Raw genomic sequence first — 72089 nt, forward strand, 5'->3', positions numbered from 1 at the left:
ATTTTAACTTATACTTTTAATTATAAGATGAAAATGTTTTATTAGCTTGACCACAGTAAATTACTTACCAATAATGTTAGATCCTGGTGCTTCCCTTGCTTATGAGTGAGGCTTACTGGCCATGGTAGAAGTACACCCTTGTTTTTTTCTTGTTTATATCCCATTTCAGTTTTCCTCAACAGCATTTTATGGACGGTATAGACCACTGCATACACTGCATTCGAGATAGAATAGCTGGGCTCAGAATTGGTCATTACAGCGATTCCTTCTGGATTAATCTTCATAGAAGCATATGCTAGGTATGGCTTACAATTTCTACACAGCAAAGCAGGATGCCAGCAATCAAAATTGTCAACCCAGGATTTATGGAAGTAAGAATCTCCTGGGTACAGGGTGAATCTAGGTGCCTTGAGAAAATGCTTTAAGCAAGGGATGGTTCTTGACTTTGAATAGAGAAGCTTCCTCTGAAAAAGTTCATCAAATCATTCTAATTTGATACAGACTCTAAATATAATGTGCTGCTTTGCCATGTGTCACAACTTCCTTCTAGTTGAAAATATGTTATTTGCCAAATGGAAAAACATAAATTATTAATATCACTATAGAATACCTGTACATTCTCCTGTGTATGTTGGTTGAAGTTCAGCAAATCAACACCAAATAGTACCCACATTTTAATTAGCTGAGTTTTTCTGTAAAACCCACACAGACATTTGTCTTTCTTTCCTTCCTATCATCTTCTTCCGTCTCCTCCACTTCTTACTTTTTCTCTTTGCCCAAATGTTTATGGTTCAGCCCAGAAAATGTGGCCAGATCCTTGTGTACTTAGTCCCCAGCACCCTAGCCACTAAGCACAGAGTACCTTAACTACTCAGCCTCCAGCACCCTAAGCATTATTTAGTGTCCTGCCTGCTTGTGCACCCGCAGAGGCCAGCAGAGGGCGCCAGAACGCCCTGTACAGGGTCGTGCACAACCTCACCTCCCGGAGGGGTAAACTCATCTCCCCAGGATGCGCACAGGCTGAGTGGGCGAGGAGGCTTGTGCCTCTCTCTTCCCGCCATCTCCCTGCCTGTGCTCGGCCCCACGCACAAGCCGCGGCAGGCAGTCCGGCGGTGGATGGAGAACCCCCCATGGCCTCCCCGTGGATGTTATGGCGAAGAGCTTGAATAGGAAGGACTCTGACCTGGGAAAACCCGCTAAGATACTGGCGTACCTATTGCGGAAGTCCCGCCCCTTACGGCTTTGATTCCGAATCTGCCCTGCAAGGAGCAGAGACTTCAGGGCTTGACGGCTCTGAGTCCCCTCCCCCACTCCCTTTCCACTTCCCGCCATCTCCCAGGCCTCGGACACGGGTTCGTAAATACAAAGCTTCTAGTCACAGACGGACCATTATCATTGGTTTCCCACTGGGGAGCGCTGGCTGGTCAGTGAAGTACCAACAGTCCCAAGATGCATCCCGGCAGAGACCCACCTGCCTGAGAACTACAAACATGGCTTCGGAGCAAAGACTTCTGGGATTGTATCTGAGAACTACAAAAATGGCGTCCGGTCCTCGCGATGCTTACCGGGATTGCTTGCAGTCAAGCATTGGCCTCTCTCCCCTTCTCCCGCATACACCGTTGCCAGGGTACCGCCTACAAATCCCAGAATACACCGCGTGCTGTACCCACCATCACAGGTTGGCGTTCCTGGGCTTAACTCTCGGGTGGTTAGGCGAGTAGCCCGGCAGTAGGCCCAGTAAGCCTCTTCACCCTGCTGATGGCCGCTGTGGCATAAGGTCGTCCTCAGAGCCCACACAGCCTTTCCCCTGGTCGGGGTGTATGTAAATCTCTCTGCCTAACCGTACTGACCCTGGCATCACAATTGGTCAGAAGCTTTGTGATGTCACCGCCCCGCCCCCTGCCCCGGAAGTTAACACACTTAGCTGCTGTTTCTGCTTCTGCTGCTCCTGCTCCTGGTAGCTGGAGAAGGAGTCCTTGGGTCTCCTCTAATTACGTCATTGGGAGTTAGACACAGATAATAATTCTCTTTCAAATATTATAAAAAAAAGATGGATGAGGCGGCACACGCCTGTCGTCCTAGCATTCCTACATGCAGTGGGAGGAGCATCTCTGAGTTTTATTCATCCCCAAAATTTCACTATCTGATGAATTGTACCATTTTGTTTGATAGTGATTAATACTATATTTTTAAAACTACATAACGAATAGTACTTAAAACGGTGCCTGCTCTTCCAGATGGACCTAGGTTCAATCCCTAACACCTACCATTATCTGTGAATCCAGATCCAGGATGTCTCACACCGTCACACACACACAGGAAAGCTAAGAGATATTTTTCTAAAAATATAAAATAAAATTTCTTACTCATCAGAATAAGAACTCTGCTCTAAGAAGGACTGTGAGGAAGGCACACAGTCTGATGTTTGATTTAACATCTATGCATGCACAGACGCACACACTGATAAGAATCAGAGGTCCCTCATCCACCCACTCAGAAACCTTATAAAATATTAGGATATAAGGATCCCTCCTTATAAAGGATCCTTAAAAGTCTAATGACTTGCCAGGTGTGCTTGCACAAGCCTTTAATCCAGGCACATGAGAGGCAGATACATGCCAATTTCTGTGAGTGCAATCTGCTTGGTTGACAGTGTCCAGGATAGACAGGCCTACACATGAAACCTGGTCTTAAAGAACAAAACATAAAGTAAGATTAAAATAAAAAAATTTGAACCAGGTTTGTTGGTGTTGGGACCAACTAATTAATGATCAGATGCACAGCAGATTTTATATGAAAGAGTTTTATTAGATGGAGATGAAGAGAGAGGAGAGAGTGGGACATGATACAGGGAAGAAAGAGAGGGGTTGCCTCAAAGAGACAGGGGAGAGGGCAATAAGGCAAAAGCAAGAGGGCAAGAGAGGCCAAGATAGAAACAAAGGGGAGGGTTGAACCTTTTAAGGAACAAAGTAACCTCGCCTGTCAGGTGTGGTCACCTGGCATATGACATATCATGATATCATAGGTTGCTAGACAACCCAGAAGCTGGTGCTTAAGTACTAACATTCGTCTCTTTTTCTATAATTAAAAAATGAGGAACTTGGGCTGCTTTTCATGAAAGACAAGTTAAAGCATATAAATTTAGGTTTCTTGGAAGCAGCTCTTGGTTGCTATGAAGGGGTAAAGAGAGAAAGAAAAAATAATAGCAACAAAATGGACAGATTACATGGTCAAGAGGAGGAGGGGAAGCCTCTGCCCTGGAAAGCTTAGGGTAGAGGGTTGAAAGTAGAGCGTTGCCAGCTATGCAAGGTGGCAGGTAGGGACTGAGGAATGCTGGGAGAACCTGAAGCTGCTTGTGCTTGGCCTGAAACACACCATTCCAGCCTTTTGTTAATAATAAATGAATAGCAGGAGTAGATTCTCTTCTGCAACTTCCTGCTGACACTGGGGGCTCTGTGGGGAGGTCAAAATGCTGAAATGCTGGCCAAGTCCAGGAACAGGCTGCTTTGATGCTGTCCAGATTCTGTAAGAACATCCGTGACTGGGAGTGAAAGTCCAGGTCCAGGCTGATGGAAGTCTGTGAGTTCAGACTGGAACACTTGTGGTAGCTCATTTGGCACTGTTGTGGATATAGGAAACATCTGTGTCTTGCAGGATACTGAAATATATATATATATATATATATATAGGCAGAAGACAAAGTTAAGTAAGTTTTCATGTAAGACAAGTTAAAATGTAATGGAGAAAAATTCATTACATTTACATGTACATTACATGTACATTTATGCTTTTGGGAGAGCAAACAGAGGTGGAAGGGTTGGATCAAAGAGACTTGAACATGGGAACTTCCATTTAACTGAGGGAACCTCCATTTACCCAATCACTAGCAGTAATTAAAAAGGCTTTGCTTTAGATCTGTCATCTAAGGAAATTGAAGCCAAGTTTTATTACAGAAGTGTGTAAGCTTACAGGCCCTTTATGAGGGCACTAGGTGTAGAAATTTGAGAATCTCCAGAAGACATCCCAAAGGAGAATCTGGAGGAACAGACAAATGGGCTATTCCCATTGTGCAGGTCAAAGTCAGTGTACTATCAAGGTATCCCAAGATCAAGGTTTGACTCAGTAGATTGGTGCAATCTGTTCCAACAGCTCATCAGCATTGACCAGAGACTAAGGGCACAGATGCTTCATAGCTGACATGGTTTGCCTAGCCAGAGGGGTGGGAGAGAAACCATGCCAATGGAGGAAAAATCTCATCCAAGGGAGAAGACAGTCATAGATGAAGGGTTTAGATATAGGTTAGAGAGAGTGGTACAAAGTGTTTGCACCAACCAGAAGTGAAGACTCACCAAATGGCTGGTGTTGGGTGTATGAATGTAGCAGGCGGTAGCCAGGAATTGATACCAACCAGAAGGGAAGACTCACCAATCAGCTGGTGTTGGATGTAGGCATGCAGCAATCAGGAAGCCAGGAAAAGGAAGCCCCAAAACCAGAGAAAGGGGAGGAATCCCACACTCTGAGATAGACAATAAGTGCAGTACTTATCTGGAGCCCAACTGACCTGAGATGTGGATTCAGGTGGATTTCCTGCAGTTTGCAAGAATTACTTTTAAGTTTTATGAAGGAGATAAAACTTTAGACATGTTAGCATTACAAATGGAGTCTGCACTGAAATATACCTTGTAGAAAATGGAATAGACATACACATAGGTGTTAACAGTGTAAGCATTCTTTAAAGTGAGCTCTGAAAAAGCAGAAACCTTTTGTGAAGTATAAGGGACAAAAGCTCACTTGATCTTAAACTTATGAAGATTTATGATACCATGATAGCATGTGGTATACCAGGATTTAAAATTAGAGTTAATAAATCAAAACTGTTGATAAAGGTCAAAGCTCTGGACAGTCAATATAACAGTAGCATAGCAACAGGAGGAAATATTAAGCATTTTTACCTATTTAGAATACCTTAAATGACCTTAGACCTTGCAACCTTTATAACTTGTGTTTACCAACCTTAAAACACTTCCTTAGGCCTGCAAACATCTATAACTTGTTTTTACCAACCTTAAAACATTTTCTTAGACCTTCAAATATCATTTTTGTTAGGCCTCTGTATCTAGTTATTTACCATAAGACATAGGTGAGACTGTTATGAATATTTACTGTTCTTTAGCTTAAAAGATTATAAAAGGTTATATCTTGGCCTGTTTCTTGAGCCTGGAAACAAGGCATATTATATCTAGGCACAACAGTAAGAGCTCTAGGACACAGGCTTAAGCCTGATCTCTTGCATATGAAGGGAAAGGAGAAGTCATCTGAAGTCTCCCAAGACAGAAGTTGACAATATGTCTGTGGGACCCCAGTGTGAGGCCAAAACTGAGCTGCAATGTTACCCTGGGCTGGGAGAGAATGTTAGAGATCACAGAATCAAGAAGCTGTTTGTCCTCCACCAGGCCAAGTAGCTGGAAGGCTGGAATTGTCTATGGATCTTCTGCTGGTTGAGCATCCATGGCTGGACACAGAGGACAAACCTGCATGGGAGCATTTTGACTTTCAGAAGCCAGTCTGCCAGCTGGCAGCCATGGCTTGTTGAGGCAGCTGCGGGACCAATGTCCTCTTTGGCTGTATTTGAAAAAGTCACTTGGCAAAATAGACTCCTTTTTTTGTCTGGAAGTGCCAACAGCCTCAGAGCAGCAGCCAAGGTCTGGAGGATAGTTCTTGCTGTAGATGAGCATGTTGGGAAGTCTCTTTTCTTATGTTTTTACCAACTCCTCTATGGTGACTTAAGGACTATTCTCAGCTGTTTATTAAAGATGGCAGTGAGATCTACAGATGTTTGCATCTGTAGGACTATAAATATATTTTTGGACATGTTAGAGGACTTGATCATCTATGAGATGCCTGACTATTAACTTGCATTCATTAACCATTAAATATTAGGACGTTAGGTTTTGTCCCTGTTAAGTTGGAGCCTTAAAAGTCATTTACATAGTCCATTAAAGTGAGAGCACAGCAGTTTTATGGAATGATTTAGTATATAAAAAGTTTATAGCCTATAAAATCTAAGGCTATACTATACCTTAATAATACCATTTAGAAAAGAAGATCAAGCATGTTTTAACCTTTTGATAGTGAAGATATAGCACAATGATCAAGTTTTAACATAAACAAATGCCTCTAAAATTAATAGATCTTAATTTATAATATTGATAAAAACTTGTAAATAGTAACCCCTAAGTTATGAGTTTTAAAACCAACAATATTGTAGAACAGTAAAAAGCAATTTTAAAATTACATTTGAATTTAGTACAGCAAACCTATTAGCCAGAAAGCCTAATGGTGAATCTTCAGCTCATGGCAGAAGAAAGAGCATTTATTAATTTAGGGATTAATAAAGATATAGGCAGTTAGACATACATTTTAAATCGGCTTAATTTGAATAGACCTTCTTAACTTTGCAATTTTAGCATTATAAAAAGTTATTTTGAACCAGGGTTGAATCATATATATTGTAAAACGTAACTTTGAATTTTTATAAAAAATACATAACAATTTAAAACGAGGCTTGTTGTTGTCCTAGTCTAAAAGGAGATAAAATAAAAAGAGTTATGATTGAGGAAGTCTTATGCATGTAAACACAGAAAATTGTAAAAATAAATATTAGAGTATTTAAGAATTTACAGCATTTAAATATATTTATATATTAAAAGCATACTGTACAGAAATCAAGAAGAAAAGGTTTTTAAAAAGTTGGAAGTAGTACCTTTGAGGTCAGAAATATTGAGAGCCAGTGTTTATAATGTGCTGCATGGAGTTTTGGAGGAGTAAGGGCAGGGCAAGTGCATGGCGTGACTTCTCTATTTTAAAATCAACATGGCAGCGCGCCATGTGAGTTGTGCAACTGTGGTGGCACAGAGAGACCAGGTGCTTGCTGGCTGGAAGGCTGTAATGGCCTGGTTCGAAACTCTGCATGCACGTGGCACAGTTGATTGGAAGTCTGCACAACTGAAAAACCTCCTCTACAAGACAGCCTCTGGGGGCAGGCATTCAGCAGAAAATTTAAAATCTCTCCCATGGGGCCTGAGGCAGCAGTGCAATTTAAAACCACCTGTGTGTGCACAGGGTCCCCAGCAATTGCTTACCTGACAGCAATAGCTTAGAAGCAGGCTGTGTCTATATCTGAAGTGGCAGTTTCAGCGTATGGTGTGAGCAGTTTTCTCAAACTGGTTTTGGTGCATCCTGAGTTAGCTTCCTCCCTGGTACTTGTTGGTCAGAGCATCTGACAGGATGCTGAGTCTGAGCAGCCTTGAGCAGAGGTACAGGCGTGTGCAGTAAGGGCAGCTGAGAGAAAGTGTAGGTTTTAAATTGTGGTTAGGGATAGATAGAACAGGAAAAAATATTGCAGGCCTCTTGGTGAGATTAAAGGGGTCCTTTAATGACTAGACCGAGTGCTACCAGGACAGTCCTTCCTGACAAAAAGCCCAGATGTCAGGACCAATGAAATGATGATGCACACAGCAGATTTTATATAAAAGAGGTTTATTAGATGGAAATAGAGAGAGAGTGAGAAGGAGAGAGTAAGACATAATAGAGAGAAGAGAGTAGTGTGCCCCAACAGAGAAAAGGGAGATGATAAGAGACAAGAGGGCAAGAGAGAGACAAAGTGGCAGGTTGATCCTTTTGAGGAGAAACTTAACGATGCCTGTCAGGTGTGGCTACCTGGCAGATGACACATGATGATATCAGAGATGCTAGGCAACCCAGAAGCAAGCTGCCTAAATAGTAACAACTGTACCTTGGTACCTGGAAGAACACACCTCCTCTTATCCAGGCAGGCCCTGATTGGCCAGTGTGTCTTGAGTGACATGAGCCCCTCACTTAGGGTTAGAGTGTGCAGAAGGGGAAAAAGCATAACACTACCAGTACATGGCTTCCTGTTCAGGGCCATGCCTTTTCAAGATCTGCACACATTTGTATTTCAGTAGCCCTTGTGACTGTCCTCCAACAGTGTACAAATCTGTATTTCCATCCAGCTTCAGGACCCACCACTCTATCGAGCTGTGCTCAGCAGCCTGCTACTCCCATTTGTGGGCAATGACCTTCCACTCACCATTTTGGGAATTTGGGGCTTGAGTGAGCTTCCCTCACAACATTCAGCAGCAGCTCTCACATCTCATCACAGGCAGATGTTCAAGCTTGCTCAGAAACAGAGCAGAACCTAGAGCAGGGCACCCAGAAGGACCCGCCTTCTCTTTAGACTAGACTCCCTGATTGGCCAGTGAGTCTTGAGTGACATGAGCACCTCTATTAGGGGGAGACTTTGCTGAGGGACACAGCATAATACTACCAGGCCCAGATTTCCAGCCCAGGGATGTGCCTTTTCCACACCTGCAGAGACTTGCATTTCAGTAGCACTTGTGCCTGTCTTCCATCTGTCTTCCGACCTTTCCTCAGGCGGGACCCACCACTCCAGCTAGCTCTGCTCAGCAGCCTGTTCTTCCCATTTATGGGCAGTGACCCTCCACTCATCATTTTGGGATTTGGAACTTGCTTGAGTTTCCCTCACAAAACCTAGCAGCAGTGCTCAGAGCACCTCACACCGAATCATTCAAGCATGATCAGCTGCAGAGCAGAACCTCCAGCATAACTAGCTGAAGAACTGCCTCCTAGCCTGACAGGCAACTCTCACCAATGGACCATTCCTCCAGACAAAAACTAATCTGTTGGCCTGCCAGCTCAAATGGGAAGCTGTCCTGGGACTTGGGAACACAGGAAAAAACAGCTCTGAGGTGGGACAGGGTCCCCATAGAATGGAATCCTGAGACATGAGAGCCCAAGAACCACACAACTCTGAGAGGAGGTCTCTACAGCATTAAGTGCTACAGCTTCCATGGAAGGGTATCCCCAAGTGAACTGAGGAAGTACATCAGGATCTTCAGCTCTAATCCTTTGCCTCTTCTCTGTTGTGCTTCTTGGCTCTTTCCACTAAGAGTCAGAGCATCCAGTAAACCTCAAAAAAAGGATTTATATTGGAGGATCCAGCGAGTGGAAGAAGAAATCCAGGAGTGGCTGCCTCTTCTCCCTGGAGATGGCAGCAGAGAAGCGAGCAGACAGTCTTCATAGGAGATTTGTTATGGGGTAGAGCTTTCTAGGGCAGAGATTTTCAGAGTGAGGATTGGTAGGATTTCAAGTTCTGAGCTTTGTGGAGTTCAGGATTTCCTGGGGTTTTTTTTTGTTTGTTTGTTTTTGTTTTTTGTTGTTCAGAGATTGGTCTGATCTCCAACTCAGGGATAATTTCTGTGTGTGTGTGTGTGTGGGGGGTTAATTTAGGAATTGATGGGCTTTCCTGCTCAAATATTAGTGAATTTTTGTTTAGAGTTTTCACTTAAACTTAGCATAATCTGGGATGGGTCCTACATAGGGGATGGAGATGCCCTTTGTGACAGTTACAGAGGCAAAATGGAATTATGACAGTTACAGTAGTGTGCAGAAGAGGGTCCCATGGACTCCTGTCTCAAGGGGTTCACAGACTTCAATTCTGAGCTAAACAAAACAACTTTTCTCAAATAAACTCTGAACTTATGCTGAGTGGACAGATACCTGGCTTTGGTCCCTGGCTCACCATGCCAGACCATGTATAGCTCCCTGCATCAGGGGAATGACTAGTTTATTCATTCTTGCCACAGAGATGGTGCTGGAGCTCACTCACTAGCTCCAAATGGATAAGTCAGTTAGGAGCAGCCCCACCTGAGGCTTCAAGAGCTGCTGCCTTCTCCTCCTTTTATGGCTTTATACATTCTTTCATATCAGTTTTCAGATTTACACACTTAGTGTCCTTTGAAAAACAAATGGTATTTCACCCCTTTATACTACTGTAAATAGCACAACTGAAATGATGTATTAAAAACTGTTGGCTATATTCAATTTGCAGCATAAGTTCAATGCAATCCAAAGAAAATTTCTACAAATGTATAAGAGGAAATTTCTACAAATGTATAAGATCCCAAAGCTATGTGTCATGTTAAAAAAAAAAACCTAAGAATTCTCAAAAGGATTACAAAGAAATTGTACACAAATTGGGACAATGTGACTTCTGTACTTAGCACAAAGCTAAAACAATCAAGAATATGTACAGTATTTCTGAAAGAATGAGGGGATGGTAAGATACAGCCAAAAATGCATGCCTAAAATATATTCACGTTCTAACCAAATGATCTAAGGGAACTATGGAAAGAAAAATGTGAATTTGACCTGTAAGTTTTCATTCTATGTGCAAAAAAATACATGAAACAGACTTCACAGCTCCTACAGAAACAACTGCAAGTGATACCTTAATACTGTTGTATTTCTAACCCTTCAGCTACTACTGATCTCTCTTCCAAACAGAGAGGCCCCATACTCAAGCAGTCTCTGTGGGAAATAATGTTTATCAAAAGGTGGGCTATGGCTCTGCAGCCCTTCACCCCCAATTGTGTATTCAAGCAAATCCAGCACTATTGAATCCCATATATATAACAAGGATGAAAAATTATTTAACATCTACTTCCTCCCACAGGGACTGTGTCACAGGATGTGGAATCTGCCATATCCAACCTACCTAACACCATCCACACCTGAGAAACCTCTGCATCTCAGAAATTGCTTTAGTATCCTTAAATTGAATTTCCCTGCATTGTGCCATTGAAACTGGTGGTACTAGAAAGCCAATAAAGATTCTAATCAAGTATTGCTGAAACATGATCCTAATCTTGTCACGTCTACTAGTTTCAAAACTATGTATAGAGTTTGTCACATAAAATTGGATGTAGAAGGCAAGGTTCAGAACTTCTAGGAACAAGACTTTTTGTTTTCTAATCAGTCATCCAATAGCACACCATAAGCAATAACTGTTTGTGCACACTGACAGTACTAGTATAACAACCATACCTTTCCACTGCCAGGGCTAAAGAGCTTCCCTGTTCCTGGGAAACCACACATGGGAAGGGTCAGATGACAAGGGCTTCTGCCCATGTCACCCAATAGACCAATAGAACCACAGTCTGACCCAGGTCCATGTCATTCCCAGTAGACTCTTATACATAGCTCAGCAGACTTGTTTATCCTGGCCCAGGGAAAACACACTTCACACACATACCATTGTATGGTTTGTAGCCTCCCTCAGAGTGTCCAATACCTACATCAGGGGAGAATCTAGGAAAGAACTTGAATGCTATCTTCTACTGATGTTCCTGATTACTAGGCCTTGACAGAGTCTCCTATTAACATGGACAACCCAGCTGGACCTCAGAACATTAGCAGCGAGTAGGTCTTCTACTTGGGAATCAGAGATCAAATGACTCAGACAGCTGAGGCCTTTCCAGCTAGGGGCAAACAGGGCCCTCATCTGAGAAATTTCTATTTCTGTATAATTTTCCAATCTCCAGGAGCTCTTCTTGTTCCTCTTAAAAGGCACATTCATTTCCACATTCAATTACACATTCAACGTCCAGTGTTGATATCCCTACCTCATAGCTGAGAACCCCTGCAGCCCACCTTATTCAAAGTCAAACAGTAACAACAATTAATAAAAACGGTCGTCATCAATTTAAAATTAACGCACAGTAAATGAAACCTGCCTTCTAGCTTGACAGGCAAGTCTCCCTGGAGACACTGATTGGCCAGTGTCTTGAGTGACAGGAGCCCTTCCCTTAGGGTTAGTGCCTGATGAAGGTACACAGTATAATAGTCCCAGTCCCAGGTTAGCCATTCAAGCCCATGCCTTATCCAGACCTGCAGAGATGTGCATTTCAGTAACACATGTGCCTGTCTTCCATCTATCTTTCCACCTATCCCACCAGGCAGGGCCCATCATTTCAGTAGCCCTGCTCAGTGGCCTACTCCTTCCATTTATGGGCAGTGACACACCACTCACCATGTTGGTATTTTGGAATTTGCTTGAACTTCCCTCACAACACCTAGCAGCAGTGCTCAGAACACTTCATATGGAATCATTCAAACCTGATCAGCAACAGAGCAAAACCTCCAGCATAACTCCCTGAAGAACCTGCCTCCTGGCCTGACAGGTAAGTCTACCTGAAGGCCCTGGTTGGCTAGTTTGTCTTGAGTGACATGAACACCTTTGTTAGGGGTAGAATGTGCTGAAGGTACCTAGCCTGTTGGTTCCTGAATCAGGTCTCCTATACATGGACAAAACTTTTCTAGGTATGCAGAGATTTGTAATTCAATAACACTTGGTGCCTTATCTTAAAGCCTTCCTGTCTTCCCATCCAGCCCAGGGAGGACCCAGCACTTTACTTAGTGATGCTCATCATCCTGCACCTCCCATTTGTGAACAATGACACTCCAATCACCATTATGGGCCTTCAGAACTTCCTTGAGCTTTCCTCAAAAGATCCAATGTCCACTCTCAAATCTCAGAACACTGGGGCCTTCAAGCTTGCTCAGAAACAGAGCAGAACCTAGAGTGCTGCATCTAGAAGGACCTGCCTTCTCTTCTGCATGGACGCCCTGATTGGCCATTTAATCTTGAGTGATATCAACATCTCTGTTAGGGTTAGAATTTGCTTAAGGTACATAGCATATTGGTTCCTGGTTCAGGCTTCTTATCCAAGGACAAAACTTTTCCAGGTATGCAGAGATTCACAGCAGCATTTGTCCTTGTCCTCCTGCCTTCCTGTCTGTCTTCCCATCCAGTCTAGGGAGGACTAACCACTTCAGCTTGCTCTGTTCAGCTGCCTGCTCCTTCGCTTTGTTTGTAGTGATACCAAACTCAGCAAGTAATAGCACCAATGAATACTTCCCCTTCTTCTTACTGGTATCAAGGTGGATAACTAGTATAATGAAATTGAAGTGGAGTTATCAGTCTGTCCCACAATTACAGAAAGAGAGTTTAGGAAACAAGGGTTTGAGTTTTTTTTCTTTATGTTGTGTTCAAGTAAACTGCAGCTACTTTTTAAATGTTAGGCATGAGACAAAGCTAACAGAAGAGCAAGAAAGTTATGATAAACACTGAAGTGCATTATTGTTAGCCTGCACATCTTCCTCAGTGAGGAAGGGAAAAAGAAACATATATATATATATATATATATATATATATATATATATATATATCATTCAAGGTTCCATAGATGAACAGAACTCATAGACTAAATCTCTATGTATATAGAAAGTTTATTCACAAGCTGTGGTCCAACTAGTCCAAACAATGGCTGACTATCAATCGAAAGCTGAAGAAGCAAATAGTTATTCAGTGCAGGTAGCTGAATATCTCAGATGGTCTTCAGTGTATAACAGAATTCAAAGGAGTAGGCTCTAATGAGAGTAAAAAAAAATGAACTTGGTAGCCAGAGGTAGGGCAAGCAGAAAAAGAGAAAAAGCTAATACTTTCAATGTCCTTTACATAGATAGAATATAATCAGACTAGACACTAGCTGTGGATGAGATTAAAGAAGGGTTTTTTCCACTTTAAAAGCTATGAGTATGAAAAATTCCCCACAGTACCCAACTCTTTGTGTTTGCCATATGTCCAGATATAGTCAAAATGACTGCCTAGACTAGCCATCACACTAGGCAATGCAGAAAAACCAAGAAAGAGGTTTTTGCTGGGGCAGGCAATAAGAGCATGTGAGGCCTTTCCAAAGCAATGGTTTTCTTCAACAAAGCAAGCACTGTGATTTCACTTAGGGAATATGGATATGGCCAAATGTGGGTTCACCTACTCTGAGCCATGCTAAATAATATCTATGCTAAATTAAATCCTACTCTGAATGTAATCACAATGTAAAATCAGAGCTTTAAGGGCACTCTTTGCACAAAGTCATGCTGAAATATATGTAATTTCAAAGAATGATGGACAGAAATGCCTTTGGAACTTTTATTTTGGACCACAATTTCCTACCTGACAATTAAGTAAATGACTCTACTAAAGTAGATTGCTCAGTAGGCAATGCCTTCTAGTAATCATGATTTCTGATCTATCAGGTTGATGTTTTAATGCTACATTTCCCATTTATACAAAGGACAGAGAGCACCAATTCACAAAACTTCAATTCAAATATACATCTGTCAGCACTGGGGCCAGTATCCTTGAGGGGAAAATGCAATGCAATATACTGTATATTTTTGGAATCGTTTTGATACATAATACTTCCACATAACAATGGATGCTTTAGAACTTAATCTGTGGATTTGGGCATGGTGGCACACACCTAGAATAACAGCACTCAGGAAGGATGAAGCCCAAATTTGTGGCCAACCCGGTCTACAAATTGAGAACAGGACAGCCAAGGCTACACAAGGAAATTCTGTCTGTAAAACAAACAAACAAGCAGACAACTCACTCTGTGGACCAAGCTGACCATAATCTCAGAGGAATTAGCCTACCATAGACTCCCAGGTCTAGGCTGACAGGGATGCACTTCTGATCCAAATGGAGACATGTTTTTAAAATGACCTATCCTTCAATCAAGGAACGAAATGATAAAATAAGATGTACAAAGGAAACATTTTTCTTTTAATGAACAGTAGTAAATCTTCAAATGCTACAATTATTTACACCTGAAAATCATTTGTCATCAATAAGTGGGTTCTTTGCTTTGTTAATATTATCCATTTAAACTTGTTTGAGTGTGTTTCTGTGTACATACCTATGCTATGGTGTGTGTATATGTGCCAGTGAGAGGACAACTTGTTGCTATTTATTATCTGCATCCCATATGTGAGTTCTCAGCATGGAACTCAAAGAGTCTTTTAGCCAGTGACCACAATGGCCTTTATTTAGGTTGAAAAAATATTTGTGTATGTGCTAGTGTGTGAGTTTGCATATACACAGCACAATTTTACAAATGTTAAAAACATTTGTAGGAGTGATATAGGCTACTCAAAGTTTGAGCTCAAATCAAGGTTAGCAACAACCAACTTTACCCACTGAGACAATTCTCTGACATTCACTTGTAGTTCTGAGAAAGTGTTATGAACAAGTCTTTACTCCTAAGAATGAACTAACCCATTTCAAAACACAAAACAGTAAATTATTTTCATTTGCTAATAGCATTTATTATTCAAATCACATCATTTTTCCTCCATCCTCAGATGACAATTTGTTTATAATCTGAATAGAAGACAATATTATACTGATGTACTGTTTCAACTAAGTTTATTTGAGTATCAATGAACTCGGTGGGGGAATGACTGTGGTATGTAAAACTGGCAACATAACCTTGAACAACATATAACAATGACAAACCCCACAAAGTGTCACACACACTTCATATATCTGCCATGGCCTAAGATCCCATATTTACATTACACACATACAACATGCTTTTTTGAAATACATCTCATTGCTTTTACATTATCTAACACCTCAAGATAACTCTTAGAAGTCAGTTCTCCAAGATGATGTGACATATAGTAAATATGTGAACATGAAGAAGCATGGAACTTCAAACAATATATATATATATATAAACACTTACCATTGAGCATCTTAATAGTAACTAATTACTGACAACCAAACAAGACTGAAAACAAACGTCTTAATGGAATTTGTAAAAACATAGAAAAAATACCACGCTTTCTCAGAGACCCTTCCTTGAAAACTATGACCACAGACTGCCTGATATAAATAAGCAATGGGCCACATAGATGATGGAGATCCCATTCTATACATTGCAGCAGAAAAATAACTTTCACCAAGTGGAAATGCATTAGAACATGAAAGCCACCACAGAAAGAATATCAGAACAACCTAATAAACTTCTGTGAGTAGATTTGCTGCACATACAGCATACTTCAATACCTACTCCAGTGTTTCAAAATAATGACCACAACCACAGCTGGTGATCTCCTCCATTACATTTAAGTGAATATTGTAAATCATTTACTTCCTCCAAGACTATGAGAAAAACATTTAAAGGAGTTTCTTTTCTTGAAATAGAATATATTTATTATGTCCAAAGTCATCACATCTTATATAAAAATAGGTTTGCTCTCTTCTAGGAATTCTTTTCTACTTCTTGACATCAAGATGATATATAAAGATTTAACATAGTTACAGTACTAGAGACATAGATGTGAAGTTAAGACAAGTTCATTCCCAGGACCTAGGTCAGGTTTTTGACAACTTTCTGTAATTCCTGTTACAAGAAGATCAAATGGAAACCAAAATGGACAGGCATATAAACACACAAAGACACACTGAGATAATGATGGAAATTAAAATAAATTCTTAACCAAATATATGTTTACTCAAGAATGTTTTACTTGTGTAAGCATGCATTCCTGTAACTCAGGGGTTGAGGCAACTACAGTCTTATGCACAGAATTTTTCTTCGTCAAAAATTCCTTCATGTAAGTGAAATCAAATGTGTAGGGTGAAGTGAGAGAAATGAATCCTTCTAAGTTGGTGGTATCATTTGTGAATGTTTAGGAAATACAGCACTCTTGGAGGCTGTATCTTACTTGGGAAGGGCATGATAGTATTCAACTGTATTCATCTGTAGTTCACACTCTGCTTCATGCTGCAGGTTGAGGATGTGAACTCCAAGCTTCCTACTTTATCTGCCATATATGATACTTGTGATGCCCATTTCATAGTGATCCCATATCCCTATGGAACCGTAAGGCAAATTAAAGACATTTGGAGGTTGCCTTTGACATTGTGTTTTGTCACAGAAAGGGCAATAATACACACATGTAAAATTTATAACTGGACGATTTACTTTAGGTAACTGAAGAGAATTTTAAAATCTAAAAGGTTTACCTAGTGGTTTAAATTCCTAGGTCTTTTGTCCATATCAGCTTTTAATTGGAAACAAAATTAAGATGGATATCATAATACATGAATACATTGTTGACACTTGTTACAATTTTCCTCCCAAATCTCCTGTAACTGAATGCAAGTTGACTTGTCAAAGACCTCAACAAATCTTTTATCCTGTTAGGTTTTCTTGAGAATGAATTCTTTCAGGTTCTCAATGACTCCTGTGATATGCAAAGGCTTTAAGAGCTTGCTCACACACTAAAGCCTTTACTCTTCTATAATGGTAATAGAAGTACAAAAGGTTACTGTATTGACTACATTCATGGGGTTTCTTTGCAGCATGACTTTTTCCTCATGATTTCAAAGACAAATCCATGAAAAGGATTTACCACATTGCATATTCACAGGGTCTCACTGAGGTATGTGTTCTTCTAAGTACGTGGAAATAACTGCATTAAGAAAAGACTTTATCACATTGATTACATGTGCAAGGTTTCTCGCTACTATCTACTCTTTTATAGACTTGAAGTTGACTTTGACATGCAAAACATGCAAAAGTAATTTGTAGGTGTGAATATGCTAAAAAATTTTTCTCTATGTATTGCTTTTTAGATAACAATTCCCAATGAAATATAGGGTGAACCCAAATTTAAGTTCATCATTCCTAGGAAAGCTGCAGACTTCCCAATAGCTGACAAGCTTTCATCATTCATCTTTTGTTTCCCAAAACACGACTGTTCCATACCATATATTCACTCTGCCAAACATAGTGATTGTCCCAAACCACATTTTCTCTTCCCTAAAACATAATACCTTTTCCTAACCACAAAAGAACAAATGGATATGACTGTTTGGACTGTAAAATCTACACTTTTGCATCAGGTGAATTCCTTAATGCCATAAACAAATCCCATATCCTTAACCATGACTGATGGAAATAACTTAGTTGTAAAATGGCAGAGATGTTTATGATTTTCAACTCAGAACCTCTGTAACTTTCTGGCTTAGTGGGTGGATAGGTATCACAGTTCAGTTCCCAAGAATGTTATGTACCACTAACCAACCAGTAGTGACTGGGTGAAAATACATTTTTGTCATTTGCTTTGAACATGTGTTTGAGTTGTATTGGATTCTGTGGACCGAAAAACACAAAGGCCTTACCATGTTGCTTATGTACTTAGAATTTCTCTCCAGTATGAAACTTTTATGATAAAGACGATAGACATATGCAAAGGGCTCACATTTTGAAACATTTATAAAGTTTCTCTCCAGTTCTAATTCTTTCATGATGATGGTTATACAAATGTGGAACAGCTTAACGACCTTAAATACATTCATAGTCTTTCTGTCCAATATGAATGCTTCCATGACTTTGAGGATGAATGTGAGGAGCAAATTTTTCCACATTGGTTAGATTCATGAGGTTTCTCTCCAGTATGTCTTCATGTTATAGGAAATTACTATCCTGTCAAAATACTTTATCACATTGGTTACATTCATAAAATTTCCAGTGTGCATTCTTCTATGTGCATGCAGATTATTATGGCATACAAATGTTTTGACACATTGGTTACATTCATAGGGTTTCACTCCAGAAAGTGTTCTTGTTCAAGATGACTCTTACATGAAAAGACTTTAGGACATTGGCAATATTCATAAGGATTTTCTGCAACATGGATTTTTATGTATTAGGAAATGACTGTGTTGTACAAAGGTGATTCCACACTGCTTATATTCATAAGGTTGTTCTCCAGGATGTGTTCATTTTGTCTTTAGAGACGATTTGGGAAATGCATAGACTTTATCACATTGGGTACATTCAAAAGATTTCTCTCCAGTGTGAGTTCTTTCATGTGCTACCAGATGACTATTCTGTGCAAAGGCTTTACCACACTGGTTGCATTCATAAGGTTTCTCTCCAGTGTGCATTCTCTTATGTTTTAGGAGATTACCCTTATGTGTAAATGTTTTACCACAATGGTTACATTCATAAGGTTTCTCTCCACTGTGAGTTCTTTTATGTAGCAGGAGAGTACTGTTACATGAAAAGGCTTTACCACACTGATTACATTCATAAGGTTTCTCTCCAGTGTGAGTTCTTTTGTGTATTTGGAGAATGCTGTTACGTGCAAAAGCTTTACCACATTGGTTACACTCATAAGGTTTCTCTCCAGTGTGAGTTCTTTTATGTATTTGGAGACTACTGTTACATGCAAAGGCTTTACCACAATGGTTACATTCATAAGGTTTCTCTCCAGTGTGAGTTCTTTTATGTATTAGAAGAGTACTTCTCTGTTCAAAGGCTTTACCGCATTCGTTACATTCATAAGGTTTCTCTCCAGTGAGAGTTCTTTTATGTATTAGGAGATCACTGTTACATGCAAAGGCTTTACCACATTGGTTACATTCATAAGGTTTCTCTCCAGTGTGAATTCTTTTATGTATTAGGAGATTACTGTTACATGCAAAGGCTTTACCACATTGATTACATTCATAAGGTTTCTCTCCAGTGTGACTTCTTTTATGTATTAGGAGATTACTGTTACATGCAAAGGCTTTACCACACTGATTACATTCATAAGGTTTCTCTCCAGTGTGTGTTCTTTTATGTCTTCGGAAATCACTGTTAGATGCAAACGCTTTTCCACATTGGTTACATTCATATGTTTTCTCTCCAGTGTGAATTCCTTTATGTACTTTGAGACTACTGTTACATGCAAAGGGTTTACCACGTTGGTTACATTCATGAGTTTTCTCTCCTATATGTGTCCTTTTACGTCTTAGAACAAGACTGTTATTTGCAAAGGAGTTATCATGTTCGTTACATTCATAGTGATCCTCACCAATATGCGCACTTTTATATGTGTAGGGACACCTGTGATGTGCAAAGACTTCGTCATATTGAGTATCTTCAGGGGGTTTGTCTCCACTATGACTGTTTTCATACCTGCAAAGATAATCAGCACATATGAAAGCTTTACCACATTCATTGCACTAAAGAATGCTATTGTCTATGTGACTTAATTTTTCAATTCGGTGGGAAGGTAAAGAATAATTACATCTTGAGTTTTCATCATTATTTTTACATTCATGGTGATCTTATCTAGGGGGTTGTTTTGCATATTTCAAAATACCTGTGGTGGTAAAAATATTTGTTACCTGTCTCACATTTATATTACACTTTCTTCTATATAATGTTTTACCACAGATTTGTAGAAAACCGCAAGACATCAGACCTTTAACACACTGACAGGATTCATCAATTTCCCTATACTATGCGCCATACTAAATATGCAAAGAAAACACGCAGAGTAATTTGCATATTCCTAAAACTTATATTTTCTGTAGTGTGATTTTGTGAGAACTCCTAATGAAGATACATAACAAGTTCATTGATGCTGGTGCATACTTTGTGAAAGTGTGTGAATGCCGACTGCTAAGTCAGCAGAGAGATACGTGCTAATGAGATCATAGTATTGTTAGTTCTGTGGCCCATCACCTGTCCTATATTTTGTAAACATTTGTCTTTCATCACTTATCTATTGGGAATAATAAAGAGCTAACAACTGATAGCAGGGCACAAAATGGAGTGCAGAACTTCTGAGTGAGAGAGGGTTGCTGGGAAGAAAGCAAATGACAGGCGATTCACCACAGGCCAGTGATGTTAACAGAAGGACGTGAATATGAACAGAGAAGTAGAGCTGGCCATGCATCAGGACACTGTGCTAGGTTTATTTGTGTTAGGGAAAAAATGGTTCAGAATATGCCCAGGAAAATTGCCTAAGCTTTAAAATATTAAAAAGCCTCTGTGTCATTATTTGTAGTGCTGACAGCTCTAATTAGGGCATATAATCCATAACAGGTATCGATTTTTAAACATCTACTCAAAATGGGGACTACTATACCTTTTAGTTGTTATGGATAGTACATTGTTTATTTCAATATACATATACTAACATGACTGTACTCATTGTGATATATGATGTAACTATTAAAAGAATAATAAATGACATGGTTTCATGATGCATTCAGACATTTGATTTCTTTCATCACAGAGGTGCTATAGGGATTATGGTTTTTCCACAAACTTAGCAACATTACTACAAGTATATTAGTAACCTAGTTTTACTATGGACTACTTGATTAGTATAATGTTTTGGATATACTTTCATCATTCTTTACTTTGAATACATTTGGCAATATCTGAGTTGTAGGAGACTAAACAAATTGCAGTTCTACCTTATTACAGTAATGAGGCTATGAGTTAAAAATTGACCTTGTGTAAGGTATGTTTTCCTTGCATTCTTTCTTAGAGGATGCCCTGCAAAAACACATCAAATACCTAACATGGAGGTACATGGTTTAGTAACAAGTTAGTCATCATCAATAAATACACTTAAAGCAGTTCATTTACACTGTCCATTCTCTTTCCAACTTCCAAAACATATTAAAACTTTCTCAGAACCATATTCATATAAGCTTACACATGAAAATTACCTTGCATGTCTTCTATAAGGTTGACAATACTCTTCCATATTATGACCTTCCCAACTGTAGCCTAAAACATAGTAACAAAAAATGTATGCTTTATTATTGGAAATAAGACAAAATTAAAATCATGATCTATGGTCAATCAAAGAACCATTCACCTCATTCTTCCATATTTTCAAGAGAAATTACAGAAACACATCAATAATGAATACAGATTTTTTCCCCACATTTTAAAAAGTAAAGAAAATTCACTGTCCTACCTATAGCAGTAAGGTTCCAGTAGGTCTCCAGCATTACATCTTTATAGAGATTCCTCTGGGAAGGATCCAGCAAAGCCCACTCTTCTTGAGTGAAGTTCATATGCACATCATTGTAGGTCAATGCAGTCTAAAATAACCACACACATGTATAAAAGAAAGCATGATGCTTAGAATACTGGAAATGTATCCTTCATTTACAATATTTTCAAAGTATTCTGGTTTTTCTTCTACTTATTTTGTGACACACAAGTTTTAAGGCAATAACTAACTCTTTTTAGGAGGAAACTGAATAGTGAAGTTCATCTCTCTCATCCTTTAACTAGGATACAGACTTGCAAGAGAAATGTCAATCAACAGATAAAGAGAGAGTAAACAGATCAACAGTACTGAGCCCAGATGAGAGAAATAGTATAAACAATTCCTGACTCTTATAAGACTGGGCAGGCTGGGTGTATTATCTGATGACTTTAATTCCAAAATCACTCAGGAAACAGAGGCTGGTGTATCTCATAGAGCTGGATAGTAGCCTGCTCAATGCAGGGGTACATAATCAGATCCTGAATAATACACAAAAATTAATCAAACAAACAAGATAAAAAACTTAAAGATCTTTCTCAAGTTTCTACAAAGAGTAACACATTCACTCCAGTTCTGCATACATGTCTAGAAACCATAAGTGCCTCATTTCAACCTGTAATATTAATATGATCTTTTTAAAAATGAAATGTATGCTTGAACAATTACAAAAGGAGAGATGAAAATATTAGCAATTTAAATGTTGATCATCAATAGGCAACACAGGGAATGGAGGTATGGCTCAGTGGTTAAGAACACTGTTCTTCCAGAGGACCTGGATTAAATTCCCACACCCACAGGACAGCTAATAGCTGTCTGTAACACAAATATATTCAATAAAATACTCGCAAAACAAATCCAAGAACACATCAAAGATATACACGATGAACAAATTGGCTTAATGTCAGGGATACAGGAATGGTTCAACATATGAAAATACATCAATGTAATCCACCATATAAACAAACTGAAAGATCAAGATCACATGATCATCTCATTAGATGAGAAAAAGCCTTTGACAAAATATAACACCCTTTCATGTTAAAAGACTTGGAGAAATCAGGCATATAAGGAATCAGGCACATACTTAACATAATAAAGGCAGTAAAAAGCAAGGTGAGGGCTAACATAAAATTATTTGGAGAGAAACTTAAAGAAATTCCACTCATATAAGGTACAGGACAAGGATGCCTCCCCTCTCCATATCTTTTCACTATACCCCTTAAGTCCTAGTAAAGCAATAAGACAATTAAAGGTTATCAAGGAAATACAAATTGGAAAGGAAAAATTCAAAGTATCATTATTCACAGATGATTTACTAGTATACCTCGGTAACCCAAGAAATTCTACCAGAGAATTCCTACAGTTGATATACACTTTCTACAAAGTGGTTGGGAACACAATTAACTAAAAATTTCATTAGTCCTGTATACAAATGAAAAATGGGTTGGGAATGAGATTTGGGAAACAACACCCTGAACAGTAGCCACAAACAACATGAAGTGAAAGACCTCTATGACTAGAATTTGAAGTCTTTAAAGAAAGAAACGAAAAAAAATATCAGAAGATAGAAAGATCTCCCAAACTCATGGATATATAGGATTAACATAGTAAAACAGCATTCTTTTTTTAAAAAAAATTATTAATTATACTTTATTCATTTTGTATCCCCCCTGTAGCACACTTCCTCCTTCCTTCACAAAACCCTCCCTTTATCCCCCTTCTTTAAAACAGCATTCTTAAAAAATGCAGTCTATGGGTTCAATCCATTTTCCAACAACATTCCAACACAATTCTTTACAGACCTTGAAAGAGTAAACATTAACTTCAAATGGAAAAATAAAACACCCTTGACAGCAGTAGAATCCTGTACAGTTGGAATAAGCACACAGAAATAAACCCACACTCCTATTAGAACTTTACTTTCAACAAAGAAGCCAAAATCATACAATGGAAAAAAGAAAGTATCTTACACCACTCAAATGGCTAAAATAAAAAACTAAAGTGACAACACATTCTGGTGAGGATGTGGAGAAAAGAGAACTTTCCTTCAGAGCTGATGGGAGTGTAAACTTGTACAACTTCCCTGGTAATCAAACTGGTACATTCAAGAAAATTGGGAATAGTTCTACCGCAATACCCATCTATACCACTCCAGGGAATACATCCAAAAGATGTTCCATTTGTTCTACTATTTTCATAGCTGCCAGAAAGTGAAGAATGGATAAAGAACTTCTAGTACATTTACACAATGGAACACTCCTCAGTTATTAAAAATAAGAAATCATGGAAATTGCAGGCAAATGGATGGAACTAGAAAAGATCATTCTGAGAGAGGTAACCAAGACGCAGAAAGAAACACATTGCTAATAAACCTAGAGTATAGTATAGGATATGCATACTACAATCCACACACCCACAGAAGCGAAGTAACAAGAAGAGTCCATGGGAGGTTGCCAGAACGTCACTCAGAATAGAAAACAGAACAGACAGCAGAAGTGGATGAAAAGAGGGAACTGGGCAGGAAACTGGGCAGAAGTTGGAATAGGGAGGGGAAAAATGTGGGTATCAGATGTGGGGAGAATTGTAGTAGGAGGTGAGAGGGTTGAGGAAAAGAAAGGAGACTGAGGCGGTTTCTCTTTGGAGTCATTTGATAGGGAAGGTTCCTGAGAGGACCTGGGTGTGACTCCAGCTGAGACTTCTAACAGAGGGGCAGGGAAAAAGAGACATAGAAAAAGAAGTGACCACCTCCTAGACAGTCAGGACTAGGGAAGAGAAGAAACAACAACTGGACCACAAAACCCATGATCCAAAAATTACCCTGCTTACAAGGAGTTTAGGGATAATGAGGGAACAAAGATTGAGGAAAAGTCCAACCAATAATTGGGGAAACATGAGACATAGCTTACACTAGAGAGCCTGCCAATGAAACTGTAAATGTTGGTTTGCTGAGCTTGTAGAAGAGCCTAAATGTGTCTGTTATCTCAGAGGCTCCACCCAGCAGCCAATAGAGACAGATGCTGGAACTTGCAACTAAGCATGGGGTGGATCTCTGGGGGTCTTGTGGAAGTACTAGGAGAAAGATCGAAGAACCTGGATGGGATAGAAAGCCACAAGAAGACCAACAGAGACAAGCAACCCAGACCCAACAGGGTTACAGAAAATGAGACATCAACTAAGGAGCATGAATATTACCTTCTAGGTACTACTGAACATTTTTTTTCAGAGTCCACATGCTCTAGAACTCTCTGTGTAAATGGAGGTCAGCAGAAAGGTAGGCTACTACACTGTAGCCCCTTCTGGACCCCTAGTGATTGCAGGCAAACCCAGTCCCACTGATGCCCACAAACAAAACAGTGTCAAATAGTAATTTTATGTCTATTTCCTGCCATATCTATTACAGCACAAAATGTAAAATCTGCCCATCTTACTACATAACACCATGTACATCTGAGACATCTCTGCAGCTCAGAAACTTCTTTTAACCCTGGAATTCAGTGTCTTAAGTCCCATTGTGGGTGCTATTAGTGGAAAAGATAAAGCATGCTAATCAAATACTGCTGAAGTTTGATCCACATTTTTCCTTGTCACTAGTTTCCAAAATATTTGTAAAATTTATCACAAAAAATTGAATTTATAAAACAATGTTAAAACTTCTAGAAATGACCTTCATTTTTCCAAGCTGTATTTCCATTGCACACAAAAACAGAAAGATAATTACATGACGCAAATAAGTAATTTTTAAAATTTTGCTGTGGTATTACAGCCTTTATCTTTTTTTTTTTCAATGCAGCTTATTCAGGAACGTTGAACAATCATCTGACCCTGGGGAAAGCCAGCCCACAGCTTAAATAGCCTCTGAGTAACCAACCCCAGCATGCCATGTGGGCAATGCAGATAGGTCCACATACATGGAAGCAAGCCAGATCCTCAGCCTTAGCCAAATATGGAGTTGTTTGTGACAGAGGGCACTCATCATCGGGAAGGTGGAAGGCGGAAACCAGCTCCATCTTTAAGGCAAGGCATTATGCAGCTTTCTACAGTTCCCCCTTTTTGTTTTAGATGCATCAGGCAAGAGTAGAGGTCTGATCTCTGATATTAGAAATAAATTCCATGACCATTCAGGCCTTTACAGCCATTGAAGCAGGACAGTCTCCCCAAGCATGGGAGCTAAAATGTTACGCTCAGGATGTGAGGCTAAGCACTGCACTCAGGGTCAGCCGCTTTTGACCCAGAGAAGAGCATGTCTGATTGCATGTAGGTTGATGCCCCAGGTCCCGCCTCTGAGAAAAAGGTATCGGACGGGTCTGATGCTCTTTGGGTGGATGACACCTAAATGAACATCAGTACAAAGTTCAGCCTTTATCTTAAGAATTTAGCAAGGTCAATTCTCTGGGGACCAATAGACTTGGATCAATGTGACCTAAGCCAACGAAGTTTTTCTCAGAAATCGTTTTCCAAAATGCTGAAGATGCAGCTGTTCTAGATTTATTATCCATCCTCAGGGAGAAAGTACTGTAAACAAAATTAAATGGCTAAGGAAAAAATTCCTTAAGAGTAGCATGTATCCACCTCTAGTTAATGCTATAAGAGAAGATAAGCTAAACAGATTTTGCATTCCATACATGAGTCTTTCTTAAGTCTCTTTTAAGTTTATGCTCCTGATAATATAGGAAACAATTTCTGAACTAGAGATTTCAAGTCTAGCCACTGAGACAATGGGAGATTTACACAGCAAAGACATTTCTAGAATGATTTATGTACTACACTCCCTTAATGCAGTAGGTCATTATTTAGTGACAGCGTATAACTGAGAGGTCTCAGAGGTTTCAAATTTTAGGAAAAGTAGAAGGTAGAAAATGTAAAAGCTAGGGTGCATAGGTTTTGCACAAGGTACGTCTTATCCAAAGTAAGCTTCTTAAGAATAGCATATTGTATACTTCTTGGGGAGAAATGGAAGGAAACAGTAGACATCTATGAATTGATCAGAAACACTCATCCAATGGAATAAAACTATGAGGATTCTAATAAAACAACACTGCACAAGGGGAACACAGGATCTCAAGAACATTATTTACCAAGACCACAGTGACTTTAGAACTGATGAGGGTATCTCCATGTGTTGGAAAGAGCTGGGTTCTCAGAATCTGAAAGAAACCCTCATCAAATGCCCTGACCCTGCAGCTCACCCTATTCCTGGTTTTAGAAAGGGATCACTGCTATATTTTAAATACCAGAGAATCTTGGTGAAATCTCCCAAAGCCTAGGCCATAGGTTGTACTGGCTTAAGGATATCTGAGGACTGTGAGAAGAGTTAGGTTTTTATCCATACACGAGGCTCTTGGGAAAGCTTTGTTTGAACAGGGCAGCCCTCAACACAACAGTGTTTTCATTATTCAATTAGTTTTCACCAGATGTCTTCCCAATGTGACAGAGGTAAGTTTTTCTCAAGAAGAAAACTGCAAATTTATGACACACCAGTCTTTAATGTTGGCTGTGATTCTGTAATGGCAATTAAGCAGCTGGCTTGATGTCTCTTCTTTGACATGGAGATGGGTCAATGGTTGGTATGAATCAGGGTTGTCTCCTTGATTATGACTAGAAACAAATTTGTTGACTATCCTCTTAAGCAAACATGTGTTTCCTAGCATCCTAATCTAACAGATCTGCTTGACATGCTACTTATCTACTTAGGCCTTAACTAAATTCTACTTGGTGTGATTTCCTGCCACCTAAGCATTGATAAATCCCCTACATAAACAATTCTATGCTTTATAATGAAGTTCTACTCAACACATGTTATTTTCAACATCCACAAAATTAACTCCAAATGATTCTTATACCTAAATGTTAAATGACAAGGTCAGATCTTGGAGAAGATAGTAGAAACTAGGCCGCTCAGAGTTAGCATCCTACCAAGAACATTTCCATGTTCAAGCTTCTGCTGCAAATACTTTGTGAACAGGAAGCTCCATAATATGTAAGGAGGGGGCCTCTAGAACCCAGCCTTCTCCAAGCAACTTGGACACATTGCTTCCTATATTTTATTAGCAAGGTTAAACTAAGTTCACATTTCCAAACTTACAGAGCCATGTCCCACCTGGCCCCTTGAAACATTTTCCTAATTATCTGTTAACTGGTTAAACTTGCTGTTGTCTTAACTGTGGTGTCTTACATTATAAAAATATATCACCTACAAATTCCTCACATACTATTGAACAGAGGACCCACTTCTTTGTTCCCTGAACTTGAAATCCTGACTGAATATGTATGAGTATAAAATGAGGACCTTGGACTCCAGACCGAATGTCTCAGTAAATAGTTAAAGGCATTGAAGCCAGTTGTTCTGGATCAGAACCAGGCTCCAACAGAAACAACCTTGATAAATCCACAATGTTAAATTTTGATTGGATAACCCTGACAACAAGGGTACCTCACCTTGTAGATTTCTTTCTTTAAATACACAGTATAGCTTACCCTCTTGGATATGTTCAGATCCAGAACCTGGCTGTCTCCCTGAGCTGAGAAAATAAATCTTTCATTTTTACCTTCTGTTCCTGAAGTGAGTTTTCTCAGCTTCAACCCCAAACCCAATATAGTGAAGATATTCAGATTCCCCCAGCTGTGTTCATGGCTAGGACAAGGAATTGTTCCTGTAGCCACTACTGGCTGCAGCCCCAGGTAGGACCCTAAACAGTAGCTCCCACTGTTCCACCAGCTCCACCAGGTTAGGAGCAGTGGACACACACTCACCATGTTTCAACTTTGGAAATCAGCTGAAATTCCCTCACAGCACACACACTTGTGCTTAGACCACGGCACACCTACCATGCAACCCTGCTCAGCTACAGAGCAAACATGCAGCCTGATGCCTGGAAAAACCCACCTCTTCCTCTAACTAGAGGGATGGACTCAAGGTTAGGATTGGCCAGTGAGTCTTGAGTGACATGAGCATCTTTAACGTTAGAGTGTACTGAAAGAAAAAGGTTTAGTGATCTCTGGTCCAAGCTCCCATTTCAAGGCCACACCTTTTCCAGATCTACAGTTTCATATTTCAGTATCATTTTGCTCTGTCCTCCCCTAGCCTACCCTCAGTCTTCTAGCACTCAGTAGGCACTTTCCCTCTTTTTCTTGGAATCAAGGTAGATAATGGCATTATTATCCATTACTCAACCTGCAGGGAAATGAAAAATCTGTCCCACCGGTGGAAGAGTGCCAAGAATATTAAGAATTAAAGAAAGATTTTTAGAAAATGCAATGAGATTTTTTTTTCCTGTGACTTCACAGAAAAAAATGGGCTGGGGATGTGGTTCAGCTGGTATAGTGCTTGCCTAGCATGCATCAAGCTGGGGATTCAAGCCCAACACCACATAAAACTTGACATGGTGGCATTGCCTGTAATTTAAGTACTTATGAAGTACATGTGGGAGAATCAGAAGTTCAAGCATATCCTTGGTTAGTGAGTTTATGACCATCCTCAGCTAAATGAGGTTGTGTCTGAAAAGGAAAAGCGAAACAAAACAAGCTTTTTTTTTTCAGCATTGATGATGAAATCTTTGGTCTCATATATGCTTAGCACCCTTCCTACCTCCCCAGATTACCCAAATTTACTTATATCTATTAAAAATAATAATAAAAAAAAACTGAGAGGGCAAAAATGAGCTAAATGGCTCAGTGGATAAAACACTTCCTGCTATTCCAAAAATAAATCTAAGTTTAATTCACAGTATCCACTTAGGCTGGCTCAAAGCAGCTGGTCCAACTCCACAGGATTTTGTGACTTCTTCTGGCCTCCTCAGATGACAAAAAGAGGTACAGAACTAAAACAAACAAACAAATAAATAAATAAAGTCTTGAATAACATCATTTGGGAGGCAGAGGGCAGGCAGAATCCTATGAGTTCAACTCTAGCCTGGTGTACAGAGCCATTTCAGGACATGCAGGACTACATAGTGAGACCCTGTCCTGAAAAACCAAAACCAACCAACCAACCAAATAAATAAATATATAAGAAAATTTAATTTTTTGTTCAAAATATTTTCACTGCATTAACTGGCCAAAAAGTGAATCGGCCACCATACCACTAGAGTTACAGGTGGCCATGAGCCATGAGATGTGTGTGCTGGGAAGTGACCTCAGGTCATATGTAAGAGTAACTACCAATCTTAACATCTGACCCATCTGGTCAGGTGCTACTCACCTTTTGAGGTATGGTTCCATGTAATCTAGGATGGCTGCAAACTCTCCATGTAGCTGAGAATGACCTTGAACTTCTGTCTTTCTGCCTTCCCCTCTCCTGTGCTGGGGACTACAGGTGTTTACTACCATATCTCTCTTACAAAAGTGCTGAGTATCAAACCCAGGGCTTCATGCATGTCAGGCAGTCACTCTACCAACTGAGCTACAGCCTCAGGAGGAGGTCCATATCATCTTGATGCTGTTCTACAGAAGCCAGCATACAAACTGGCTGTAGAAGAACATCTTTTAAAATGGTCTAAAGGAATAGAGGACTGTGGATGGCAGGAACAGTTCATTGAGTTTTTATCACATGAGATTTTAGTAATAGTTTAGACTTTCTTGACAGCTTCAGAATTTTAATGTGTGCAATGTAGAGGGAGAGAGTATGTGTGACTCTAATAATACACACCAATAATCTCTACACTCTGGAAGCCAAGGTAGGTAAATTCAGAGTTTGATGCCACTCTCGGCTGTACTGTGAGTTAAAGGACAGTCCTCAGTTAGATATTCAATATTCATTGGGTCAAACTATCCTCCCCAAATTGTACACTCACCAATCTGGTTTGTCTTCATTCATCTGACACTAATTAATACATGCTGTAAAATAATAAGATTATGATCAGATCCTTTTTCACAATGGTGACACCAGCAGCTAGTTACCTAACCTATTTCTCCCCATGATGTGCACAATAAGTGAGTCTCCTATTCTGGTCTGAAGTCAGAAGACGAGCTCCAACTGCATTTTTTTCTGCTACTGTAATGGAGGGTTAGCCATATGACTCTAATAGGTAATTTTAAAACTCAGTGGTGGTACTGCCTTGTAACTGAAATTTTATTTACCTTAATCAATGTAACAACAAGATCATTGCACTGAGGAGCAACAGATTGGGAACAAGGTCAACTGAATCAACATAGAAGAGGCTGACTCAGAAACATTTTTCTAGAAGCTTTGAGCTGCAGATGTTGTAGAATTAACATCCTTCACAGGAAAAAAAATCACTCCGTACACCTACGAGTTTAATATAGAAAACCTCTTCAAAGACAGAATGCATTCAACTATGTATACTGCTCAATGAGGAACTGATTATAACAGATTTTGCATTCCACATATGCTGTCACCCTTAAATCTCTTTCAGGTGAAAATTCCAAGTTAAACTTTGAGTAATTCCAATAGGGACAGAAGACTGAAAGTCTAGTCCTGAAAGTAGACAAAATTCTACTGAGCAAATCTGTCTTCTAGAGTGCAATATATAATCTAGAAGATAGATTTAAAGTATTTATAATTGTCAAAATTCTCACACATAAAAAGAGAAAGAACACTCATGCAGAAAACATCACAGAAAAGTTTACTATGAACACTGTGTTTGTAGATCTTTGATGAAAGCTATACTGAGCTATTCTAACTTCAGAATATAACGGCTTTTGCCTCTGAGGAGGCTGGCTCACAATACCACAACCACTTATATGCAGGACCAAAATGAGTTCATTTCAACTAGCCCTAGCTGCAGTCTCTCTCAGGGCTATTGACATCACTACAACAAATTTCATTTTATTAAGCTTTATTTTAATTTATATGGATGTTTTGGATGTGTTTTTGCACAGTACCTACAGATGCCAGAAGGGGCCATCAGTTTCCTTGGAAATGAAGATACAGATGGTCAGCTACTAGCTGCAGGGAAGAATATGGATAGTGGTCTGGGCCAATCAACACCTCTCTTTGTTCTGAGGGCCTCCCACCGTAACACTGACCATTCTCTCCTTGGGTGATTTTGAAACCTTGAAATTCCTGCCTCCTCTTTGTAAGCACCATGATTACAGGCTTGTGTCGCCATACCTGGCTGAAGTGGCTTCAGCTCATTTAGTAATGTTATAGAATGACTATTTGAGTAAGATGAGCAGTTACACATAAACTGTATTACAAAACCGTTTATCTCTGTGAGCCTGACTTTCACTCTATAAAGTAAAGATAGAAATCTGCCCCAGTCTTTAGATGAGTTATAACAGACTGGATGATAAAGGAAAACAACATTCCTCATAGATAAGGTAATATATATATATATATATATATTTGATCTGGAAGAACTCAGAGCTATATGACACTGATTGCATTAAGAGATTTTTTTTGTACAGTGAGTCACATTACATTAGTAAACTAAACCAGGACGAACAGAAGAAATTCCACATTCTTAATACTTATTGGGATTTTCCACAGTGTAAGACTGCAGATGTATTCCCAATGAGGTTGGAAAAGTAATTAATTATCTTACTTTAATGTTTTAGTTTAATGTATCAGTGATTAGTTTAATGTATTAGTTTAATGTGTTAGTGATCTATTAGAATAGATTTTGGGAATGTGATACAAGTTTACAATTAACTTATTAACAATCATTTAACTAAAAATGAAATATAGATTCACAGTGTTATCACTGTACAATTTTTCATTATAAAGTTGTATTGGATATTTTAGAATGTACTGACCTATGATGTTGTATATCTGAACTTCACTTGGAAAGAGTATGCTTTGCCAGATTTGCTCTAAAAAAAGCTCAGCAAGCATGTGATTTTGGTGACCTACAAATTCCTTAGGTTGAACAGTGATTATTTTACAATTTAACCATTGTTATCTAATTAATAATTAATAACAATGTAATTGTAACCTTCTATCACAACTAGAAAGTGCACTCAAAGTAGTGACTACTACATGTCTTCTGCTTATTCTCTGAGACAGTATTATGTTGCTTCTTTTGGTATCCCTAGACTCACATGGCTTGTAAGTATTTTGACAAATTTTATCCCTATTTTAAAAAAAAAGTGAAAGATTACCACATTCATATAATTTGACATTTTGTTCCTTGTGGACATGTGGTATAAGGATTAAGGTTTCTCCACAACAACATTCTTGACTCTCATAAACTTCCCTTCAATAAACAAGTATATGAATGAGTAACACCAGCTTTACTAAGGATTATTTGCTTATTAGAATATTATTCAACATATATGTTGGTATAATGGTCTTTAGGAAGGTATACAATTTATCCTTGTTCTTTCAAAGGCTGATTTCTCTACCCCACTATCTGGTTTCAATCCAGACATTGCATTGTGATGCTTATTCCAAGTATCACCTGTCTCAAGTTTGTGTAAACATGCCACCACTTTTTCTCTATATTGTCAATTAAACAACCAGTCCCAATGCTGTGCAATGGAGAGGATAAGGTGGGACATCCTGGTTAGGAAAGGAGAGAAGGAAGTGAGGAGGAGAGATCAGCAGGAGAGAACTCTAACCATGATTAGAGATGAGCCGGACCCTAAAATATGACTGAAAGCAATAATGGGTGAAATCTGAATGGTTGGAAACAATGTGGGCTTGGAGGTTTAAGATGAAATAACTTGCCCAGCATTGTGCACTGGGTTAATTAAAAAAAAATCCAGACTCTGTATGGTAATTTGGGTATATAGTTGGTTTAGAATTAACCACTGCAGCCAAAATGGAGTTGGTAGCCAAAAAGAGTGTGTATTGCTATTTGGTGCTGAGTTTGAGTAGTTGCTCCTGGTAACTGGAATTTCACCTCTTGGCCTTGGCAAACATGGGTATTATCTAAAGCTCAGTTTCTCACAGACTGACCTGGGCATTCTTTACAGCTGGGTGTTCTGTCCCTGAGAACTAGATATAAATTCACTGCAACCATGGAAACCAGATAAGTAAAGTTTTTCTAATCTTAACTAAATCCTCAGCTGCTTTGCTAAGTGAAACTGTTACTGTGAGATAATTGGTTGTGACATTTTGATTTATAAGCACTGTTTAAAGGCTCAATAAACAGCACCTTGATTAGAGTCTTGACTTGGTGTCTTCCTTGTGTCACCCTGCTCTTTTTCTCCCAGCCCTCACTTAGGCAGATTCAACTGTCACTGCGGGCAGCGAAAAACCACTGCTTAACTAAAGGTAAATAATAGTAATCATTAAGAAGCACAACAAATGGCACCCAACTAATCTAAGTATTGCCACCCTTTAGCTCATACTTCAACATAATTTGGTGGGAAGAATAAGCTCCCAGTGATAAAACCCAAATTTGAAACCTAAAATCTCCCTGGTCAATTCCTGTCCCTTTAAGAGAGACTCTTAAACAGGCCCAGGAGCAAAAGACAGCCTACTGTGGGCAGATCTGGGACTGAACATAACAAAACTGACAACTGCTACAGTCTAACAGGAGGGGGACGCAAGCATGGCTTCCTTATACTGTGGCTGGCTCAGAACAACAGCAGCAGTAACGGCTAGAAGGAAAGGAACTGGAGGCAGACAGATCTCTAGACAGAGCTTGGCATAGAAGTACATCTAAAACAAGAACAAAAAATGCCATGGCAGAGAAAGTTTTAATCCCTTTGGCTTTGTTTCGGTTGTCATAGTCATGGATCTGGTTTAAGGGTGATAGGTCTTCTCCATGCCTTCTAAGAGAAAGTTCAAGGAGAAAATGGGAGAAAACACAAAGATTGGAATACTAAGTTACAGATAATAGAAAGGGCATTCCCCCTTATAAAAATTAGATTAATAATGACTAAAATCCAAAGCTCTCTGGCTGCAAGATACTTGTCAGCTCTTTCTGGTAAAGGTCCACCATTTAAATATAACAACAACTAAATCCAAAAAAATAACCAACTTGCTTGTTACAGTCTAATTCACACAACTGACCCAAAATATAATATTTTCTTGTCTCTTTGCTTGATTTTCATTTAAAGGCTTTGCTTTACAATGATATGGATTTGAGAATATTTAAACAAGTTGGTGAAGGCACATTCCTTTAATCCCAACACAAAGTAAAAAGAATCAGGCAAATCACTGAGTTCCTGATCAGTCTAATTTACATAATAAAAGGGTGGCATCTCCTGCTGTATAGCCACTCGCAGAGATAGTCTAAGATTCAAAACGACAACATTTTCCTTCAGGTTACCATAAAAGTTCTTTTTTCTTCATAATAAATTCTATGTCTTTACTGTTCTAAAAATTGGATACATACCAATTTTAGGTTTATGTAGAGGGAAATGATGTCACATTGATCTAAAAACGCCAGCCAATCTCAAAAACTGGTAAACCTGCTCCAGATGGCCTCTTCTCCTGGAGGCATCAAGTGCTGCCAGGCACTGCAGGGGAAGCCAAGCTTAGGGCATGACATGGGGTCACCTCACCTCCACAACCATGCTAGAAGCATGGACAAGGCATTCCCAGCTCTGGACGCTGGAACTCAGTCCTCATCCCACCCACGTTTGCACTCTCCCTCCACATCCCTCTCAGGGCTTCTAGGACCTCATGTCTCCTCTTCACAATTCCCCACACAGGATCAGGATCCCTAGACATCTTTCACAGGACCCCTCCCTCTATCAGAACCTGTCCTTGGCTTCCCATACACAAATCTATAGAACTGCGCTTCACCATGTGTGCCCTCCTCCAATCCACCAGCAGTGTCCTAGAAACCCTTCCATCTATACTTCCATTCCCTTTATTTATGTCCTCCTAAACACCTCACTTGTGTTTGTCTTATGTGTCTGGCCTGTACCCAACAGCAGAACCCTGTACCCTTTCCTTCTGATTCCTCAAGATCTCATGCCTTGCCTCTTAAATGAGAAGTTTCCCAACTGAATCCATAGACATCAGCTCAGCCTGATGCTCAGCTCAACATTCCTCCTTGTCAGGGGCACCACCATAAAAATCACTTCTTGTCTTCTGAGAGGACTATACACTCTTGATGATTTTGACCCATCTAGACCCCAGCTTTCTGAAGAAATGAACATGCATGACTTCCCAGAAAATAATGCTGAATCCCACTCCCCATAGGCGTACCATGGTGTGTTGGCCTAAGAATTGTTGATCATCATAAAATTGGTTACCTCACTACAAACAGCTAATGTCAACTACTGTCAATGCAAAAAAGCTGTCCATCTCTTTCTTTTCCATCACTTTCTGTGCTGTGACTATACCAGTTTAAAATCTGGTCATAGAGGCCAATTCTTGCACAAGTCCTTCTTCATTTGTAAGCCCAATAAGACACAGAGAGACTGGAGGACACTCATTCACTACTGTGTTTTTCTTTTTCACTGATCAGTCAAGGTCCAGCCTGTAAGAAGTTTTAGAACTCTTTTCCCAGCACAGGGCAGCAGGGGTAGGATTGGGTTTTCAAAGAAATTCTCCATGTCATGGCATGAAGCAAGCCTGGGATATAGGAGACATTTCTCTATACAGAAATAAATAATCAACAGCACTTGAGAAAAATGGAAAGACATTCCCAATGATACAGAATCACTGAGTATAACAAGAGATAAGGGCAGTGATGCATTTAGAGACAATCAAATATAATAGAAATCAATAACTGACTTTTTAAAAATATAAATATAATTAAAAATGCAATAGACCATAGATTTAGTGACATGGAAAAAGCTCAGGCAAATCCCTGGCAGAGGTAATGGCATTCATAAGATACTGTGTGACCTTCCCTCAAGTGTGACATTGCTTAGTTCTGTAACCTGACACACACAGCTACAGTGAACGGCCTTTGTCTCAACCCTCAGGACTGGCATAAATGTGGATTAGACATATCTGCAAAAGACAGTCCTCCAGTTGGATATTCAATATATGTTGGATCGAGCTATTTTCCCCAAATTGTACACCTACCAATCTGGTTTGTCTTCATTTATCTGACATTAATTCATACATGCGGTGAAATAACAAAATCATGATCAGAACCTTTTTTAAAATAGTGACATCAGCAGTTGTTGGCCTAATCTATTTCTGCCTGTGATGTGCATAATAAGCCAGTCCTCCTATTCTCATCTAAAATCAGAAGCTGAGCTCCACATGCATATTTTTTCCTGCGACTGCAATGGAGAGTTGACTATATGACCTCAATAAGTAATTTTCAAACTCAGTTGTGGTACTGTCCTTTAACTGAAAGTTTTATTTACCTTAATCAAGATGACAAGGTCCTTGTCCTGAGGAGTAACAGGCTGGGATCAAGGTCACCTGAGTCAATGTAGAAGAACTTGACTCAGAAACATTTTTCTTTTACATCTTTCACAGGGAGAAATCACTCCCTACATCTAAGAGTTTAATGAAGAAAAACCTCTTCAAAGAGAATACATTCAACTCTGTATACTGCTTAAAGAGGAACTAACCACAACAGATTTTACATTCCATGTATGTTGTCACCCTTAAATCTCTTTTAGGTTCAGGTTCCAGGTTAAACTTTGAGAAATTCCAATAGGGAAAGAAGACTGAAAGTCTAGCCCCATAAGCACACAGACTTTTAGAAAGCAAATCTATCTTCTAGACAATAATGCATAATCTGAAAAGATTTATAATTGTCAAAATTCTCACACATGCAAAGGAGAGAGAACACTAATGTAGAAAACATCACAGAAAAGTTAATTATAAACACTGTGTTTGCAGTTCTTAGATGAAAGCTATACTGAGCTATTCTAACTTCAGAATACAGTGGCTTTTGCCCCTGAGGAGGCTGGCTCAGAACAAAGCCACAACCACTTATATGCAGGACCAAAAAGATTCATTTCAACTAGCCCTAACTACAGTCTCTCTCAGGAGAGTTCCATTTATTAATGACTAACAGGAATCTGACCCTAAGCTGCCTTGGAAACAGAACATTGGAAAACACAAAGTAGTAAATACCTTAGCAAACAATTGCTGGTTCCATGGCTCTGAATTTCTGGAGGTACAGGGAAGACTATATGTACTGGCCTGGGTCTGTTTCTCTCCAGTATATGTTCTTTTATACCTGCAAAAACAATTGGTACATATGTAAGGTCTTCCATATTTAATAAAGTGATAAATGTTCTTATCTGTATGAGTTAATTTTATAATATGTCTAATTGTAAAGAAAAATCAAATCTTATAGTTTTATCACTTTGTTTACATTCATCATTTTCCCCTTCATTATGGAATGTTTTGTTACTTTGAAGATACCTGTGATGGTGAGAACATTAATTACATGGCTCACATTATAGTGTACTTTACTATGAGGATTTTACATATCTTTATCTGGAAGAACTCAGTGCTATATGATAGTTATTGCACTAAAAGATTTTTCTATAGAGTGAGTCATATTACATTAGTAAAGTGAACCAGGACTAACAGAAGAAATTCCACATTCATAGTGCTTCCAGGGATTTTCCACAGTGTAAGATCATAGACGTATTCCCAATGAAGTTGGAAAGGTAGTTAATTATGTTAGTTTAACGTATTAGTAATCCCCCAGTTAGAACAGATTTTGTGAATGTGATACACATTTACAATTAACTTATTAACAATTAATTTATTCAACTAAAATGAAATATAGATTCACAGTGTTCTTATTATCCAATTTTTATTGTATAGATGTATTGGATATTTTAGAATGTACTGACCTATCATGTTGCAAATGTGAACTTCACTTGGAAAGAGTACACTTTGCCAGATTTGCACTAAGAAAAGTCTCTACAAGCAGGTCATGTTGGTGACCTACAAGAACCGTATGCCTACAGGTTGAACAGTGATTTTTTTTACTATTTAATAGTAATTTAACCATTATTAACTAATTAATAATTAATAATAAAGTAACTGTAATCTTGTATCACAGTCAGAAATTGTACTCAAAGTGGGGACTACTACATATTTTTCAACTTTATTCAAAGAGAGAAATATGTTGCTTCATTCAGTATCCTTATGCCCACATGGGTTGCAATTATTCTGACAAATGATATACCTATCAAAAGAAAAATAGTAAGTGAAAGATTAACACATTCACACAGTTTGACATTCTGTTACTCATGGACATGTGCTTTAGGGATTAAGGTTTCTCCACAACAACATTCTTCACTCTTACAAACTGCCCCTCTTACTAGCAAGTACATGAATGAGTATCACCAGCTTTACTGTGGACTATTTGCTTATTAGAAGATTACTGGACATATACTTATCCCCTATTTAATGTGTATTCATTTTGCAATGTCTGAGTGGCATGAGATAATAAATTTGGAGTTCTATAGCATAACTCTGATGTACCTATGATTCTAATGGTTGATATCTGTTAATCCATTGTTCCCTTTTCTGCTTCCTTAGAGGAATGCCTTGCAAACACAATTCATATACCTGACATTGAGGTATTTGGACTTGTGAGAATTTAATAATCATCAATACACTTAAAGTAGTGCTTTTTTACACTGTTGCTTTTCTTTAAAACTTCTGGGACACACTAACATTTCTTCAGAGGCACTGTGAAAATACATATTTGCATCCGTTTGCACATGAAGATTACCTTTCAAGTCCTCCAGAACTTTGACGAGGTTCTTCAATAGTATGGTGTTCCCAATTGTAACCTAAAATTTATAACAGAAAATGTATGATCTATTATAAGAAATCCCACAATATAAAGTTACTATCCTCTGTGAACTGCAGAATGATGCCTGAGTTAATCAGCTTATTCTTCCTTCATTACAGTTAAAATTACAGAATTACCTCAAAAACAACAACAACAGTTGCCCCGTTGTTTTAGAAAGTGAAGTAAATTAGTAGTCTTACCTATAGCAAACAGGTTCCAGTATGTCTCTAGCATCACATCTTTGTAGAGACTCTTCTGGGAAGGATCCAGCAAAGCCCACTCTTCCCAAGTGAAGTTCACATGCACATCATCATAGGTCAATGCATCCTAAAATATTCCATACATGTGTACAACAGAAACCATGATAGTGGCATCACTGTAACTGTATATATCATGGAAAATATATTCACAAAAGTCTTGTGCTTCCTCAAGTTATTTCCTGACACAGAAGTATTAATGAAATGACTAAGTCATTTTAGAATGAAAATTAATAAGGTTCACCTCTGTATTTTCTTCAGCTTTTGCATAGGATATGGCCTGGCAAGAGAAATGCCAATTCACAGACAGAAAAAGAGAGAAGCAACCAACAGAAGAAAAGTACTGAGCACACATCCGAGAACTTGTATGAACAATTACTGACTACAAAAACTGATGCGCAAGCTGTGAGTGTTGTCTCATGCATTTAATCCTAGCACTTTGAGGCAAAAACAGGTGTATCTCACTGAACTGGATTCCATCCTGATTTATGGTATTTGTCCTAGGACAGGCATACGTACATATTAAGGCTCCAAATCCACTGCAATAATCACTCTAATATACATAAATGAATCGAAGGACTCAGGGGATTTTCCTCATTTCCCTTCAGAGAAGTATAAATTCACCTAAGCTCTGTATTGACCTTCTAAAAACCTGAAGGGTCCCAGTTTAAACGATATTAATAAGATCTTACTAAAAGTATATGCAGATTTAAACAGTTATAAATGGACAAATTAAATATTAGCAATTCAGGTGTTGATCATACATAAGCAACATAAGGCAGATCAAATGGGTCAGCAGTGAAGAGTTCCTGCTGATCTGGAAAATAATTGAACACAGTTGCCAGTATTTACATGGGGCTCACAACTATCCATTATTACAACTTCAGAAGCTCTGAGGTCATCTCATGAATAACCTGAGGACTACTTCTAACTACTGTGAGGCACACAAGAGGTGGCGTATTCATACATACATACTCATATTTATTCATTAAAAAACTTCAAAACAGATAGGTACTAAGAATGTCATGCACCTGGAATGCAATATCCTGAAGACTCAGAAACAGAATACACTCTGCCAAATTTAAAAATTCAGAGGGCTAATATTAAGAATATATGAAGAACCTAAGAAGTTAAACACCAACAAACCAAGTAAGCCAATTAAAAAAATGGTGTACAGAGCTAAACAGAGAATTCTCAATACAGGAACACTGAATGGGAGAGAAACACATAAGAAATACTCAACATCCTTAGTCATCAGAGAAATGCAAATCAAAACAGTCCTGAGATTTCACCTTACACTCATCAGAACTGCTAAGATAAAAAACTCAAGTGACAACACACACAGGAGAAGATGTGCAGAAAAGAGAACCTGCCTCCATTGCTGGTGGGAATGTAAGCTATGGAATGTTTTAAAGCAGTCCTTAGCTAAAGTCAACATGGTGTATGACTTATTGTTGCCTATACACTGGTAAATCCTTTACATCAAAAATGCTACCTGTTTACAACAGAGCTTTCTAATGAAGTGCTATGAACACATATGTATTTTCAGCATCCACAAGATTAAGTCCAAATTAATCTTACACCTACATGTCAAATGCCAAGAGCAAAACATTGAGAGGATACTAAGGAAACTAGGCCTCTCTAAGTTTGTGTCCTGCCAGGGACAATTCTATGTTGAAGTCCCTGCTGCAAATGCTGTGAATATGCAGCCCCATGGTGTGTAAGGAGGCAGCCTCCAGAGCCCAGCCTTCTCCCCCATTTTGGTAGCAAGGATAAACTAACTTCACATTCCCAACCTTACAGAGCTATCTCCCACCCGGCCCTTGTAACATTTTCCTAAGTATCTGTTAACTCGTTAAACTTGCTGTTACCTTAATTGAGGCACCTAAATTGTAAAACTATATCACCTGCAGAGAGCTCACTTACTATGGACAGATGACCACCTTCATTTTTCCCTGATCAACTTGAGCTCTAGACCAAATATCTACGGGTATAAATTAAGGCCATGGATTCCAGACCGAATGCCTTGGAAAACAGTTAAAGGCCTAGAGCTCAGGTGTTCTGGATTAGTGCAGCCTCTGACAGAAATGCCTTTGCTTAACCCATAATGTTAAAATTTAATTGGATGACCCCAACACTCACCAAGGGCCCCTCAACTTGTGGATGTAATCCTTTAAATATACAAGAAAGTTTACCTTCCAGGACCGTTCAGATCCAGAACTGGCTGCCTCTCTGAGCTTAGAAAAGAAAGCTTTCATTTTAACCTTCTGTTCCTGATGTGAGTTTTTTCAACCTTCACCGTGAACCCAAATATAGTGAAGATATTCAGATGCCTCCACTGCGTTCATGGCTAGTACAAGGGATCTCTCTCGTGGCTGCTTCTCGATGACGGTTCCCACACAGCCCCAGGAAGGACTCTACAAGCAGGTCTTGCTGTTCAGCCTCTGGCTCCATCAGGTTGGGGACACACACTCACCATGTTGTGACTTTGGAACCCAGATGAAATCCCCTCACAGCACACAGCAGCTGCACTCACATTAACCACTCAAGCCTGCTCTGCTAAACTGTGAGCAAGCAGGGTGGCACCCGGAAGAACCTGCCCCTTCCTCTGACTATAGGGATGGCCTGAAGATCCTGATTGGCCAGTGAGTCTTGAGTGACATGAGTACCTCCGTTTGGGTTAGAGTGAACTGAATGAAAAAGGTACAGTGATTTCTAGCCCAGGCTTACATTTCAGGACCAGACATTTTCCAGATATGCAGAGATTTGTATTTCAGTATAATTTGTACCTTTCCTCTCCTAGCCTACCCTCTGTCTTCCAGCATGCAGTAGGCACTGTCCCTCTTTCTCCTGGAATCAAGGTGGATAGATGCACAGGCGATTATTCAACCTGCAGCAGAGTGAACAGGATGTCTCACAGGTGGCAGGATGCAAAGCATACTAAGCATTAAAGAGGGATTTTAGAAAATGCAATGAAAAAAAAGGAAGGGATGATGCTCAGTTGGTACAGTGCTTGCCTAGCATTCATGAAGCTGTGGGTTCAAGCCCAACACCACATAAAACTTGACATGGTGGCATTGCCTGTAATCAACACACTTAGGAGGTATACGTGGGAGAATAGGAAGTTCAAGCACATCCTTGGCTAGTGTGTTTATGACCATAATCGGCTCCATGATGTCCTGTCTGAAAAGGAAAAGCAAAACTACACAAGCTTTTTTTTTTTTTTCAGCATTGAGAATGAAATCTTTGGTTTCATTCATGCTGAACATGCTTTCTACCATTGAGCTACATGGTCAAATTCCCCAAAGTTAATTATATCAATTAAAAGTAAAAAAAAAAAAAAAAAAAAAAGGAGAGGGCTAAAGGAATGGATAAGAACACTTCCTGCTATTTCAAAAATAAAGCTAAGTTTGATTCATAGTAGCCACTTAGGGTAGCTCACAGCAGCTGATCCACCTCCACAGGACACCAAAAATTATTTTGACCTCTTTAGATGACAAACACATCTAAAACAAAAAGTTTGTAACTAAGACAAACAAAAAATAAACAAACAAATAAATAAATCTTTAATCCCAGAATTCAGGAGGCAGAATAAGGCACAGAGCTCAATTCTTGCAAAAGCCCTTCTTCATTTGTAAGCGGAATAAGAGCCAGAAAGACTGGAGGACACTCATTTACTGGCCTGTTTCTCTTCTTCACTGACTGGTCAAGGCCCAGTGTGGAAGGAGTTTTAGGACTGTTTCCCCAGCACTGTGCAGCAGAGGGGGGATAGGGTGTTCAAAGCAATTCTTGATAACATGGCATGAGGCAAGCCTGGGCTATAGGAGACATTGCTCTATATAGAAAAAATAATCAACAGCACTTGAGAAAAATGGAAAGACATTCCCAATGACAGGGAAACATCAGGGAAGAACAACACATGAGAGATTAGAGCAGTGACACACTTAGAGACAAACAAATTTAATAGAAATCAATAATTGACTTTGGAACTGATGAGTATATCTCCATGTGTTGGAAAGAGTTGGGTTCTCAGAATCTTAAAGCAAGCCCTCCTCAAATGCCCTGGTCCCACAGCTTACCCTATTCCTGGTTTTAAAAAAGGAACACTGATTTATTTTAAATACCGCAGAATTTTGGGGAAATCTCCCAAGGCCTAGGCCACAGGTTGTACTGGCTCTTTCAAACATATTTGAAGACTGTGAGAAGTTAGGTCATTCTCCATACATGAGGACCTCAGGGAAAGCTTTGTTTGATCAAGGTAGCCCTTAACACAACAGAGTTTTCCCTGTTCAATTGGTTTTCGCCCATGTGACAGATCTATGCTTTTTCAAGAAGTGCATCTTTATGGCCCACCAGGCTTTAGTCATGGCTGTGAGTCTGCAATGTCAATTAAGCAGCTTGTTAGATGCTTCTTCTTTGACATGGAAATGAGCCAAAGGTTGCTATGAATCAAGGCTGTCTCCTTGGTTATGGCTGGAGACAAATTTGTTGACTATCCCCTTGAGCAAACATGTTTCCTAGCATCTTAATCTCTAACAGGTGGGGTTGGCATGCTACTCATCTATGGGGTGTTTTAAAACAGCCCTAAGCTAAATTCTACTTGGTGTGAAGTCCTGTCACCTAAGCACTGATAAATCCCTTACATCAACAGTTCTATACAATAACATCACAGCTTTACACTGAAGTGCTACTCAGTACATTTACAACTTCCACAAAACATGCATACACATAGTGTAAGAGGTGGCCTCAGGAGCCCAACCTTCCCCAAGCAGCTTTTCCATTTTACTGGCAAGATAAATCTAACTTTACAGTCCCAAGGTTGCAGCGACGTTTTCCACTGAACACATTGAAACATTTTCCTAATTATCAGTTAACTGGTTAAACTTGCTGTTACCTTAACCAAGGTGCCTTAATTGTAAACACTATATCGCTTACAAAGCCCTCACTTACTAACAGATAGAGGACACAATTCTTTGTTCCCTTATCACCTTGAGCTCCGGAACTAAAGTCAAGGGACACAAATTAGAGGCCTTTGATTCCAGATCGAATGTCTTGGAAAACATTTAAAGGCCTTGAGCGCAGGTGTCCTGGATCAACAGAGCCTCCAACAGAAACTCCCTTGCTTAACCCAATGTGAAAATTTGATTGGATGACCCCGACTCTTTTCAAGGGGCCCTCTCCTTGTGGATTTAACCCTTTAAATATACAATAAAGCTTACCCTGGGGCACCGTTCAGATCCTGAATGGGCCACCTCCCTGAGCTCAGAAAATAAAGCTTTCATTTTAACCTTCTGTTCCAGTAGTAAGTTTTCTCAGCTTCTACCCCAATCCCAAAACAGTTAAGATATTCAGATGCCCTTCTGCGTTCATGGCTAGGGCAAGGGATCTCTCTCTGGCTGCTTCTGGCTGCTGGTTCCTACCCAGCCCCCGGAAGGAACTGAAATGCAGTTCCTGCTGTTCAGCCTCCTACTCCACCAGGTTGGGGCAGCGGACACACACTCACCATGTTGCGACTTTTGAAACTCCCCTGAAATCCCCTCTCAGCACACGGCAGCTGCACTCAGACCACAGCACACAGACTATTCAAGCCTGCTCAGCTACAGAGCGACCATGCAGCACGGTACCCGGAAGAACCCGCCTCTTCCTCTCACTGAAGAGACAGCTTCAGGGTCCTGATTGGCCAGCGAGTCTCGAGTGACATTAGCACCGCCCTTAGGGTTAGCATATACGGAAGGAAAAAGTCTTAGCGATTCCCACACCAGGCTTCCATTTCAGAGCCAGACCTTTTCCAGATCTGCAGAGATTTGTGCTTCATCATCATTTGTGCCTGTCTTTCCCTAGCTTACCCTCTCTCTTCCAGCAGGCTCACTTATCTTCCTCCTGGAATCAAGGTGGATAGCTGCACAGCCCATTATTCAACCTGTAGCAGAGTAAACAATCTGTCCCATAGGTGGAAGGGTGCCAAGACTATTAATAATTAAAGAGTAATTTTAGAAAATGCAGTGAGATTTTTTTTCAGTGAAATCACAGAAAAAAAATTGTCTGGTGTTGTGGCTCAGTTAGTACAGTGCTTTCCTACTGGGTTGAAGTCCAACACCACATAAAAATTGACATGATAGCATTACTTGTAATCAAAGCACTTAGGAGGTACACAAAGGGAGAAAGAGAATTTTAAGAATATCCTTGGCTAGTGAGTTTATGATTATCCTCAGCTAAATGAGGTCCTGTTTGAAAAGGAAAAGCAAAACAAAATAAGGCGCATTTTTTGCAGCATTGAGGATGAAATCTTCTCTCTCATACATTCTTAGCATGCTTTCTACCATTGAGCTACATCCTCAGCATCCCCATATTTACTTATATCCCTAGTACCGATCTTCTTCTTCACAGGTGTCAGATCACAGGTGATGGATCAGGAGGAGGTGTGAAGTCCATTCTCCAAGCGGCACCTTCAGCTCCCATATGCCTGTGCTAGGCTGCCTGGGGCCAGATGAAGGGAGGGAGGCAGGGAGGGCTTTGTTCTTGTCCTGGGAGAAAGAAAGAGAGCAGGTTGGAGGTGTGGCAGATGACAGGCATGCAGGAGAGAGGAGAGGAAGAGTACAACCCTGCCTGATAGAAATCAACTTCTTCAAAGTAGAGACTAGGGCATCAGGGCTGAATGTGGCATGCCTGTGACCCCAGTGCTCTGGGCAGCAGAGGCAGGAGGATCTCTGTGAGTTGGAGACCAGCCGGCTCTACAGAGCAAGTCCAGGACAGCCAGGGCTAAGTGGAGAGAGAGCCTGACTCAGAAAAAAATTAAAAACAATAACAAAGAAGTAATGTTAGATCCCTGTGCTTGCTTGGATTCTTGGTCCCTGGAGTTGCAGGGTTGGGGGGTTGGGGGTGGGGTGGGGAGGAGGAGTGGGTGGGGAGGAGGGTTATGATGGAGGGGTGGGGACAAAGGGTTAGAAAAAGGAGTGGGATGGGGAGAGGGAATGGGTAGTAAGGAGGGGTGGGTAGAATTGGTAGGAAAAATGGATGGGGCTTTCCATTGCCATTTCCCTCCCATCAGCGTTCCAAGGCTCCTGCCACAACCTCTGAGCAGGAGTGTCCCTCCCGCAGGTGGGGGGTCGGGGACAAAGGGAGCAGACTTGCATGTGCCCTGGTGGGTGTGCCCTGGTGATAGTGACTAGGGCCTCTGGGCGCAGTCTGAACTTTGACCTGCCACTGTAGGACAGGGAGGCGAGGGTTGCCAAAATGTCATTTCCATTCCCTCAGCTGCTGATGCTGAAACAGACCTGGGTACATAAATCCCTAAAGAGCCAGGGCCAGAGAAGATAGGGGAAAGGGGACCTGGGGACCCAGGGAATCCTCGGGAAAGGAATTCTGTAGTCTAGCTTACTGCAGGCAATGGACGGTCTCCTCCTCTCCTAGTACTGTCAAATAGGGGAAGCCAGACCATTCAGGATTGGGGGGGGTTTCCCTCCCACAGCCAGTCAGTTCAGAAGGCGACATCATCTGATTTCTTGTTTCCACCAACAGACCTTCGCCAGGCGGGAATATTCCCACTCACCCTCTCTGGGAGCCAGAGGGACCAGACTCCAGGAGGGAGGGTAGGTGAGCCACAGAGACAGCTCTCGATGAAAACGTCCTCCTGGATTTGGCCTACGACTCAACTCCTGGTGGTCTTCTGGGTGGGAATGGGGAAAGAAAAAGGAGGGAGAGAGTCTGGCACAACACTGGGACAGGCGGGGCTACACAGAGAGATCCCGTCTCAGAGACACAAACCCATGAAAAGCAATGACGAGAAGTAATGACCGACCCTGGGGCTTGCTTGGATTCTGGGTCCCTGGAAAGAAGGCATGAGATTGCAGGACTGGGGGAATGCCGGGGTGGAGGAGGGGAGGCCACGGCGGCCACGCCCACTGTGGGCGGAGCCATCCATAGACTGGGGTCCAGTTGCTCTAAGGAGGCCAAGGCTGTTGTGAGGAGGCCCCGCCCTGGGCGGCCATCCTTTGCCCTCTGGGTTTGGGGGAGTCCTGGCTGGGCGAGGCAAGCCAAGTGGTGGGAGCTAAGAGACAGACACCTATAGGGCAGGGGGCAGGGGCCAGGGGCCCGCCTGGGGCAAGGACCTCGCCCCAGGCCCCTGGCCATTGTGTGTGTTGGGAGTCCAGGGACACGCAAATTTTTACACACTGCCACACAGCAGCATTCCTAGTTTCTCAGCATCAATGTAATAAGTTTCTCTAGACTATCTATCTAAGGTCGGGCATAGAGACATGGACAGGAGTGTAGGTGCAGCTGCAGCTGCTTAAGAACAAGCTGCCCATTCCAATCCTTCCGCCGCGGAGGCTGAAACAGCCTTGGGCAAGGAAATCTCTAAATGGCCAAGGCCGGAGAAGATTTGGGAAACAGAGACCCAGAGATCGGGGTACCCGGGCACCCAGGGATCGCTCACTCCCTCCCCATCCCCAGGATCCTAAAAGTTTCACACACCACAGGCAGTTTCGATACCTGCCCTTAGGTGCCTCAGGAGCCACCTTGTCCATGAGGTGCAATGTAGTGGGGAGTGAGGCTCGAACCAGGGTCCTCTGCCAGTTAATTGTGGATATGGATTAAGCAAAGGAGTTTCTGTTGGAAGCTGTGCTGATCTAGGACACCTGGACTCAAGGCCTTTAACTATTTTCCAAGACATTAAGTCTGAAATCTAAGGTCCTTATTTTATCCAGCTAGAAATTTGATGCAGAGATCAAGATGACAAGGGAACAAAGAAGTGAGTCCTTTGTCCATAGTGAGGGCTTTGAAGGTGATATATTTTACAATTTAGGCACCTCCATTAAGGTAACAGTTTAACCAGTTAACAGATACTTAGGAAAATGTTTCAAAGAGCAAGGTGGTAGACTGCTCTTCAAACTTGGGAATGTGAAGTTGTTTTAACTTTTCTTGCAAAATAGGGAAGAGAAATATAAGAGTTGCTTGGAGAAGGCTGGGCTCTGGAGGCTGCCTCTTTACACACAATGGGGCTGCATGTTGAAAAAGCATTTGCAGCAGGGGCTTGAACATAGAAATGTCCTTGTCAGGATGCAAACTCAGAGAGGCCTCCTTTTGTTAGTATCTTCTAAAAGTTCCGCCCTTGGCATTTGACATGTAGGTGTAAGATTCACTTAGAGTTGATGTTGTTACGGTTGTAAATAACATATGTGTTGAGTAGCACTTCATTAGAAAGCTGTGGTTTAAACAGAATTGTTGATGTAAAGGATTTGCCAGTGCTTAGGAGACATGAAGTCACACCAAGTAACAGCTAAGGGCTCTTTTACAACACCCCATAGATAAGTAGCATGCCAACAAGGCCTGTTAGAGATTAGGATGCTAGGAATCATGTTTCTTCAAGAGGATTGTAAACAAATTTGTCTCCAACTATAACCAATGAGACATCCCTGATTTATACCAACCATTGGCCAATCTTCAAGTCAAAGAAGAGGCATCTAAGAAGCTGCTTAGTGGACCATTACAGAATCACTACCAACAGTAAAGCCTGGTGTGCCATAAAGTTGCAGATTTCTTTAAGCATAGTTCTGTCACAGAGGCAAGTCATCAGTTTGGAAGAGAGATCAGCAGTAGGTGAAGAGTTAGAAATACATCAATTCAGGGGTCACTTTGAGTTGTTTTTGTAGGAGTTGTGGACTCTGCCTTATTTTGTTTTACACATAGAATGAATATAACTTGGGTCAAATTCACACTTCTCTTGGTAGACTTTCCTTAGGACCTAGGATTAAAACTTGAATATATTTTTAGGCTTACATTTTGGGCTTTTTCTAGTCATGTATTTAGTACAAAAGTCACATTGTCCCAATATGTGTACAATTTCTTCATAGTCCTATTGAAAATTCTGAGGTTTGCAATGACACATACCTTTTGAATCATCTTTCCTTTTATACATTTCTAGAAATTTTCTTTGGATTGTATTGAATTTATGCTGCAAATTGTTATCTTTATGTAAGACATTATTTTAGTGGTGTTGTTTACAGTAATACAAATGAGTAAAGATATTATTCTACATAATCATGTATTTAGCAAACTACATTTAGTGTGTAACTCTGAAAACTGATATGAAATAATGTACTTAGCCATAAAAGAAGGAGACAGTAGCAGTTCCTGAAGCCTCAGGTGGGGCTGCTGCTGACTGATTTATCTATATGAAGGTAGTTTGTGAGCTCCAGCACAATCTCTGTGGCAACAATGTATAAACTAGCCATTCCCCTGATTCAGGGTGCTTCAGTTGGTCTGGCATGGTGACTAGATCAGGTCTCTGCCATTTCAAGATAAGTTCATAGTTTATTTGAGGAAAATTGTTTTCCTTAGCTCAGAAATGAAGTCTGTGTAAACCCCTTGAGGCAGAAGTCAATAGGTCCCTCACCCACACACTGCTGTAACTGTTACAATGTCATTTTCTGCCTCTGTAACTGTCATTAAGGCCATCTTGAGCCACTATGTAGGACCTACCCTATATTATGCTAAGTTTAGGTAAAAACCCTAAACAACAGTTCACTAATATCTGAGCAGGAAAACCTACCAATTCCTGAGCTACCCCCACCCACACACATTATCCATGAGTTAGAGTTCAGACCAGTCTCTGAACAGAAAAACCAGGAAATCCTGAAGTCCCCTAAGTGAAGAATTTGAAATCCTCCTAATCCTCACTTTGAAAATGTGTTTCCTAGAAAGCTCCACCCCATAACAAATCACATTAAAATGGTGTGTCTGCCCACTTCTCTGCTGCCTTCTCCACAGAGGCAGCCACTCCTGGTTTTCTTCCATTACTGGCTGGATCCTCCAATATATACCCCTTTTAAGAGATTTACTGCCAGGTCTGACTCTCCTTGGAAGGAGCCAAGAAGCACAGCAATGGAGAGGTGAAGTAGGAGTAGGGCCAAGGCTCCTGATGTCTTTCTTAAGTTAGCAAAGGAGAGGTGAAATAAAAGTAGGGCCAAGGCTCCTGATGTCCTTCTTAAGTTCAACTGGAGATACCCTCCCATGGGAGCTGCAACACCTCGGCTAAAGAGGCCTCCTCTCAGAGTTGTGTGGTTCTTTGGCCTTCCTATCTCGAAATTCTATTCTATAAGGACATTGTCCCATCTCAGAGCTGTGTGGTTTCTGGGTTCCCATATCTCAGGATGCCTTTTCATTGGGATACAGTCTCTCCTCAGATCTATCTTGTTCCTAGGCTTGCAAGTCCCAAGACAGCTTCCCATGTGAGCAGGCAGGCCAAAAATATGGGTTTTATCCAAAGGACTGGTCCATTTGTGAGAGTTGTCTGTCATGCTAGGAGACAGGTTCTTTGGAGAGTCATGCTAGAGTCTGCTTTGTAGCTGATCAGGCTCGAATGATTCCATGTGAGGTGTTCTGAGTGCTGCTGCTAGGTGTTCTGAGGGTATAACCTCAAGCAAGTTCCAAATTCCAGACATGGTGAGTGGAGGGTCACTGCCCATAAATAGGATGAGCAGGCTGCTGATCAGAGCTAGATGGAGTGGTGGTTCCTGCCTGGGAATAGTTGGGAAGACAGATGGAGGACAGACTCAAGTGCTACTGAAATGCAAATCTGTGCGGGTGTGGAAAAGACCCAGCACTCATCTGGAAACCTTGTTCCAGTAGTATTATGCTGTGTCCTTCAGCACACTCTATTCTTAAGAGAGAGGCTCATGTCACTCATGACTCACTGGCCAATCAGGGCATCTAGCAGAAGAGAAGGCAGGTCTTTTTGGGTGCTCAGCTCTAGGTAATACTCTATTTCTGAGCAGAATGTCCATGTGTGATGAGATGTAAGAGCTGCTGCTGGATGTTGTGAGGGAAGCTAGATCAAATTCTGAAGTCTAAAAATGGTGAGTGGAGGGTCATTGCCCACAAATGGGAGGAGCAGGCTGCTAAACACAGCTATCGGGAGTGGAGGGTCCTGCCTGAGGCTGGATGAGAAGACAGATGAGTAAACTATGGGAGGACAGGCACAAGGGCTACTGAAATGAAAATGTGTGCACATCTGGAAAAGGCATGGCCCTGAACTGGAAGCCTAGGATTGATAGTTATGCTTTTCTCCTTCACCACACACTAACCCTGAGGGGCTCATGTCACTCAAGACACACTGTCCATTTAGGGCCTGCAGGCATAAGAGTAGGTATGTTCTTCCAGGCCCCAAGCTGAAAGTTCTGCCTTTTCTGAGCTTGTTGCAGCACCTCTGAGCACCACAGGGTGCTGTGAGGGGAGATCTGGCAAGATCTAAAGTTTCAACAGGGTGCACTCAGGTTCACTGCCCACCACATGGAAGAGCAAGAAGCTGAACTCCTGGAGCTGGTGTGGTGGATTCTCGCTGAAATTGGGTGGTAAGCAGCGACCATATTCAGCTACCTCTTAGGTCTCTTATGGTCCTAGTCATTTCTTTGACCCAGGGTGGCCTCTGAATAACTTCACTATGAGGCTACATTTGGCCAACTTTTGGAGCAGGGGCTTGTGTGCAGATGCATCTTTCTTAAGATGCCAAACCCAGAGAGCACTAATTTTTCTAAAATCTTCACCAAGTTCTTCCCTTAGCATTTAACATTCAGGTGTAAAATCCATTTAGAGTTAATCTTATGGCGGTTGTGGCTCACATTCAGGCAATTTTGTTTTGTTTTTATATTATTATCTGATAGGCCTGGAGTGTAGGTTTTGTACATGTCAAGCATATACTCTTGTGTTGATTTTCATCAGGATATTAATAATACTTGAACCTTCTGAGTCATATTATTTCAACTGTGTGGTACTTTTCTTTCCTTTTTAGTGCTTGTCTTAATTTTTTTAATGAATACTATTATTTTTCTCATGTGTGTCTGGTCCTCATAGTAGTCAGAAGATGGCCCCAGAACTCCTGAACTCTGAATTTAGAGTAAAGGTAGGTGTATACTTCTATGTATGTCAAGGTAAGGCTTTCAGAAGCCCATAAGGAATGGCAAGTGAAGCTTCAGTGAATCCTATGACTCATTGAAAGGTCCTGATCCACTGCACATAGTGTTGATCTACTAGGGACTGCTGCCACACTAGTGAAGTATCAAAATGGATGGTAGCCAAGGGCTATGACTGCTTCCCCCTTCTTTATGAATCTCCTAAGGTGACCTTGCCTCCCCACTCAACTACTATATTTCCTTATAGTTGTACCAAACAAATTGATTGTTTCTGGTACTTGAGGATAGCATGGGATGTTCTGATTGGGCTTTCAGTCATTTACAGGCTGTTACAATGGATAATGAAGTTAGATCTGCCCCTTTTAGTCTTGTCTCTGGAGTTTGATTCCCAGGATTCCGTGTGGGGCTCTTTTGCCACTCACTCCAATTCCCTGTGGTTCCTGATTCCCACATAAACCTCTTCACTGGTGAACCAACTTTCATGCCTTATATTGCCTATTTTTGACCAACATTTACATTGCTGATGCTTTCATTTCTTTTTTTTTTTTTTTTTTTTGGTAACTGTTTAAACACAGATTTCATTTTAGGAAGATCAAATTAATGTTACAATTTACAGTGAAGGACTTCAGGTTTCTAGAAAATGTGTACATAACTAGAGGGAATAAATACTCTTTGCAGAAACTTGAGCAAAGATCTGTCAGTTCTTTTATCTATTGTTTGTTTGATTAATTTTTGTAGAGTATTATGTGCCCCTGACTATTCTGGAACTCATTGCATAACCTAGGCTCTTGTCCAGCTCTATGAGATATACCTGCCTCTGCTTCCTGAGGGTTGTTTGAATTAAAGGCATGACAAAATACACCCAGCTTCCCCATTGTTTTATACTTAGGAACTGTTCATAGAATTTCTCTGAGGTGGGCTAAGCACAGTTGATCTTTTTCCTTGTCTCCCCCTCCTTAGGTCTGTTAATTAGCATGTCTCTTACAAGGCTACATAATTTTTGAATTTTTTAAATTTATTTTTATTTTTATTAATTACAGTTTATTCACTTTGTATCCCCCCCTGTAGCTCTCACCCACCTCACCTCAAAATCTCACCCTCCCTCCCTATCCCTTAGTAGTACCCCTCCCCCAGTCCACTGATAAGGGTGGTCCTCCTCCCCTTACCTCTGATCCTTGTCTATAAGTACCCATCAGGAGTGGCTGCATTGTATTCTTCTGTGGCCTGGTAAGGGTAGGTGTGGGGAACACACCTGCAGGGTAAGCACTCAGGAGGCAGAGGCAGGAGGATCACGTTTCCAAAACTTTTTAAAGATTGATTTATTATTTATACAACATTCTACCTGCACACTAGATCTCAGTATAGATGGTTGTGGGCCACCATGTGGTTGCTGGGAATTGAACTCATGGCCTTTGGAAGAATAGTGAGTAGTGCTCTTAACTTCTGAACCACCTCTCCAGCCTCATCCAAGAACATTTTTAAGAAGGAATTTATGGTAATAAATTGTTCAGGTTCCTTTTTCATTCTATCTTTCTTTATTTCTTTCTTTCTCCCTCCCTCCCTTTCTTCTTTCCTTACTTCCTTTCTTTCCTCTGATTTATTTATTTATTTATTTATTTATTTATTTATCTATTATACAGTGTTCTCCTTGCATGTACTGCTGCAAGCCATACGAGGGCATGAGATCTCACTATAGAAGGTTGTGAGCCACTATGTGGTTGCTGGGAATTGAACTCAGGACCTTTACAAGAGCCAGTGCTCTTAACATCTGAGCTACCTCTCTAGCCCTGGTCCCATTTTTCTTTACTTCATGTTGCTTAAATTGTCTAAAACATAAATGAATGTGTTATGAACATATGTAGAAGGAGGCATTGTTTTTCAAGGAAACAATGTGAAGTGTCAAAACGGATGGTAGCCAAGATGCTTAACAAATGTCTTAATGATTCTTTACTATGGCCATAGATAAGTTTGAATGAATATTGTCACATTCATCTAAATGGCTTATGTCACAATGTGGTGAATGAAATTTATCATTGTGTTTTCAGGATGATGATTCTTACTCACGATCACTAGGAGGCTGTATGCTGCCTTAGCTGATCTAACTGGATGGATGAGTAAATTAAACCTTTTCATGGAGAGGTGGGAAGTCCATCCTTGAACTAGTGATCCTACTCTCTCAGCCTTGTGAATGCTGGGGATCTAGGCTTGGGCTGCTAAAATGAGAACACTGAAGCAGATGGTACATTTATCTGTTTGTGGGGATTATCACCTTTTAAGGATTCCAAACTTGATGTGTTTAATGTATCTCACACATTTAATAAAATATTAAAATGTATCACTCTGCCATGTCAAGCAACCCCTAACCAACTGGAATTCCAACTCCAGGGTATCCACTATCCACTATCCTCTTCTATCCTCCACGAACACACACACACACGCATGTGTCTTTTAAAAAGTAAATGTGCAATCACAACTAGAAAAGCACATTTTGAGAAGCACTGTGATAATGTGACCTTACGAACAGAATATTTCCTCAAGTGTTTCACACCATTCTTTTTCAGTAGAAGGTGTTCACATGTCCTCTATACAAAATAAAAATAGAACCCTGTGTCTCCCCCTAGCCCTTGCCCCATGGGTCTTCTGTCGTTTCTCTTGCCACCTTTGACTTCTTTTGTTTTCAAATCATTAAGAATTTCTTGTAATTGAGATTTAAAAATTGAAATAAAATCGAGATTTAAATCTTTCTTCCATCACCATTTTTTCTATAAACTCTACTGTGTGCCTTCCTTGTGAAAAGAACCTTGCAAACTGCCAGCAGGGGTGGCTCTGATGTTTGGTTTAATATTATTATTGTTATTGTTATTATTGTTATTATTATTATTATAGATTTTTTAGACAGGGTTTCTCTGTGTAGCCCTGGCTGTCTTGGACTTGCTCTGTAGGCCAGGCTGGCCTCTAACTCACAGAGATCCTCCTGCCTCTGCCTCTCCAGTGCTGGGATTAAAGGTATGTACCACCATGCTTGAGGCAGGACATTCTTATAGCTCGGTTGAAGTCATACTGTGTAACTTAGGACATGTCCACACATGTGAGTGTGAAGAGCTGGCAGGGGGTGCAAGCCCTTGTTTTTGGAGACAGGGTTTATCTATGTGACCTTGCATGTCCTGGACTCCCTTTGCAAACCTGGATGACTTGGAACTGACACCTGCCTCTGCTTGCCCCCCTGATGGTCAAAGACATATGATGCCACACCTGGCTGTTTGTTATAATCTTTAAAAATGATTTATAATTTCTGTATATGTGTCTGCCTTCTTGAGACCAGCCCTGGTTTGACTAGGAGAGTTGGCACTCACTAAAAGAAAGTAGTCAAGTCCACCTGCCCTGAGCATGAGAAACTCTACTCTCAACTGCTGAGTCAGTGAGGGTGTGGGCTCAAGCTATAGCTTTTAATAAAAAGATCCTCATGTGTTCTGCAGTGGCTCAGCTCCTGGTGGTCTTTTGTGCTCTCATAAACTGGGCACAACAGAGGCAGTCCTATGGAGGATATTTACTTTCAGAATAGCCATAAATGCTCTTCAGTTAGACTTTAGAAAAGTGGGTTATGGCAGAACATAGAAAACTCAGGTATGGGCCTCCAGTGCCATCAGGTGGAATTCTTAACACTGGGCCTGGTAGAAGCTTGTGTTACAGTTAGCACAAGCTTACAGGTATTCCTCAGTGTTAGTACACTAGGTCCACCAAAGAGGCTGGTAAGCAATGGCCAATAAGGGCTAAAGATGGCCCAACACAAATCGTTATTTGGCTCTGGACATACCAATGTTGCCACATCACTGCAGAGGAAGCAGCAACAGCACCAGATAATTAAGAGATGGCTTAGAATTCTGTGATAGCCATCAACAATTGGGCAAGGCTTAGTACTCCATGAAATGACTGGAACCCACAGCAATGATAACAGAGATGCACAGAGCTATGCCAAAACCATAACCAGAGGACCCTAAAAGGCAGGGCAGATCACTTGTTTGGAGAAGGGGCTTTATCTCACGGACACACATTTTGTATTACATAAAGAGGAAATTGTTAGGCTCCAGTTTTCCAGAAAACATTAAAATAATTGACATGTCTATTGTTATTAGTAAAAAGAGTGAAGAAAAAAATATGAGGACTACATGTGGGTAGAGATACAGATGTTCGTTCACATGAAAATACCATAAAAGCATGAAACGAGAAGACATAATTTACACTTAACATTCACCACAGTCCTGTCCAACCCCCCACTAAATTATTTTAAAGCAATATATACATACATATATATATATATATATACAGACATATAAAGAATTGACACCTTACAAGTATACCCTTGAGTTTTTCTGTTACCATCTGTTGTGGCTCATGGGACCTAGTCTGGTTTGTTTCCCCCAATGAAACTCCCTTGGAGAAAACTAAGTTTTTCATTTATTATTATTATTACTTAAAGAGGTAGTGAGTGTGCTTTTTGGAGGGAGGGAAACTTTATGATTCATGGTGTAGTTATTTTTATTATGGAAGATTTGTTTATTATTTGTACAGTATTCTGTCTGCTTGCCAGAGGAGGTCACCAGGTCTCACTATAGATGATTATGAGCTGCCACAAGGGTGCTGGAAATTGAACCCAAAACCTTTGGAAGAACAGCTGGTGCTCTTAAGCTCTGTGCCATCTCTCCAGATCCCTTATTTTTTTATTTTTATTTATTCATTATACATCCTTCTCATCCCTTTCTCTTCTCCTCCCAGGCCTAACCTCCCTGTTTCCCCTGGCTCTTCAGAGAATCCTGTGTCCACCCACCCAAGCCAGCATATCAAGTCCATCAGGACAGAGAGCATCCTCTTCCCCTGTGGCCTGGCGAGGTAGCCCTGAAAGGCAAATTGATAGAAAAGATAGCTTGTAGGTCAGGGTACATTATGTGTGTTGGTCATGAAGTGTTTACAAGTGTTTACAAGTTTACTCATGTCTTTCATTCCCTCTGGTGCTTACACTCTGCACACAGAGTACCTTGAGCCCTTAGGGGTGAGAGTTTCCTGGAGACATCTCATTTAGGGTGGAATGGTACAATGCCTCTCACCTCTCTGTGTATCAACTGGATCTCTGTATTCGTTTTCATGTGCTGCAGGAGGAAATTTCTGATGATGGCCAAGCAAGGCACAGATCTATGACTATGGCTGTGCTCCTTTACAGTAACTGTAACATTTAGATTTCTCTCATGTTCCTGGCTTGTGTAGACTCAGGCTCCTGGGTACCCAAGCAGTATTGGATCCAGGTTCCTTTTCATGGAGTGGGCCTCCTGAAACCCAACCAGATATTAGTTGGTCAATTCCATGATGTTTGTGCCACAAGCGCACCAGCAAATCTTGTAGGCAGGTCACCATTGGAGAGCGAAGGCTGTATGGATGGGTTGGTGTGCACTTTTCTCTTCTGGTGGCATGCAGGGTATGTTCCAGTATCATGAAGAGTAGTCCATAGGGGGTGAACATTCTAGGTAGGTGCCAAGTGGGATTACCTGTGTCCAATGACTTGTGGAGTGTTGTTCTCAGCAATAGAATCTTACCATCAGGTTGTGGAGAGCCCAAGGGGATGGACACAAGTTAGGTGGTCCCAGGCCCTGCTTTGATCTAGCACAGAGTCCTCCCACATCCCGAGGCCACAGGACTCGAGGAGGAGGCCGGCTCTCCAGACACTCCTTGCTCTGTTCTTATTAAATTAAAATAAGTATATAGTATTATATTAAGTACAACTTCTATGTAAAGCGTGTTATTAAGTGACACATGCTTGCCACAAGAGGGCACCACATCACTTGACAGATGACCCTGTGGTCGGTGGGGATGTAACCAAGCACCTAGGGAAGAGAGAGGGAATCTCTGCTTCACAGAGCACCCTGGCTTTTGGGATGACAGGCATGAGAAACTGAGTCCAGAGTTTTGTTTCTTTATTTTTTTAATTAATTAATTAATTCATTCATTCATTCATTTATTCTCCAGCATTATGCCTGTGCGCTATAAGAGGGCACCAGATCTCATTATAGATGGTTATGAGCCACCATGTGGTAACTAGGAATTGAACTCAGGACCTTTCGAAGAGCAGCCAGTGCTGTTAACCTTTGAGCCATCTTTCCAGCCTCTGGCTTTTTGTTTTTAAACTTTAAAAAAATATTTATTATCTTTGTGAGGGCATTTCTGCCTTCCTGAGACCAGCCCTGCTTTGACTGGGAGAATCAAAATGACTAAAAAAAGGGGACAAGGATCCCAGAATCCCTTCTCCAACTATGTCAGATCAGGAGAATTCAAAGTGCACAGTTTTCCTTCACACAAATGACTTCCAGCAGCCAGGCGTGTTTACTTCCAGAAGCAGATGGGCAGGGCAATGGCATCAGGAATCCTCTCCCTGGAAGCTCTGGATCCTGAAGACAGCTAGAGGCAAAGGACAGGGACATTTACATGACACGGGGTGGTGGTGGAGGAATGCTGTGTGCTCTTTGATGACAGGAAAGTGCTTCTGGGGATACTTCTGGGTCCCCTGTGTGTTTTCAGGGTTGATTATTTGGTGTTGAATAACTAACTGATTTTATGCTCTTTCCTGGGAAGGTTTTTTTTTTTTTTTACTTTTTTTTTCCTCACACTCTCAGTTTTTATTAGTTCCCTGCAGATTTTTGCATAGGATTCAGGACAATAGTTTCTTCCTGGACTACTTTTGCATGCCTATTGGTGTTTTCCATTTTTCAGTTCATGTTTGTGCAGGCATATTGGTAAGCTTTTTTTTTTTTCTTTTTTAATATTGGTTTGTCTTATGGGTGTAGCTTCTGGTATTATTAGGAGGCCCACTACCAGAACATATTCTGATCCTCTGCCTTATATAATTTTTTCATCACTTGTTCTGCTTGATCTCTGAGCCTTAGATCTAGATTGTTTTGTAGATTTATCAGGTGTGAGTGTTCTCCAGAATACTGCCTTGTGATTGGTTGTGCTTTTCAGTCATGATTGCTGTTGCAAAGGAAAGCTTCTTCTGACAGTGGTGAACTATACTTATCTGTGTGCATTATTAAAAATATTTAGGTTGTAACATGTTTATATTCATGCATGGACTTACTTGTATTATAGGGATTTTATGTAGATAATTCACAGTATGATTGCTTAAAACTCTTTCACAAATATTTACTGTTATTTCTCCCACTTCCTTCTTTCATATTTATCCACCTTGATAATTAGGGAACCTTCCCCACATGTTCCCAATCAGATCAATTGTTCCTGCCATTGTATTGCTTGCCCAACATGTTTTATTTCTAGAGTTATTCCATGGTGATATTCACATCTGAAACTTTGGAGCTAGATGCCCCAGAGTAGAGAATGAGAGATATTTTCTTCTGGATATGAGTTACCTAAATTATAATTTTTCTACTTACAAATATTTATGTGTATGATATTTATCATGTTAAACATATTTATGATTTTCCATTTTTTACCTATTGTGAACACAATAGCAATGAAAGTGACTGAGCAAGTATTTGTAGAGTGGGTTGTCAAGTCATTTTTACCTGAGTCTAGGAAAAGAGAGCAGGGTCAGGCAGTAGATTTATTTTTATTTTTACCCTTTAGAAAATTCTCTACTCTGGTTTATGGAATGGCTCAACCTGTTTAAAAGAAACACCACCAACCCCTATCCAGAAATTGATTTTCATGCCTGGTCTATAGAAGAATCTCAGATATCACTCAAAGCCCTGTATACACACCAAATTAACAAAGAAAACAAGTATTTAGTTCATGTACTATTTATCTCAATTACTTTCATGTAATTACATTTTGAATATGTATATTGTCCAAAAAAAAATAAATAACATGCATAACTTACTTAAATGTGTTTCCAGCAGCAGCTTCTATTCTAAAGTAGAGTGTCTGTGATTGTTCTACAAAGTGAGGGGCTCTTATGTTTGTTTAAATATACATTTAAGAAAAAAGTTACTTAAAAGGTAAATAATTTAATTTTAGTATACAAATGGGTTTTATTAGAAAAAAGAAAACTAATACATCAAAATGATCATTTTTATATGCTATTTTTTGTTTTTAATACATCTCAAAGAGTTTTTATCAGGTCTTAAGAGAATAATGTAGCACTTTGGGAAAAAGATGCACCCCAGCAGCCCTGCACTAGAGGCCAATATGGAGAAGACCTCCACAGCCACGACGGCTTTGCCCTTGGTGCTCTGGTAGACAGGGATGAAGATGACCCAGACACTGAGGAAGACCAGCATGCTGAATGTCAGGAACTTGGCCTCATTGAATGTGTCAGGCAGGTTCCTTACCAGGAAAGCCACAGTGAAGCTGCCTAAGGCCAGGGTCCCTAAGTAAGCCAGCACACAGTAGAAAGCAGTGACTGAGCCCTTGTTGCATAAAATGATGACATGAGCATGTTCAGAGTGTTCATCTGTGTCAATATAAGGAGGTGAGGTTCCTAGCCAGACTGCAGAGAGAATAAGTTGGATCAGGACACAGATAGGGATGACAGTATTATAGACACCTGAGACAAACAACCTTCTCATTGGTCTTCCTGGTTTCATGACCCTAAAGGCCAGAATTACAGTTATAGTTTTTGCCAAAACAGTGGAAAGAGCCAAGGTGAACACAACTGCAAATGTTATTTGTTGCAGTATGCAGGAGGTTGTGTTTGGGCGGCCAATGAAGAGAAAGGAACAGAGGAAGCAGAGGAGAATGGAGATGAGCAGGATGTAGCTGAGAGTTCTGTTATTGGCCTTCACAATGGCTGATTCTCTGTGTTTGAGAAAGATTCCCAAAACTGCAATTGTGCTGACAGAGAAGCACATAGCTGTGCATGCCAGCGCCATGCCCAGAGGATCATCAAATGAAAGGAAGGTCACTGCCTTGGGCAGGCAGTGGTTTCTCTCAGGGTTTGGGTACTCTTGACTTGGGCAAGGGATGCACATCTGCTGATCTGTATGGAGAAATTGGATCAACATTTCACCATATATATATATATATATATATATATATATATATATATATATATGTTGCACATTTAGACTGCTTTCCAGTGATGTGTGTATTCTGGTATATTCTGCTTCCTGTTTCTGCCAAGTACATGAACTCTTTAGAATTTGCATTTGTACTGTTTATCTTGTTAAATTAAAAATAAGCTTTCTTCTCAGCAGCTTATCACTCTTTCTCAAGGACAGTGAAATCTATTTTACTCGTATTCAGATAAAGTAATACTGTCAAGTGAGCCTTCAAATCTTTTTTTACACTTTGAGTTTCTAAGTATGTGTACATTGTATTTTGGTGACATCAATGTATAAAAATACTATTTTTATGTATATTAAATATTTTATATATATTAAATATATAAAAATATTCCTTGTTTCCATCATCATGGGTTCTTCTCATTTTTCTTGTTACTCACTGTTTCAGTGGATATTTGTTATCCCACTCCTATAATTTTTCTAAGGTAACATGGGAATAAATTAGGTCTCACCTCCATGACCTATGGAACAGTTCTGATTTGGTGGTAAATATACAGCCCTTGCATCAACAAACTCCAGCTATAAGCTCAGACCAATTATTACCTATCTCAGCTGTGGAAGTTGGAAATAAATTTCTATAGTCTTTGACATCCTTTGACTCAGACCAGGACTCTTTCTCTCTCATTATTAATTCCAGGATAATCCTGGGAATTGTTATAATTTACACTCTTGTTCTTCCAGTAATATTCTAAAGACTAAAAAAATAACCTACATGTCATAAATACCATAAATCTATAAAAATGTTAAATCAGAAAGGGAGAATGACACAGCCATTTTCATTGAAATTGCTGAGAGTCACGAAGCACAGTTGCTTGGTGCTATTCCAGCAAAGCTATGCAGATTGTTACAATCATTGTTCTTCTATCTCTAACTTCTGTTGTTGTTTTTTTTTTTGTTTGTGTGTGTGTGTTTGTGTGTTGCATTACACTGGACTTTCTTCACTATGATTTAATTTCTGTTTTTTTTTCTACAGAAAAATTATGTCTGATTCTTTTTTAAAATTAGGCATTTTGACAGGATTATCAACATGGATTGCTGCAGCCATGAATCATCTGAAGGAATGGGCGGGCATGGGAGTGTTAGCAGGCCTTCTGGTGTTGGTCTCCTTGGTTTGCCTGTGGTATATATGCAAGATTAGAGTCTCACAACAGTGTGATGCAGCCATGATCATTCAGGCCTTTACAGCCATTGAAGCAGGACAGTCTCCCCAAGCATGGTTGGATACCATAAAAAGCTAAAATGATACGCTCAGGATGCGAGGCTAAGCACTGCACTCAGGGTCAGCCGCTTTGGACCCAGAGAAGAGCATGTCTGATTGCATGTGGGTTGATGCCCCAGGTCCCGCCTCTGAGAAAAAGGTATCGGACGGGTCTGATGCTCTTTGGGTGGATGACACCTAAATGAACATCAGTACAAAGTCCCAATTTATTTCTAATATCAGAGATCAGACCTCTACTCTTGCCTGATGCGTCTAAAACAAAAAGGGGGAACTGTAGAGAGCTGCGGAATGCTATGCCTTAAAGATGGAGCTGGTTTCCGCCTTCCACCTTCCTGATGGTGAGTGCTCTCTGTCACGAACAACTCCACATTTGGCTAAGGCCGAGGATCTGGCTTGCTTCCATGTATGTGGACCTATCTGCATTGCCCCCGTGGCACGCCTGTGTTGGCTACCCAGAGGCTATTTAAGCTGTGGGCTGGCTTTCCCCGGGGTCCGAGGATTGTTCAATGTTCCTGAATAAAGTGCATTGAAAAAAAAAAAAGAAAGGAGTAAAATATGAAATGGAAGAAAAAAAAAGAATGAAACAAATGACCATTGTCAAAAAAAATTAGGCATTTTGAAATTAATTATACTTTATTCACTTTGTAGCTTGGCTATAGCTCCTTTGCTTATTCCCTCCACACCCTCCCACCCTCATTTTCTCCCATTCTCCTCTCCAAGTGTGCTGATAGTGATGTCCTCCTCCCCTTCCCTCTGACCATAGCCTATATGGTCTCATCAGGACTGGCTGCATTGTAAGGGAAACAGGGACTGTCTCTGACATAAACTCAGTGGCTGGCTCTTTGATCACCACCCCTGAACAGGAAGCAGCCTTACCAGGCCATAGAGGAAGACAATGCAGCCTGTCCTGATGATACCTGAGTCTTATGAAAATACTAAACTTAACTTTATTTGTCCACTGTTTGCAAAAGTTCTTTATGCCCTGGAGATTATTAAGCAGAAGTAGCCATATAGAGAGATGAAGCCATTATTTCAGGAGTTTTCTTGGGGTATGTGCCCCTAAATAGTATATTGGTGCAGGGTAAACAAAGGCAATATGCTAACCCTGAGAGGCCTGGATATTCAGGTATCGATTTAAGATGCTTTTATTATAGGCTTAGAGCTCCTGGAAAATGTAGCTTAAAGATAAAAGATCAAAGAGGGTATACTCCTTATGGAACGAAACCCAGTAAATAAAATAGATTGACTTAAATAAACTTTTTTTCTACATTGTAGCATAGATGATGATACATATAGTAAAAGGAGATATTTATTTGTATTTGCTATGCATAAAAAGATTAGTTAAAATATTTTCTGTTTCTCTGGACTGCACTGATGCTGTAAACAATTCCAACCTAAAAGCAGGCTCTCACATATTAAATGTGTTTTCTTTGAAGGAGACATTCTTTAGATTCCTTAAAGTAGAGTTATAGGGCTAATAATGATAATCAAATATGCTCTGTATGTACTTTTAAAATTGTAACTGAGCTTTTATCCCTGGATTATGAAAAAAAATCAAACACCCATTCTATACCACTTGTATAATCATTAATCTGTGTTTGTACTGTGAAACTTCTAAAAACAAACAAGAGCCTTGTCAGCAATAAGTCAGAGCCAAAGAAATGTATAAATTTTAGGAATCAGCTTCTATATTCCCCTAACCACCTCAGCTGACTAATTCCCTCTCCTTGCTGACCCCTGATCTGCTCTCTGGAGCACCCTGTAGACAAACACCTCTCCTTTCCATGCTCAGGTTTGTCCCACAGAAAGGCTCCTGGAACAAGCTCACAGAGAATGAACAGCCAACAATAGAGCATGCATGGGACAGATCTGGGCTCCCTGCACATAAAGACCAAGTTGTGCAGCTTGGTCTTTATGGGGACACCTAACAGAAAGACTAAAACTGCCTTGTGTAGCCTCAATAACAGAAGTTGTGCATAATCTTATTGCAACTTTAAATGTCAAGGGGGGTTGATATCCATGGGAGACTTTTGTTTTTTTTTTTAAAGAAATATAGAAGGGGCACATTGGGTTGGGAGGTGAGGTGAGAGAGAGGGTCTGGGAGGAGAGGTGTGAGCAGAAGCTTGATAGTACACAAACAAATTAATAATATAATAGAAAGAAATAATAACATTGTAATAGAAATGAATGAAACAGAAACAAAGAAAACAATACATAGAATTAACGAAAGGAAGAGCTGGCTCTTTCTGAAGATAAACAAAATTGACAGACCCATAGATCAAGTAAATTAAAGAAAAAAAATACAGTACTCAAATTAACAGAATCAGAATTTACAGAAAAACATTACTACAGAAACCAACAAAATTCAGAATATTCTAAGGAAATATTTTTAAAACATACTATATTCCAGTAAGCTTAAAAATGTACATGAAATGGATAAGTTTTAGATTTGCCTAAGCAACCATTATTCAGAGATGAATTCAACAATCCAAATAGACCTAAACAGACCCATGAGGAAATTCAAAAGTTCACAAAAGGCTCCCACCAAAAAAGAAAAGAAGGATGACAAAGCAAAGACTCATGACCAAACCTTTGGCAGAGTACAGGGAATCATAAGAAAGAAGGGGAGTTAGTCTGATGGGGAAAGGATGGGAGGTCCACAAGGACCAAATATATCTGGGCACAGGGTCTTTTCTGAGACTGACATTCAACCAGGGACCATGTAGGGATATAACCTAGAACCTCTGCTCAGATGTAGCCTGTGGTAGCTCAGTAACCAATTGGTTTCCCAAAGTGAGGGGAACAAGGACTATTTCTAACAGGAACTCAATGACTAGCTCTTTGGCCTCCCCACCCCCCAAGGGAGGAGCAAACTTGTTAGGCCACAGAGGAGGGCTTTGCAGCCAGTCCTGAAGATACCTGATAAAACAGGATCAGATGAATGGGGAGGAGGTCCCCCCATATCAGTGGACTTGGAAAAGGGCATGGTGGAAATGAGGGAGGGAGGGAGGGACTGGGAGGGAATGAGGGAGCGGGACACAGATGGGATACAGAGTTAATAAAATGTAACTGATAAGAAAAAAATAAAATTCAAAAAAAAAGAAAACAAGGATGAAAGATCAAGAAATGGAGACTTCAATATGGTGGAGACCAGTGTGCCCAATATCTGAGGGGCAGAGATTCAGATAATCTGAGACCAGTGTATGGACAGGTGGTTAGATCCAGAGCATCAACTTTGCTGCTTCCTGATTTGGACAGGTCATCCATGGAATGGAGTTGATCTGATCTAGGCCCCCTGTGGCCATCTCATGGATCCAGGAGTAGTAAATTTTGGACCACCTGCCCCTTCACATATTCCAGTGAGTTTGGATCCCCATATCCAGGGACTCTGTGCTCTAGCAGCCAGACTTCAGATTCCTCCTGCTCCCTGTGTGCTAGCTTCATGATTACTGGGAGAGCATTCCAGCCACCAAGCCACTGTTCTTCTAGTCACTCCATGGACAGCAGGTGAACAATAGAATTTCAGAGATCCCAGATCCAAGAAAACAGATCTCAGAGGAATCTGAGTACAGGGAACACAGTTTGGGGCAGGCCTGTAAGTTGCACCCCAGCTTTATTCTGAGGAATCCCAGGGACGCAACCTGAGGTACTTGCAACCTGGGGCACCAGTACCTGCACCTCAAAATTCAGGGTTCCAGTGCATGCACACCCCTCTCCTTCAATTCACCAGCCCCTACAAGTTTCTGTGTCCATATACTGCCCTGTGCCTTCCCCTTCAAGATGCTGTCATTCTTTGTATCTTAAGATGCACCCATTCTTGAGCCACTGCACATTTGACATCTTCCTGATAACTACCCTAAACTCCAAAAACAGGAGGATCCAGTCTTTGTTGCAGTTTCCAGGAAGAAACAGGTAAGGCTACAGACAACCAGATGGCTAAAGGCCAACAGAGAAACACAGTCAACACAAACTGGGACATCCTAGCTCCACCAGAACCCACCCCTGAGAGCAATGGATATTCTAATACAGATGAAACACAGAAAAAGGACATTAAATCTATGTTTATACAGTTATTAGAGACATATAAAGAGGAAAAGAACACGTCTCAAAGAAATACAGGGAAATAAAAGGAAAACAAAGAGAGGCCATCATAGACAAGAACCATAATTAAACAGATGAAGTAAATTATTAAAATCATTCAATTCTTGAAAATGGAATTTGACTCAATAAGGAAACACAGAGAAAACTCTGGAGATGGAATACTTAGAGAAGAGATCAAATAACACAGAGATAAGCATCACCCACAAAAGATAAGAAATGGAGGAGAGAATCTCAGGCATTGAAGATACAATTGGAAAAACTGATTTTTCTCTCAAAGAAAATGTAAAACCATAACAGTTCAAGGACTCAATGAAAATGTGAAACTTAAGAACAATAGGAATAGACTAAATAGATGACTCCAGGCTCTAAGGTGCAGAATATACGTTTAATAAAATCATAGAAGAAAATTTCTCCAACCTTATGAAAGAGATAACCTTAAACTTACAAGAGACTTACAGTATCCCAAATAGACTAGGCCGGAAAAGAACATTCTCTTGCCATAAAATAATCAAAACAATAAATCTACACAATGAAGAAAGAAATATCAAAAGCAACAAAGGAAAAAGATCAAGTGACATATAAAGGCAGACCTATCAGAATCAAACCAGACTTTCCACCAGAGGGTATGAAACCCAGAAGGTCCTGGGAAGATGTCATGCAGATGCAAAGAGACCACGGATGCCAAAGCAGACTACTGTACTCAGCAAAATTTACAAGCAACAGAGAGGAGGAAACAAGATATCCCATGACAAACTAAATTAAAACAATATCTATGCACTATCCATGACCTTGAGAAGCTACTAGAAGGAAAACTCCAACCCAATGAGATCAACTACACCCACAAAATACACGATATATGTAACATCAGAAAAAAATCAAAAGAAAACAAATACACAAACACACTATCCACAATAACATCATGATAAAAGGAATTGAAATTCATTGGTGACTAATATCTATCAACATCAATGGAATGAGAAATCCAATAAAAAGACACATGCTAACAGAATAGTAATGGAAACAACAGCCAACATTCTACTGCCTACAATAAACACCCTTCAGCCCCAAAGATACACACTACCTTGGAGTAAAGTACTCGAAAATTGTTTTCCAATCAAAGGGACCCAAGGAGAAAGTGGCAGTACCATCTTAATATCTAATAAAATAGTCTTCCAACCAAAATTAATCAAAAGAGAAGTGAAGAATATTTCGTCCTCATCATAGAAAAATCCACCATGAGGACAACAACATCTTGAACAACTATGCCCCAAATAGAAGGGCACCTGCATTTGTAAAAGAAACATTACTAAGGTTCAATCACACATCAGTCCCAACATCAGTAATAATGGTAAACGTCAACACCTCACTCTCACCAAGTGACAGATCATTGTCACAGAAGCTAAACAGTGAAATAATGAAGCTTATATAGGTCATGAATCAAATACCTAATAGAAGTCCTCAGAAATTTTCACCAGACACAAATATGTCTTCTTCTCTGCAAATCAAGGAACTTTTTCCAAAACTGAACATATATTCAGGCAAAAAGCAAGTCTTAACAGATACAATAAGACTGAAATAATCCCTTGGATCCAATTACACCACCATGTATTAAATCTGAACCTCAACAACGACAGAAAGAACAAAATGTCTACACATACACATGGAACCTGAACAACTCAATAACAGGTGTCATTGAAGAAATAAAGAAAGTAATTAAAGATTTTCTAGCATTCAATGAAAATTAAGGCACAACATGCCCAACTTATGGGACACAATGAAAGCAGTGCTAAGAGGAAAATTCATACCACTAAGTGCCTTCGTATAGGAATTTGAGACATTTCATACAAGCAATCTAATGATACAACTGAAAGACCTAAAAAAAAAGTACACAGGGCCAAAAGGAGTAAACATCTGGAAATAATCAAATTCAGTGCTGCAGTGCTGAAATCAGCATACTAGAAATGAAATGATTCAAAGAATCAACAAAACCAAGAGCTGGTTCTTTGAGAATATCAACCAGAGAGACAAACTCTTAGCCAAACTAACTAAAAGGCAGAAAGACACTATCCAAATGAACAAAATAAAAAACGGTGATAGGACAGAAACCGAGGAAATCAAAGGAATCACTAGGTCTTACTTCAAAAGCTTACACACCACAGAAATTTAATATCTATATAAAATGGACAACATTCTTGATAGATTGCACTTACCAAAGTTACATCAAGATCAAGTAAATAAAATGTCCTATCTTCCCTAAGGAAATACAGGAAGTCATCAAAAGTCCCCATCCAAAAAAGCCCAGAGCCAGATGGTTTCAGCTCAGAATTCGACAAGACCGTCAAAGAAAAGTAAATACAAATACTCTTCAAACTATCCCACAAAAGAAGAAACAGAAGGAACATTAACAAATTGATTCTATGAAGCCAGTTATGTCACAGTCAAGACCCAAGAAAGACATGAACTTCAGACCAATTTCCATCATGAACACTGACACAAAAATACTTAGTAAAATACTCACAAACCAAATACAAGAACACATAAAAGATATCATCCACCACTATCATATAGGCTTCATCCCAAACATGCGGGAGTGGATCAGTCTATAGAATTCCATCAATTTAATCTACCACATAAACAAAGAGAAGTAAAAGAACCACATGATCATTTCTATGGAAGCCAAAAATCCAACGCATGTTCATATATAAAATTTTGGAGAGATCAAGGACACAAAGCACATACCTAAACATAGTAAAGTAAATATACAGCAACCCTATAGCCAACAATAACCTAAACAGAGAGAAACTCAAATAAATCCCACTGAAATCAGGGACAAGGCAAGGCTGCCTGCTATCTCCATATCTTTTTAATATAGGAATTGAAGTCATGTGTCACTCTGCAAGGAATTTGACCTATGATAGCATTAGATCATAGAATATAAAGATATTTAATTAATTTTTCAACATTTGATCATTTGCAATAATATATAAAAGTCCTGTTTGTATTATGGTTGTCTAAGAATTGGCCTTTTTTAATATAATAAATAGTAGATTCTCATCATTATATTGATGTATTTCCCTTCTGACTTTTAATTTTTTTCATAAAAAATTTCATTTTAAAAATAGTATAATTACCTCTTTATGCCTCTTCTTTTTCATTGCTCTAAACCTTCTGCCTGACCCACCTTATATTTATTCTCTCTCAAATATATGGGCTCTTTTTTCATTAAATGCGTTTGTGTATTTGTGTGTGTTTTTGTATATAAAAATGCAACCTGCTCATTCCATATGATATTATTATATATGTTATCACATGGTTGACCACAACCCTAAACAGGCAGCCATCTTTTCATTCACAAAGACTTGCTTTTTCTATTGTTTATACTGAAAATGACAACTGTGCTGTAAATTCAGATCAGTTTCTTGCGCATTCAGAAACAATTAGACATAAACTTTTCCTGGAGTTATTTTAAGGCAAGAATCATTAGGTTTGTTAATCACAGAAATACAAATTGATCCTGGACAACAGGAGATCTCACATTTAATGGGGAACTCATAGCATGGAGCACTGCAAGAACTGAGATGGCCATTCCATGCACCAAAAGGCAGGTTTTGTAAAGTAGGGTGCATATGACACAACACCATGAGAATTGCCACTCTAAATTCACACATTGTGTGGCTTCAGCAATGATTAATGGATTTGGGGATGAGTGTTAGAGACATATGGAACAGCACTACATTAGGACACCAAGGTCACTTCTTAACTTTCCCCATCTCCATTCCCAAGCATTTTGAGTAAAAACATTATTTTTCTACCTGTCTGGTTGGAAATGTGCTGCTCTGGACAAAATGCACAAGAAAAACAGCAGACCGGTCTTTCTTTTAGTAGAACTTTCCAGAATCCTGGACCACAGCTCTGTGTACATACTGATTGTGGAGTCTGAAGGCAGCACAGAAAAACTGGTCATGATATTAAACATCAGTTTAAAATAGTTTAGGCTAAATACATGTAACCTATGGAAATTGTATTTGTTTATGAGGAACTCTGAGGTTTTAATGTGGGAATGTGGAATGGAGATTTAAACTTACCACACTTTTCAATACTAAATGTTCAACATCCCTTTTTGGTGACCAAACTATGACTCACTACTGTGTCTATTTTGTGTGAAATGTGTAGGACATCAAGATATTCTCTTCAGTGAGGCAGTAAGCCTGAACTCATTTTATTGTATGAATTTTGGGACATTTGGATTTTAAGACAAGAATCCAATCATACTTGCCTCCAAGCAACATTGTTTCTACCTTTATATTTCCAGTCTTGTAGTAACACCCATGCACTCTGATTCAGCTTCAAAAGGAAGTTCAATTTTCTTGTGAAATGGTTTGGCCATTGGTGAATTATACTCTGTTATTGTGACTTTTACACTTGACTCCCAATGCTAGGGATTGTTCTATGCCTTTCTTTTCAAACGATAGTATAGTCATCAAATGGGATTTTCAGCAGTTGCATTCTTAGATAATCACATAACACAATTCTAATGCAATTTTAGTTTGTTATATGTTAGAAATTTTGTAGGACAGGAAATATTTCCATCTTAGACCTCTTTTCTGCCTTGGTTTGGATTCAGTTTCTGTCTAATGAATATGTACATATTAACAGTAATGTGTTTCTGGATAACTGGATCAGCTGTTAAGAGTGCATACAGCTCTTGCACTGAAATATGAGTTCAGTTCCTGACACACACATATTGGGCAGCTCATATACATTCTTTACAGAAATGTCTTGTGTCCAAATCCATAATTTATAGTTTATGCTAGCGCACAACCTTGTGGAATTATTGATATACTTGAACATGAGTTGTGTGAATGGAAGAATGCTTGAGCCTCAGCTAGCCTGTATAATCAACATATGAGAAAATTTCATAAGTTTCTGTGCATGTGCATGTTTACATATAGAAACACTCATACATACCACCATATAACCATGAGCTCTCAATTATTCATTCACTGCATTATGAACAAACACAAACATTTAAATTCAATTCATCTAATTCTAGCTAAGGAATTAACTGACCTTATGTATGCATTTGTATGTGTATTTATGTATATATACATATATGTAGTTCTGAAATATTGGTTTATTTCTGATTTAAAGTCATCAAACAGAACTAAAGAAATGTTGTAGTATTTAACATGCTTGCCACATAAGCAGGAAAATGTGAATTTGATCATGATGAAAGGATGGAAGACAAGCTGGGTGCAGAAAAATAGGCCTGTCATCCAAACTTTATGATCATGAAGATAGAGAGAGAACCTAGGTAATGCTGGCCACTGTTTTCAGCAAAATCAGAAAGTACAGGTTTC

The 72089-nt window shown here is 39.9% G+C and overlaps 1 protein-coding gene across 1 annotated transcript; it reads right to left on the reverse strand.

Annotated features, from left to right (window-relative positions):
• Positions 1-17173: 17173 nt before the first annotated feature.
• On the reverse strand, positions 17174-41697 carry LOC132650760 (zinc finger protein 120-like). Its single transcript, XM_060376082.1, is given in 5 exon segments — positions 17174-17211; positions 18715-19572; positions 19575-19709; positions 39383-39509; positions 41635-41697. Coding segments are annotated over 5 exon segments (1221 nt in total).
• Between the last annotated feature and the right edge of the window lie 30392 nt (positions 41698-72089).

This window comes from Meriones unguiculatus (genome assembly GCF_030254825.1).
Source record: "Meriones unguiculatus strain TT.TT164.6M chromosome 13 unlocalized genomic scaffold, Bangor_MerUng_6.1 Chr13_unordered_Scaffold_33, whole genome shotgun sequence".
In the NCBI taxonomy this organism is placed as follows: Eukaryota; Metazoa; Chordata; class Mammalia; order Rodentia; family Muridae; genus Meriones; species Meriones unguiculatus.